The sequence below is a fragment of the Leiobunum rupestre genome, chromosome 2, assembly GCF_980474605.1.
Source record: "Leiobunum rupestre chromosome 2, qqLeiRupe1.1.hap1, whole genome shotgun sequence".
NCBI classification, from domain to species: Eukaryota; Metazoa; Arthropoda; class Arachnida; order Opiliones; family Sclerosomatidae; genus Leiobunum; species Leiobunum rupestre.
Window position 1 is genome coordinate 69,770,973 of NC_143385.1, and position 72,089 is coordinate 69,843,061.

The following is a 72,089-nucleotide window of genomic DNA, read 5'->3' on the forward strand; positions in this document are numbered from 1 at the left end:
CAGATATCGACATTAAACTGTGAAAAATTTAAATATATTTAAAAATAACCCAAAAATATATAAGTGCATCTGTGGTGGAAGGAATCGACGATAATTTCCTCCAGAAATAAAATATTTTTGTGAAATTTATAGACCATACATCGATCCATTAAAATTTTATAAAATACTTTCGGTTTAATTCCGTAATAATTTTCACAGCAACATGAAATAGTTAGTTTAATTAAATATTCGTCAGGTAAATGATAAAAGTTATCTACGTTTAGTCAAGGTTAATGAACAAATGACGCTATATATCTGGGAAACAACAGCGAACAATTACTGTCGCTGCTTTAGTATTTCTTATCTAATTGGAAGCGATAAACGAATACACAACAAGTACATAGATATAATTTAATAGAAAGCATTTAATACACATATCCTTGTAATAAGCCGTGAAATAACGGCGCACATTTTCTAGAAATTCGGTGTTAAATTTTCAAGGCTTCAACCAAAATTATTAAGCTTTCAACCCTGTACAATTTAAAATGAGTTCATTGGTTAATTTTAAACCTTTTAATTTATTTCGAATTCGTTGGCTATTTGCATTGTTCATAATATTGGGACTCATCTTGGATATAAAATGTGATAAATCTGAATCTAGGAATGTAAGTCAAGATTTGATATAAACATTACTCCTAAACATAGAAAGTTTAAAAATGAATCTATAAAAATATATACCATAAATAATTTTATCACGTTCTACTGATTCAAATTTAACAAATGGCCATATAAATAATAAACGTAAGTTACGACGGACATCTCCCCGCGAGAAAAATTCCAATTATACAAACAAAAAAAAGCTGTGAAACCGTTGGCAGAGCTATTGGTTTGCAAGAGACTGACATCTTTCAGTTTCATACTAATGAATTTACGTCATTTATGATTATATAAGCCATTTCGTAAGTATTTTAATTTGCTATTATATTTATACAGGGTACCTTTAATTTTGAATCTGACTTTCCAATCTCTTACCTCGGTGACGTCATCAATAGTCAAGGTTCGTTATTATTTCCAAGCTATTAGAGAACAAGTCAAGATATTTATTTTACTGAGAACTTGGATGGGAAAGAAGTAGGTCAGCCAGAATTGCGCACATATGTAGGTGCAACATTAGCACCATCTGTCTATCATTTGTTTTAATTGATCCTGATTTACAATATAATTGAGGGTTTACCTATAATCCTATTTAGGATGATTTCGTTATTTGGAGGTTTAGTTAAAAATGTGTACTAAATGTTTGTGTAATTCAATTTTCCGTAATTAACTTTATTTCAATTTAAATCGTCATTACGACCTATTGAAGATAGCGCTATACAATAAGTATAAAATATATATTTTTCATTTGAAAAAAGCTGTTATCAGTATTGACAAAAGTGTATAATAATATTAAACAAGTGTGACACTTCCTATTCTGCACATGCAAAATTTTCTCTGAGAGCTATTCACAAGACAGACTGCATTACGGGCTTCGTCACCGTTTTGCGTCCACTTGTTCCCGAGTCACACGAAGCCTTTGTAGGCGCCTCGCTAGGGGAAGATTTTTTCTTGAGATGACCTCACTTCATTACTAGCTCTCGGTCGAATATTCCCCAAAGTTACAAACTTATGGAACAATATTATAGACTTATGGTACTGATCATGCTAGTGGGCCTGAAAGGTAAACTAGTTCGTTCTCAGTAACCTAAATGTTTTCTTGGTAAAATTCATTTGGTCTGTTCGGATTTTATATTCGTTATAGTTATTTATTCATAATAACATTCACAGTCATTTACCTATATAATCTGTATTGCATTTTAGAGCCCGGAGAAGTCCGGAGTGTTCAATTCGACTGTCCAAAAGCTACATCTTTGACTGTTCAATGGGACCATGCAGAAAACCTGAAGCAGCCCCTGGATGGTTACGTCCTCTCTTTGAAGGACGTCAGAAAAGTATCAGAAATCAGTACTGATGTGAACAGAGAAGCGTCCACCTATACGTTCAATAAGTTGAGACCTGACACGAAATATTCTCTAAAAATTGGGGCCTATAGTCTAGACTGCTCGCAATCTGGAAAAATAAAGCGAATTCTGGGACCAACAACAGAAATCGAAGCGAATACGGCACCAGCAGGTTAGAACCTAAAAAAGTGTATCGCTTTTTAGTATTTTTTAAATTTATAGATCTTTTTTGAGGGTTAACAAACAATTAGATCGGCCATGGTTTTATTTTACTTGCCTTTCGTGGTTTTACTCAAGCTTGTCATTAAAAATATTCAGTTACAAATAGGTTTTCGGAATAGAAATTAAACTACTTTATATTTTCTTTTTCATTTGATCGAGGGATTTCCGAATATGTAACTCACTTGATGAAATACCGTCGATAAGGGTATTTAATATTAAAATTAAAATTACTTGCAGCGCCGCACAACGGCTTTTATTTTGAACGATAATTTTATCGCGCCTAGTTTGTGATGTCATTGACTACGGTTTTGTCTAAATTTTTCTCACTGCATCTTGTACTTAATTCAGTAGTATAATCCCCTGGTTCGATAAGAGATTTTTGCGTTTCGGTTACGGAATCAGTAGCATCTACATTTTATACGCAAGCCTAAATCGAGGGGTTAAGCTCTTTAATCATGTACACCGATTACAGCGGGTACAGCCTTTGGTAGTGCTTAATCTGTAATCGATTATGTAATCAAAGCTACGGTCATGGTCACCCACTCGTCCTTAACTCTATGTTGGGGATAGCGGCCAATGAGAAATAACGTGTAGTCAATGACATCAATCACCACGCTAAAATTCAAATTGTAGGGGCGTTCTACTTATTATTTATAATTAACTACGAAACGGAAAGCAACGAAACTATATTCCAAGGGTACTTTAAACGTAAGCGCTTCATTTAATAGCAAAATTAAGGCGGTAAAAAATTATTTGCAACTTACTCTTTAGTATAAGAAACTTTTAGAGTGGGTTTAATTAGAAGAACAAAATACGTCTGTAACGAGAGAAATTTCAATCCTTTTACAAGTGACATTCACTTAAACTTTCACTTTAGCATTCTTTCGCTGATATTTCATAAAAAGTTGCACAGAAAAATAGTCACAAAGGGACTTTTTAAAACTATTAAATCGGCCAAATGAAGTATAATTTTTTTATATATTCTTCATTTTACAGCCTTGGATAATTAATTCTGGCCTTTAGGTTTTGGTCAAAATAGAACGGATAAAAGCGGCCCAAGAAGGGCTCTCCAGCGGCAAAATTCGTCCAAACCTGCTACATGTATGTGGCGGAAAAATTCCATTTTGGTGTCTACTTTGAGGATCGGATGAGTCCGCAGCGAAGGGGGGGGGGGGGGACAATATACTTTAATTTCTAATACTTGAAGACTTTTTCTAAGTAGTTATAAAAATTACTTACCCCGTGCGTGACTGTGGAAATCAATACAATGGATGAATACAATCTTTAAACTTCCATTGTTTTTACAAAAATTCTCAAATTCAGGGTTAAAGAATCAATATTTTAAAATACAAAACTGAATAGCTTTCGTAAGTAATATTATAGTCGGTATCTGAAAGAAACACTATTGAGCTCTCTTATTACAAGAGTACGTAACTAACAGTTTATGTGTTTCATTTTATATCATAGAAATCATAAAGTCTTTTAAAGCGGGGGCGGCTCAAGTGAAGTACCTGGATGGTACGGTAGGTGACGGAAGTTCTTCCAAAATAGTCTATTAGTTCCAAAGTTCAGCAACGGTGACTGTATAAATGGCTATATGTGCAACCCGAAGGAGGAGGGGGGTGCGAGGCCACAAGTCAAGTTGTAGTATCACCAATTTAACATGTTAACTCTCTTATGAGCTATGACAGAGGCCTGATATTAAAATTTTATTACGAATTATGACTAAACAAACAAATATGAAAAGGCTTACACCTAAATAAGGTATTGTAGTAGATTAAGTACCTTTTAAAAAGTTACAAGTTATTGTTTTCGCCGTTTAAATTGTGATAAAATTTAATTATTTTGCGCTGCAGCTACGATAGTGGGCGATACTTAATAGGGTATTTTCGCTGTAATTAAGAACAGCCAGAGGGTTTTCTTTCGAGCTGCCATTTTCATTAAAGGGAATATAACCTGCACAGCAATCTTTATGGAAGACCCCTTCAATTTTCCAAATTACCCTGTACAGTGGCGCCAAACATTTTTAAAGCCAAAGGCAAGAGCGGCCAGAGCTGCAAACTTTGGTGTTCCACACCAAATACTTGAGCTTACATTCCCTTTAATAGCGGAGACACGAGGAGTCTCAACATTTAACAAGTTTCTTTTTAAAAAGCTTTTGGAAGGTTTTAGTTTAAAAGGATCTTAGTTAATTTTTCATGTTAACGCGCCAAGAATTTAAACCCGTTAGTTCTTTTTAAAACTAGATATAATATAAATGGCCAATGCCGTGAAAAGAGAGCACCATTTTCTGAAAAGTGCTTAATTATACCAATCTATCGAAGAAATAAAAAATATAATATAGTTATTCTTTTTTATTTCAGCACCGACCATTTGCAAAAACATAAGAGCCTTCGTACTATCCCCGCACATAGTGGAACTTAATTGGGTGGAACCTGAAAGTAAAAATGGTGAACTCAGTGGTTACGTCGTTGAATGGCAGTGTCAGAATAGGCCTCTTTGCCGACCGTCACAAATGGAGATCAAAGGATTTGAAAACACTTTCGTTATGACGGGACTTCTTCCTTACACGAAATACTCCATCGTTATCAAGGCTTTTAACCTAGATAAGGACCATAACTGCATTCCAGGAAAAAATAAAAAACTGTTTTCGGACCCTTGTTCAACTGAAATTGATACGCCGGTTGCTGGTAAGTCGTGATCTAAGCCTTATATATAAATATAGATTGTTTGTTGTTATTAGTTATTATAGTTTAAAGAGTGTAATTTAATATTTTTAACAATATTTTTGGAAATACCACAGAAATTAAATACGATTATAAATAATTATAAGTGTAAAATACAGCAATTCCAAAATTCTTAGTTATTTTTGGTAACAAGAAGGCGTTGTTAAAATGACAAGCGCGCGTCATTAACCACTACAACGTCCTCTTCGCTGTGTGAACTTCAAAAAGCAAAATACGTATATATACAAAAGCAACCAAGTCTTAACGATGAATTGAGAGCGAAATAGATAGAAATAACAAAATTGCAATTACATACAGGTCAAATCGCAAATTATTTTATTGCAAAAACTCAATTTGAAACTAGATTTTGTTTCATTTATAAATTATCTTTAAATTTTACTAGAAATTAAACCCGTTTTGCCTGAATGCTCGTATTTTCTCGACGTCGTTCGGCCATATTTTTATATTTAATTTCTAGCCGGGAAGCCGAAAAACGCATGCGTGCAGTCGTAAAACGAATATACTTCAAACTTTTTTGCCACGTCAATTTGCCGTTGTATAGCGCTCTTGATGATCTACACATCGCAGAGGAAGAGGAATTTCTCCCGCTTGGCTACGTTTTTTCGCGTTCCGAATCATACCTGATCACACACACACACTCATGGACGACACCAGCCTATAATGGTTCTTATATTAAAGTACACGATTCATAAAAAGGATAGTATGATAAGATACGTCTCTTAATTTTAAATGTTTTCTATTTTGTCTATCAAATATCATCTATAATTTAAGTATATCCTTATAAAATGCAATCCACCGAAAAACCATTCGGTTAAAATAGATCCTAAAAACAAAAAAGTCACGTCGTATATTACTCTATAGCCCATTAATGTCGTGAACTCAAACTATGAGCAACGTATTTACAGCCCATAATAGTCGTGAAATCAAATAAAAAGCAAGATCTCTTATTATATTCGCATAAACGTAATTAACTGGACTTATTTCTTCAAAGCACATCACTTGTAGACAAATATGCTTGACCTTGCGCGTCCTAAGTGTTTTATTGAGTTAACATCCTTTGTATAACCATGAAACATTTCAAAGAGAAAGGCTACTATAAGAATCTCATTTGGTTGACGTAATTATATCAGTGGCGCCGATCCCATGGGGGCGGCGGGGCCGAAGCCCCCATTGGGAAAAATCGATGGGGGCTCTGCCCCCCTTGGTAAAACCGCCGATGTTAAAGGCCATTTACTTTTAAGCAAGAAAGTGTTGCCAGCAGCCTCATTCCAAGTTTATTAGTGAGCTTCGGCCCCCATTGGGAAAAAAAGCGATCGGCGCCACTGAATTATATACTGCAGTCACAGGCAGAGACGTAAGTTTGAAATGTTACATAGGGCCGACATGTTATCAAAAGTAAATACCCTACCCCGATCCCCGGTTCTCAATACCGACAATGTCGTAAACCTATCTAGTGTTACCCTTGATGACAATGAAATCAAGGTGCTTAGCTTGGGCCTTAACTTTATCCCTAAACCAAAATACATCAACCATCTGAATATCGCGGTAGAGATTGAAAAACTTTTTATTAAAAACACAAATAATTTTAACGATAACCAAATTAGCGACATCTGTCACATCGTCACCCAAGAACTCAAAACATACAACCACAACTCCATCCAAGATAACTTACTTAGGGATTTTATACTAAGCCTTAAATCATTAGCCAACCGTAATAATATAGTTATAGTTCCTGCCGATAAAGGAGGAAAAATCACCATCTTAGATAGGGACTGCTACATCTCCAAATTAAACTCTGTAATCAACGATGGCGACTATATTGAAAATAAGAAATATAGTATACTGAAACAAACCCGTGACATCACAAATTTCACCATCGAACTAGAGGAAAAGGGTGAACTTAATAATAAACAAAAATTCGCACTTCGTGTCAATGACCCCCGTATTTCACATTTAAAAGGTTATGTCAAACTTCATAAAGGTAATAATCCCATGCGTCCTATTGTTGATATGTCAGCTGCCCCCACGCGCAATCTTGCCATACACCTAGCTTTGATATTTGATACCCTTGTAGATACCAATAGATCCATTAAGAACTCGTTTGATTTTATAGACAAACTTGACAACTTAGATTTTAGTGACAATGGTTTTATGGTTAGTTTTGATGTTGTAGGTTTTTTATCCTAACACCCCAGTAGATGAAACCGTTATCATTGTTAAGTCCCTCTTATTAAAACACCAAAATGTAGTAAAAAGTGTTACCACCCTTAGTATAAATAGTATTTTATCTGCCACGGAATTATGCCTAAAGAATACCGATTTTGAATATAACGGTAAAATATATAAACCAACTGATGGTCTCCCAATGGGGTCCAACATTTCTCCCGTTCTTGCCAACATCTTCATGATACATTTCGAAGAAAATGTATTATCTCTCATAAACAATTTCCCCGACACGTGGTGGCGCTATGTAGATGATGTTGTTTCCCTGTGGAATCTCAGCAAAGGAGAACTTTATACCTTTCTGGATAATATCAATAGTAAACACCCCAAAATCAAATTCACGCTAGAGATCGAAAACAATAATGTTTTACCTTTTTTGGACATTTTAATAGATAGAACAAAAAATCGAAATAACCCTGACCATTACTTATATCAAAAGTCCACCCATTCACAAAAATTTCTAAATTATAATTCCTACCATGCACACCATGTCAAAAATGGCATAATTAAAAGTCAAAATTTCCGCATAAATAAGATCTCAACGAATCCAATGAAGGATATTTGTATAATTAAAAAACAATTTGAATCAGGCCAGTTCCCCACCAAAACACTAAATAAATTCCTCCATGTATGTACCCCGAATGTCAATCCCCCCACAGATAAATCCAAAGATAATTGGTTATTTCTTCCATATTACAAAGGTCTTAATGAAATACTAACGAGAAAACTTAGGACGTTTAACATCAAAATTATAAATAAACAAGTTGGCAAACCAAAATATACCTCTCCTCGGAAGAATGGTCCCTAGTGGTATTAATTTCTCGACACGACCCCCAAAGATATCTCCGCAATTCAGAGTTATTTACGAAAAACGTATACTCGGTTCAAACCCTGCCCGGTATAAAATTTTAATTTTAATTTAAATAATTGAGACGAAACAATCGAGTTTAATTTATTCAGAATATTATAAATTAAGTAGTTACAACAGCGAGTTAGACTTACTAAAACAATGCACAATTGAATTTAACCCTTTTTACAGTACATGTTTATCAGTTGAATATAATACTAAGCAAATTTTAATGAAAGAAATATCTACAGATGGTAATTGTATTTTTCTCGCTTACGAAATACTTGCCGCATCTTTAACGCTCATTTTATTTCAACAATCGTAGACTTCCAGTTGACGTTGTGTCACATACCGCGTGAAAAAGACCAATGCCGTCCAATTTCCAATATCATATAATGACTCGCACACCCAAGAAATCATTGACTGCGTTAGAAATCGTAGATATCCAAATATCCACACCAAATGTATTTACAAGAAGCAAAAACCTTACCATCAACAAAGCACAGAGAGCCACTTGACTAACCGCCAGCTCTTAAAGCAATTAACGTTAAATTATCTCCTTTGAATTAACAGAACTATATATAGGTCGTTAAAAAAGTGGACCACCCACAGGGTCTACCCTTTAACCCTCTAATCTCGGCTGACTGCGCTAAAACAAGATTTAACCTTTAAAAAATACCAGATTAGGCCTTCATAAATTCATTAATAAAAAAAGACTTTATTACCTATTATGCTTACGATGCCTGTCTTAATTTCAGTGAAACTAAGCAGCTATCGGTGGTTCTGTGGTAGAGCGCTCGACTGCCAAGCCGAATGGTCTGGGTTCGAAACCTGGGTGGCGCATTTGTTTTTAATCAATAGAGAAACGCTAAATTAGAATTTCTTCGATGCAATGATTTCAATTTCAATTCTATTTCAATTAAACCAAAATTTCGTACTCTATTAAATACGCTTCCGATAAAGTTGAAGGTCTAATTTTCAATAAGGCGTAACAAGTGTCGGTGGTTCTGTGGTAGAACGTCCGCCTGTCAATCATGAGGTCTCGGGTTCAAATCCCGCCCGATGCGATCGCAAATTGATACTAAGACGAATACCGTGTACAACTGGTGGAAACCCTGCCATTGGACGTTGAGAGGTAGCATTACACTCAGCACTCGGTCCGTCCCAAAGTCATTAAGAAGAAGTTGGAGAGAAAACGCCCATATAAACACAACAGACTCAACATGCACAACCATCAGAACACAAACACAACAAATTCAACACTCACAACCTACGCATAAACATTACAAAAACGTAATACACCAAACCGTCACGACGGTGAGCGAAAAAACACCATCCAAACCAAACCGCAAATGCATCCGTTAACGCTCACCGTCACACGGTGGTTTTGCCAACCCTTTGAGAAACTGCGTACGCAGTGATTACACTTTGCACCGAAAATGCGAACGCGTTCGCAGTCCTGACAGACAGACCGACCCACCCACAGACCCACCCACAGACTCACCCACAGACCCACCCACAGACCCACCCACAGACCCACCCACAGACCCACCCACAGACCCACCCACAGACCCACCCACAGACCCACAGACAGACACGGTCGTTGTATAACCCCTCCTAGGGGACTTTGTCCCCTCGGAGAGGTAAAAAGCCAAAAACCTGGGTGGTACACTACTAAAGTGGGAACAGAATGAACCAAAACAAGTTGGCGAGCCAAAATATACCTCTCCTCGGAAGAATTGTCCCTAGTGGTATTGATTTCTCGAGATAACCCTTAAAGATATATCTCCGCAATTCAGAGTTATTTGTTAAAAATGTTATCCCAGTTCTATCCCGCCCGGTATAAAATTTAATTATAATTAGAATAATTGAGACGAAATGACCAATTTTAATTTATTCAGAATATCATAAGTTATGTAGTTACAACAGTGAGTTAGACGTACAATAACTGTAGTAGTTCGTCTGACCGCCAAGAACTAAGAAAGACTGATCTCCAGATTGACGGCAACGGCTTTGTAAACGTTTATTTCATGTTTTTAGACCCGTCAAGATTTGACTACAGTTCGAAAAGTCGAAGAGATTATATTTTTTACCCGGTTTGATTGATAGTTCTTCACACGGTGGCGCTATATTATTACTTTTATATAGTTTCCGCGGGAGTTTTGAATAATTATCCTTTTTCTAAGCGTTATTAAAAGGTAAAAAACCCGCCTTATCATAATGGTTTCTTTACTGTTTATATTCCGAAAGGAAGTCAATGGCTTGGCGGTAAACAATCTGCATTGTAACGATGCGACCCGAGATCAATTCCTGAACAGGATCAAATAAAGTAAAATACTCAAATATTTAATTAAATATAATATTAATATAATTTATAAATATAATATAATTTATAAATATTTAAATAAATATAATATTAATATAATTTATTAATATTTAATTAAATATAAGATTAATATAATTTATAAATATTTCATTAAATATAAGATTAATATAATTTATAAATATTTAATTAAATATAAGATTAATAAAATTTATAAATATTTCATTAAATATAAGATTAATATAATTTATAAATATTTCATTAAATATAAGATTAATATAATTTATAAATATTTAAAATGATGTAGAATAAATTATAGTACCTAACGTTATAACTTTCTAAATGACATTCGCCAAAGCTGTTTTTTAGAAAACACCGTAACTTAACAAGCGTTGGTGGCTGAGGGGTTAGAGTAAATCTCTTGCACAAGGCAGACCCGGGGTCAATTCCCGGCCGGCGCTAATAAATCGCAAATTGATACTAAGACGATTACCGTGTACAATTGGTGGAAACCCTGCCATTGGACGTTGAGAGGTAGCATTACACTCAGCGCTCGGTCCGTCCCAAAGTTATTAAGAAGAAGTTGGAGATAAAACGCCCGTACAAACACAACAGACTCAACATCCACCACCATCATAACACAGACCTTCACCATCTCTACACCCACAACCGACATAACACGAACTCAACATGCACAACCATCAAAACACAAACACAAACTCAACACTCACAACCGTCATAACACGAACTCAACATTCACAACCTACGCATAAACATTACAAAAACATAATACACCAAACCGTCACAACGGTGAGCGAAAAAACACCATCCAAACCAAACCGCAAAATAATCCGTTAACGCTCACCGTCACACGGTGGTTTTGCAAACACTACGAAAAACTGCGAACGCAGAGATTTCGAGACATTGCGTACGCAATGATTAACCTTTGCACGGATAATGCGAACGCGTTCGCAGGACAGACATACGGACAGACACGGTGATTGTATAACCCCTCCTAGGGGACTTTGTCCCCTCGGAGAGGTAAAAAGAAAACAACCCATCCGAGACAGTTGGCATAGTATATAAAATTGAGTGCTCCACGTGCAATGGAGTCTATATAGGCGAAACCGGTAGAAAATTAAAACTAAGGGTAAATGAACACAAACGTGTTGTCACCAAAAAGATTTCAACGAACGCCTTTTACATCCATTTAAAAAATAACCCATCGCACACTATTAATTGGGATAACGTAACTATTCTAGCCAAAGAACACGAATATATTACAAGGAAGATAACAGAAAGTATATACAATAAGAGATTTAATAACAATTTTAATCTAGAATTAGGCATAACATTAAAAAACAATTGGAACATCGATAAACTCCTAAAATTCAAAACTATGTAATCCCCCATTGTAAGCTTATATTACCAACCTGTATATTTTGTGACTGCGCCAACTGCATCTGTTAGGAACCAAAAAAAAAACCCACAGGTCACTTTTGCGTTGCATCTCTCTGCGGAATGTATGTACATGCTTTTAACGTTATATAAGTGTATGATTTTTAACTTGTAATCAGATTGAATGACGAGCCACGGCTTGAAACGTCTCTTATTTTATAGATTAAAAATAATTTTACCTTTATTATTTTTTGTCTCTCATTCACGGTATTTCTTCGTAAATAGTCTTAATTTTTGTCCTATGCAGTCAACATCTTGTCTTATTTATGTAATTACGCTTTTAATGTAATAGAGTAAATTTAATGAGAGTAGATCCGAATATTTTATATCAAATTTATTAATTAGATCAAAATATATTATACTTAACTCAGTAAAGCACTTAGGACGCGCAAGGTCTTGCATATTTGCCGACAAGTTATGTGCATAGGGACCGAGGGGTCGGACATTTGTACAAAATCCCGTACACTTCGCAAGAAATCTCCGACGAAATCTCGAAATCTCTGACGAAATCGCAAAATCTCTGACAAAATTTCAAAATCTCTGACGAAATCGCGAAATCTCTGACGAAATCGCGAAATCTTTGACGAAATCGCGAAATCTCTGATGAAATCGCAAAATCTCTGACAAAATTTAAAAATCTCTGACGAAATCGCGAAATCTCTGACGAAATCGCGAAATCTTTGACGAAATCGCGAAATCTCTGATGAAATCGTGAAATCTCTGATGAAATCGCGAAATCATTGACGAAATCGTGAAATCTCAGACGAAATCGCGAAATCTCTGATGAAATCGCGAAATCTTTAACGAAATCGTGAAATCTCAGAAGAAATCGCGAAATCTTTGACGAAATCGCAAAATCTCTGACGAAATCGCAAAATCTCTGACGAAATCGCAAAATCTCTGACGAAATCGCAAAATCTCTGACGAAATCGCGAAATCTTTGACGAAATCGTGAAATCTCAGAAGAAATCGCAAAATCTCTGACAAAGTCGCGAAATCTTATAAAATCGCGAAATCTTATAAAATCGCGAAATCTTATAAAATCGCGAAATCTTATAAAATCGCGAAATCTTATAAAATCGCGAAATCTTATAAAATCGCGAAATCTTATAAAATCGCGAAATCTTATAAAATCGCGAAATCTTATAAAATCGCGAAATCTTATAAAATCGCGAAATCTTATAAAATCGCGAAATCTTATAAAATCGCGAAATCTTATAAAATCGCGAAATCTTATAAAATCGCGAAATCTTATAAAATCGCGAAATCTTTGACGAAATCGGGAAATCCTAATAAAATCCCGAAATCTTGGACGAAATCGCGAAATCTGACGAAATCGCAAAATCTCTGACGAAATCGCGAAATCTCCGACGAAATCGCGAAATCTCCGACGAAATCGCGAAATCTTTGACGAAATCGCGAAATCTTCGACGAAATCGTGAAATCTTTGACGAAATCGTGAAATCTTTGACGAAATCGCGAAATCTGACGAAATCACGAAATCTTTGACGAAATCGCGAAATCACAGAGATTTCGAAATCCCGTACGCTTTTTTTGGGAATGTCCGACCCCTCGATAGGGACTGCCATCCCTTTTGATATGTGAAACTTAAAATATTCGATATTCTATGAAGAATTTTAATTTTAAACTTAGCAAAAAGTTTTATAATGCGGTATGCTATAGATCATGGATTATCGAAATTTTAAGATCTTACACATTTCAGAAGAATCGATATACCTACAATATATATAAAAATAGTCGTTAGAAAAAGTCATTTAACTTTTGTAGCGTTTCAATACAACGTTTAAAAAATTACCATTTCTATTATATATCTTAAGACCATTCCAGATTTTTTCATAGAAAATTTTTCTTCTTATATTTTACATTTCGCTTTTTATATTAATTTCTTGCAGGGCCACCGGAAATAGAACATTTCGAGGCAAAGGTATCAAAAGGGGTTTCGGAAAGGTCATCGGTTATTCTTTCTTGGAATGTGACGAGAGAAGAATTTGCACCGCCAACGAAGATATTTCGCATTGAGTATAAATTGAAAAGTAACAAAATTGTGGATGGAATCGTAAATTGCAAATCGGACGATGAAGTATGCCGGGATCAAAAATACACGGTAGAGAGATTGCAGCCAAACTCTGAATACGAATTCTTTATTCGAGCGAAATTTGAGCACACGAGTTTTGGAGCAAGTAGAAGAACAGAAATGTTTACATGCCCTACAGGTACGAGTCTTGAGTATTTAAAATCTATTTGATTAAGTACAACTTAACCCCAGTTTAAGATCACAAGGTTCCGACAAGACCCATTCTTTGCTTGGAACTAATGCAATTTTGTGGGCTCTGTGTTACCTCTCATCGTTTGTTCGAAACATTTCTTACGTAATATTACACAAAATCTTGCAAAATTTCCGATTTTTTTCCTCTATAAATTGCAATAATCCTATTACTAATATTATCCACGACTCTACCCATATGCGGCTTCCCGTTGCTACGCAACGTGTTTTAAATTTTTAATGATTAGGCTTAGTTTCTATTTTGGTGTTATAGTCGAAAGCCTGATTTCCCGCACGGTACTGATGAGTGCCAAATAGTACGAAACCGGTCTGCCGTTGGAATTTCTGGCTATTTTATTTTATTTAGTGTTTCACTCGAAGATCTATTTGGTGCGAGCTGTTAGTAAGTTGTATAAATGTATTCAAATTGGTTTAGGGTTAGCTTTCTAATCATTTTTCATTATGGAATATTCTACCTATTTGCGTATTTTATCACATTTTGCAATGCAGTCCATAGGTAGTTCCTTTTCATTAAAAAATATTGAGCCTTAGTTTCCACTAGCGCGTCACTCAACTTTGGGACGTACAGTCCCGGACAAATGTTTCTGGACACTTTGATTTTCTAATGTTTCAAAAACCGTTCACAGTAGAAAGTCGAATGATATCCTTTTGGAAAGTTTAAAAAACGGAGAAACTTCTGCTATTTTACATTTTTAAATATTGAATAAGTATTCGACCGTGGCCTACTAATCCGAAACATCGCCTTTTCAACCAATAGAAATTCGTGACACTCTGGCACGTGATAAACACCTATCGACGCACGGAATTGTTTCCTATCCAAAACCGGATCCGGTTTCAAAATCGGACAAGTGGTTCCGATGATATTGAGGTAAAACCAAAACCAAAAATCGAGCTTCTTAAGCCTTATCGAAATTCATTTCAAATTTAAGTCAGTTTTAGTTGGCAGCGAGGAATTGGCCGACGCCCCGGTATACAACTATTTTGAGTTGTTGACGGTGTTTTATGATATTTCTCCGTAGTTTGTTCGGTAATTTAAGATCTTAAAACACTTTCAAAGCTATAAGATATGATATTAAGATCCTAAAATAACCGAAAAAATTACGAAGAAATATCATAAAACAGTCTGGGACTGTACACACGTTTTGATGCACGTAAAGAGAAATGTATAATGACGCAAGATTAGTGGAAACCAAGCTTTAGACTTTCTAAAACCTGAGACTCTTTCGACTTCTAAAAGTTAGTATAAAAAGTAAAGGTTTTGTCGAGGTAATAGAGCGCTCTTTTTGCTTTTTTCAAATTGTCCAATTGCACATAAATTTTAATCTCTTCACACTTCACCATAAAATTTGGGCAGGAATCGCTGGAGTTGGTAGACTGAAAAAATAATGGTGTTGAAATGGTGCGGAATGGGTTCATATGAAATCCGTAACCCTAACACTCTAAGAAAAGATGGTCTCACCATAAACCCATGTTTGGTCCCAGATTTATCACCATAAAAGGATTATCCACCCCCGTAAATTGGCGAATTTTATTAATACTATTCTTAAGTGAGTGCTGTACTACTACCCTATAGGTAGTATTGTAGCATTCTTAAGTGAGTAAAGGAGTAGCCTAAAAGAGGTAAAGTAGCAGCCTGGAAGGGATAATGAAAAGCCTATAGAAGCTATATTTAATCGATTTCTTATCCAAAAATAAGTACGAAAATTATTATCACAATTTTTTGTCGATTAAATTCAATTTTTACTTAAAGGAAAAGTCCAGGCTGGGTAAAACTTGGGTCTATTTGAAAGATTATGTTTAAATATACTCAAAAATATCAGTCGTAAAATTGTATCGAGAAATTAATTTTTAAACGAGCGAAATTTACCGCCAAGCGAGCTGCCATTTTGTTTCGCCTTCCTTCCGCAGACCGCACGCGGAGCAAGCGCGCGCAGGGAACAGAGCGCTGTTAAAGCCTGTTATAGCGCGAACAGCGCGTGATTAAAGTCCTAAAACGTCACCCCGAAACAAAAAATGACAGATCGCTTGGCGGTAAATTTGCCTCGTTTAAAAATTAATTTCTCGTCAATAAAAAAAGATACAATTTTACGACTGATATTTTTGAGTTTATTTAAACATGATCTTTCAAATAGACCCGAGTTTTACCCAGCCTGGACTTTTCCTTTAATAAAAAACTTCGGGAAATATGGGCCTTGGCCATTTCGGCCTCTTTTAACTGTATCTTCCGCGCTTTCTCCATTTGTTAACTAAACCAATCATAACAAAATTACATCACCTTTGCCGCAACCAATGATAAATCGAGTCTATTTCTATTTCTGGTAGAGATAATCAGTCCTCGAAACCGTGTCACCTCGCTTAAGCCTAAAACCATGGACTAATTAACCACAGGGACGGTCCGGCATGGGAAAAAGTAAAAAAGAAGAAGCATCGACGCACTCTAGCGGTACTCACGGGCATAACAGGAAATGCTTGTATAGGCTGGTGATTCAATATAGGCGGGGGGAGTAAAATAGGGCAAGAAGCTTCCTTGGAATGCTTGGAATTTAAAATTTGAACCACGAGATTACCATGCGGTGCTAAATTAAATTAATCGTCGTAAGAATTTAGAATGTCGAGCTTCATCGATCATACTTATAGTAAAATATTCTGCTTACCGTCTGAAAGCAATTTCCAAATTTGTAACGGTTGTTATTATTAACATTGTATAATATTATTTATAAATATAAATGATCATACCGTGGCTTAATAGTTCCTTACCTTTTTTATGATGAATAATTTAGAATTAGAAGGTATCTTAGAATTAGAAGGGGAAAACGTATTATTTAACTATACTAATTATACTTATTTAACGTGATAACATAGATGGTTATGAGACACGTTTGGGGGCTTCCTTTGTAAACAACCATCTGAAAATTCAAATCGCAACCGCTAAACCGTTAAAAATGTTACCCGACAGATGGCAAAATTTCAAAAATCAGTTTCCAGTTTATGACGTTTGAATCACCAGGGTAAAAAATATTTGCCCGGCAACGCTGCTGAACGCGTTAACACTTTTTTTTGGGTCTTTATAAGGAAAGGTTTTAGATATGGACCGTCCCTGTTGTTAATTAGTCCATGCTAAAACTCTCTACTTCAAACCGTTCGTTAAATTTTTCGCTTGCTGTTTTTACATGTTTTTTGTGGGAGTTGAACTGTTGAAGTTAGTATGGAAGAGTAAAACTTTGACGCGCAACTATACATGTTTGAAAGAGCCCACAACTTAAACAGCAACCTCTGGAGTTCTTCTTTATATATTGACATTTAATAGACCTAAGGCTATTCAATTCAGGAAAATACTTTGTTGATTTGTGTGAGATATTCCAAAAGGTTTCTAATACGCCATCCGATACTCCCCAGCAAATGCTCCAGTTTGCATCAAAATGTGACGTAAGCATTAATAACTCTTCAGTTGAATTTATTCGGTTACCCAGATTGTTACAAAATATGGGATGTGTCTTTTCAATACGTTTATCCCGAATAAACACTTAAATTTCTAAAGATGTAGGAATTTCCAATCTGACTGATAGAAGACTCCCTTGGCGTTTTGACAAAATCAACAGTTCAGGTTCTAATGTAATTGACCAAGAGAGAGTAACCTTGTTTTCTTGATGCGCCATTAGGTCTTGATGAAGTTCAGAGAGGCTAAAATTTCGATTATTTTTCATTTGTTGGATGTCCATTACAGGTAGATTAATCAATAGTCCTAAAACGGGTGATGGGGTTCTTTTCAGCTTCGGCAATTGTTCCGTTTCTTTAATTTGCCTTAATTGGAAAACAGTTTGGTTATAAATAATTAAAAATTAGTCAATCACATATGGCGAAATGCTTACATTTAATAGTGCAGTTTCTTCGTCTTCAACTTCCATTAAATTTACTTCATTGCTGTTATTGATGTCCAATTTTGAAGAATAATTTCTTTGACCAATCTTATTCACCTGGAGTAAGAATAACGGTTCCCGCACTGATTCACTAACTATGGGTTGAACCAATTGATCAATTTATTTTTTAGGAGTTGATGAACCTTTAGGTAGGTTACCTTTTTCTGTTTTGTCTTTTTGTTTGTCTCGCACTTTTTCATCTGGCAATCGCGAAGGAAAAGGTTTTTCACTCGTTGGTCCCTTACCGTCTGCCAAATGTAAGTTACACACATAACTATGTTGTTTTAAAATAGCCACAGTAATGGTTTCACGATTAATCAACTTAAGCCATTTTTTACATACACCTAAATTTTTCCCATTTCTGCCCGGTTTAGGAACCGGATAAAAAATTATATTTTTATGGCACTTAGAAACGCTACGACAGTTGTCGGAGCAACAATATTTCCCTATAATTAAATTTAAAACTTAACATTCATTGCAACTTTCTTTGAAATTATAGTTTTCTAACTACTTTCTTCGACTTGGTCTAAACTAAAAACCGTTCAAGTTCGAAATACTGTCTAGCACACGAATGTTTTGGTAACTCCTAGGTTACTCTGAAGTTTTGCAGGTGGCGCTAAAAGCGTTATGTCCAAGTGTTTGACTCCCCCAGCGACAGCCGTAGACGAACCGCGAGGTATTGGTTGGGGGAATACAAATTTCTTCTCCAGGTACACATGAATCCTCCTAAGTAAAACGGTTTCGAGGACTGACTCTCGTTTCCCGAAATAGAAATAGACTCGATTTATCATTGGCTGCGGCAAAGGTGATGTCATTTTGTTTTGATTGGTTTAGTTAACAAATGGAGAAAGCGCGGAAGATACAGTTGAAAGAGGCCGAAATGGACAAGGCCCATTTTCCCGAAGTTTTTAATTAATTAAAAATTTAATTTAATCGTTAAAAAATTGTGAGTATAATTTTCGAACTTATTTTTGGATTAGATATCAATTAAATACAGCTTCTATAGGCTTTTCATTATCCCTTTAAGGGAGTAGTTTAGTACCTCAGAGGAGCGATCTGAAATGCAAGATCCGATAAATTGAATTGCCAAATTAGTTTGGCTAATACAACTAAATAATACTCTCATGAATTATTCGTTGTACATCAGAATATATTATTTTCTGAATAGTAACTTTTTTCATTTAACTTGTAAAAACATTATTTTTATATATACACTCTGTATAATTCTTAAAGAATATTCTTTCAATGCTTAATTTTTCTATAGGTATTTCAATTAGAATATGTACACACTGTAGAAAATCCGAGATAAATTGGAAAACTACAAAAAATGATTTTCTGAAGAATGTTATTTTTTTTTTGTAAAAAACGTTTCCAACTTGAAGTGAATATACATGCACAATGGCTGTTTAAGTCGTATTCTTAAATAATATCTAAGCCTTATCAATAAACGATGTCCCTCCTAAGATTAGCTTTACCATCTAGTTTAAAATTAATTGAATAGATTTGGAATATTTTTATGAAAAAAACTGAATTTTACAACATGTTAGTATTACGAAAATATGTTCGAAATAGGATATTTATTACGGTACCTCACATTAAAAAACCCACTATTTTGGAAAATAATATAAAGTTAGGCACTATTTTGTGCTTCCAACTACTAAAAGCTCCAATAAATAATGATTGTAGTATTTATATTTTATTTTAGTTACATTTGCACCAGTTAATTTTGAGCTAGCATTTCGTACCGAGAACTCAATAACACTTACATGGCAAGGATCTGGAGAAAAAATTGACCAAGATGACGGATATACCTTGAAATGGAGAGACCCAATGAACTCTGAAATAAACGAAGAAAGATTTACCAAAAATGAGAACTACACCGTGAACTATTTAATGGAATTTAGAAATTATTCATTCTCTTTGTCTACGTACCATGTCTTTAGGGATAATATTTGTTATGGAGAGGCTACTAATTTAAGAATAAGGACATCAGCTGGCAGTAAGTACTTTATTGGTTAGTTAATCTATCTTGTGTACATAGTGCCAACAAATTTGGACTTTTTACGCGTATTACAATGTTTAATAACCCAGTTTATAAATCAGATTTAAAAAATTTTATCTTCTTAATTGAGGTGAAAACGTACAACTTAAGAGTTAATAAGGTACTAATATTAGTAACAATATCAACGTTCGTATAAAACCTAATACATCCCTAAAGTAAAAAATTTATTTACGGCCTGGAAAACTAAATTCAAATGGACGTATATACAGGGTGTTAACTAAAAAACGATACAGAGCCAATTACTCAAAATGTGTTTTATGTAAGAATTTGAAATTTGCAGGTTACATCGAGGATGCAGGGGGACAAATTTCAATGACCTTGAACCAGGTCTTCAAGGTAATTCAAATTTTATCTCAAGAGCCGTTAGGATTAGAAGAATAGTTTCAATTAGAAATGTGTTCTACGTTTAATTTTAAGTCTAAACAGCTTTGACCCGATCTAATTTGACTAATGAGAAGCCGAGAAATGTTAGACCAAAAACCATAAGGTCGTGTGTGGTATTCTAATCAAGACACGACATTTAAGGGCTTATAAATCGAAAACTACCAGATCTAATGGATCAAAATTGTCGTGACACTCTAAACTGAGTGGGGGAGTTTGAAATTTGTAACTTATGATGACCTTGAAACATTAGTTCAGGGTCATTCAAAATTTATCTTGAGAACCATTAGGATTAGGAGAATGGTTCCAATTAGAAAAATGCCCCCCAAGGTTTTTTAAGTCAAATTACCTTTTACCCGAGGTTAATAAACCAATAATTAACGTTATTTAATTGATTTAAGACGTACCAAGTATTTTTATTAACTTTTTTTAGTGTAAATGTTTTAAACACAAACGAAACTAAATAAGTAATTGAAATAAATTGAATGACCTTGAACTAATTGTTCAAGGTCATCATAAGTTACAAATTACGAACTCGTTTAGAGTGTCACGACAATTTTGATCCATTAGATCTGGTAGTTTTCGATTTATAAGCCCTTAAATGTCGTGTCTTGATTAGAATACCACACACGACCTTATGGTTTTTGGTCTAAAATTTCTCGGCTTCTCATTAGTCAAATTAGATCGGGTTAAAGCTGTTTAGACTTAAAATTAAACGTGGAACACATTTCTAATTGAAACTATTCTTCTAATCCTAACGGTTCTTGAGATAAAATTTGAATGACCTTGAAGACCTGGTTCAAGGTCATTGAAAAATTCATTGAAATTTGTCCCCCTGCACCCTCTATGTAACCTGCAAATTTCAAATTCTTACATAAAACACATTTTGAGTTATTGGCTCTGTATCGTTTTTTAGTTAACACCCTGTATATATTTTATTAAAGGGGCGCCAAAGTTCGGTGGCAAAAAAAAAAGATAATTGAGCATGCTTTTCATTCCCCCCAACCCCTCACTCGGCCTTGGCAGAGGCAGGTAGAGTCAACCGTAAATTTCGCACTTTACTGACTTTACACACATTTTGCCACCGAACTTTGGAGCCCCTTTAAATAACAAATCTATTTTCGAAAGTTGAGCAACGATTTTATTTTCATAATTTCATTCCGTTCGGTTAGTTTCTATTATTTCTATCGGTGGAAAGAACCCTTCTTCGTTACGGTCCCAAACGTGGAAGCTGGGCCTCAAAATTGTTTCTTATATATTAATATAGAATTGAAAATTTCAGAACCCACCGATCCACTGAACGTTGTTGCGAGTGCAGAAAGTTCGTCGAAAGTACATTTATCTTGGATAAGACCTCGGAATCCAAGAGGAAACTTAGACGGATACGTGATATCGTGGGAATCAACCGATGGGGTATCTACTGGCACCCGCAACGAAACTGGAGGGAAGGAAGATACCGAAATTGTGGGCCTCGAACCTTACACCGAATATTCGTTTTCCGTTTACGCTTTCAATGAGGATGACACTCAACTGATGGAAGGGGAAGTTGCCGTTTCTAGAAAAACTGTCAGAACATATTCCGGTGGTAAGGAAATACATGCCTTTTTAAATTAAGCTAGTAAATTATTTAAAAAACCTAATTTCAATTCTATAAATCTTAAACGAATAGGCTACTTTTATACTTCTATAAATATTTTAAGAATAATTTTCAAATAGCTCATAAAGAGTAAGGAAATGGAACTATATCGAACTGTTATAATTTCTCTAGCTCCTGGTCCAGTGACGGATGGTCGTATTTACAGCAAAACTACAACATCATTCACAGTAAAGTGGAGTCAGCCTTTGAAGCCGAATGGACCTCTGAGCGGTTTCTGTGTTTCGATAAGTACCAAGAAGGAAGATTGCACTCTTAAAAACGATGCTAATACATATACATTTAATGGTCTACGGCCGTCGACGTCATATACGATTCTAATTCTTGCTTTTAATGAAGATGACTCACCTTCTAACAAAGGCAAACGTTTACGTGGAGTGCCAATAGAACTCTAAATAATTTACACTCCTATACGTAAAATATATCTAAATAAAAAATTTCAATTATTTTATGACCTATAGAAATTTGATGAAATCTGTAAAGTTTAGACCTTTTTTCTTTAGATGATATAAGGTAGTGCACTAATTGTTTCTAAAGGTTTTGATAATTTTAATCAAGATATATTATAATCTATTTTGATTAATAAAATATTATCCATTATGAAAATATTTATCTTTTAAGTACCCCTAGAATAATTTAATAATAATGGCAAGTCTTGTTCGTGGAAAAAATTTAACCGAACCTGAGTCTTTTTTCAAAAGACACTGGAAATTAATTTGAAAATGTTCTGAATATTTAATCATGTTGGCTGCCTTTACACTTTTCGAGAAAACATTTTTACAGGTTTTACAGTTTTTAATAAACGTCTGGTGTTTTATTTCGTTCCTTTGACGTTAATTTTACACTGCACATACTTCTACCTCTTCGTCCAACAAAAGCCAGATCATTTAACTGTATCAGTTAAACTCAGAAACCACCTTGTGTATAATGCCGTTCTATGATTCAATATAGGCAACTTTTTGCAATAAAGTATATTACAACGATTAATTCAGTAAGCCCTTACGGCGCGGCAAGATATCAAGGATTTTCTCAAAATTGATTCACCGCATCGAAATTAGCACCGTAGTTATTTTAAAGTAAGTTAGGTTTGCAAAAGTCACCTCCTTTTTAATCTCGACTGTACAAGACTGACTCATATAGACGCCGTGATCTAGTGGCGTTTCTTCTAAATGTTTTAAAGCTTCGAAATTTGAACAGTGTTCAGTCCCATTTTCTTTTTCCGTCAATATCGTAATCTCATCTGATGCACATATTATCTCATTTTGAAGCTACGACTATCTACTCATGACACAGTCAAACTGAATCTTTTATCACAGATACCTTTAATTTGCATTACAAACTTTATGTACGTACATGTACTTCCTGAATCTGCAATTATAGCTCAAGTTCAGTCACCAAGACACGTTTTACAAAACTGAAAAATTAGCTCCAATTGCAGTCAACTTGATCCACTTTGCAGTATGCCAAAATAATTAAGTGAAATTACATTCTACGTTGTGATTCAAACTAATTTTAGTTCAGTGTAGCCCAATTCCAGCTAAAGTTTAGACCAACAGCAAGAAACATCAAACTGGCAGTCAAATTACAGCTTATTATTTTTGAACGGGCAAGTTTTTGCAAATAGGCTTAGTACCGAAAAAGGTAAATGGAAATATTTATCAGGCTTTTTTATGAGCAGCGTTGCCAGGTTACAATGTTAGAGTGGAACTTATAGATTTCTATATAGGCTCAGAAAATACAGCGCCGTCTACTTTATTACCGCTCAACTATTTGTTGAAAAAACTATAGCAGACGACATTTGAATATGAATGTTCTTAAGCTGAAATATTCAGCATTTATATCAAGATAATTTTGAATGAGCAGACAGATTTCACACATTCGGTTCAGTGCCGCATTTACTGAAGGTGGAGCGCAAGGCCCTAAGTTGGTGGGGGCCTATGTAAAGGAAGCATAAAAACGCAAAACTCGCTTGTCCCGAAGCTTAGCTTATGTCACACGAATAATGATTTTTCAAATAATAAAGCAACAAGCCTGATATGTTATTCTCATAAACCGAATCAGTGAAAAATCCATTTATTTCATCAGTGAGTTAAATTTTAACTAAAAAAACAGTGAAATGGTAAAAGTCCTTGGATTTTTCAGTACATACATTTTTTGCCGTTTGTGGGGCCGTCTGTTGGTGGGGCCCCCAGGTCTGTACCTAGTAGGCCTAGTCCTTAATTCGGCATTGATTCGATTTAAAACTCAGTCACTAGACGGTGATACTTCTGACCAAAGTTTAAACTAATCAAGAAGCCTATAGTAAAGCCCAGTTTTAAGTAGACAGTTCTAGCTTTTAGAACTACATAAATACGGCAGATTTCCAAACTACAAGGGGCAAGAGATTGGTTACTACAATAGTGATAAATTTCTATAGCCGTATAGTTAATTGGGCGTAAAATCTAAAAAAACATAAATTTTGATTTGAGCAAAAAAAATCTTTAACCATCATAAACTTGGTCTATGGACATAACTGCTAAATATTAGGACTGATTCTTACAAGCCTCATTTTGAGCTAGAGTTATTCATTGGAGATCTTGGAACAAATTATTCGCCGCGAATGGTGTGACCGTGCAAAGGGTTATTCCAGGGGCGTATTAACCATTAGGCAAAGTAGACACGTGCCTAGGGCGCCATTTTTCTAGGGGCGCCAAAATTCTGATAAAGCCCCACGGTCCATGTACTTGGCTTGCCCCTACTCAAAACAACGCCGAAAAGGTTTGGGGAAACTGAAATATATTTATTTATTTATTTATTAAAAACTGATACGCTCTTCCTTAACTGACCAATGCCAAGGGGCGCCAAATTTTTCTGTGCCTAAAGGCGCCGAAAGGGTTAATCCGCCCCTGGGTTATTCATTTTAAAACACGCCTCGTCAAGGCTACCAAAGGAATAAAAGATAATTTTTAGATCCCCATTTTACCATTATCATAGTTCGTTTGAGAACGTTGAATCTGAGGTCACCACTTACCTCCCCTTTTTGGATGCCGTCACCACAAAACGGTATACAATCCCGCGAATTTGAATTCAATTTAAAAGAATTGTCTCATATGGTTCGTTCTTAGAGCATTTTGTTTGTATAAAAATATTTGAGATTTCTTGGTACTAGTAAGCCAAATATTTTCTATAAAATACGGTTGGTCACGTGTAAATGTTTATTCGACGTCACTAGCTATAGTTATTGAAGACGGTGAGCGCTTGACTTGATAAAGATTTTGATGTTTGAAGTTCACGTGCGAAACGGGGGTGGCAATAAAGTATTTGAAAGCTTAAGCCCTTGACGTAGAGAAAAATATTTTATACTTTTTTATGTTTTTATTTTATGGAAACACCTATTGAAACATAAATTTTTATTTCAATAGATATTTATATAAATAAGGGGAATAAAAAGTAAAAAAAAATAATATGTTGCTCTTTCGTCAGAAGACACAGCCTTATTAGTATGTTCTTCGCACGTGCGAATTTGCACGCGCGGTAAAAAACCTATATTCCTCGGGTCTGAAGCGCGCACTCTTAAGCCCGTCGCACACTGGAAAAAAAGTTCTTCAAGTTGACGCTGTCGCCGGATATCAATTTTTTGCAAAACACGTTTTTGTCGTCAGCGCGAAAGAACGCTTGCGCTAACGTGGGCTTCATTTCGGCGAATTTCACAATAGCCGGTCGCTACTATAGAAAACAGGAACACCATCGGATGCGCGCGCAGTCGTTTGTTTTGTTATCCGTCGTGTCTGTCGCACGGGCATAAATATCGTTTCGTATAGCTAAATATTTTGATTTCATTTATCATTATTCTCTTTAAATATTATAATAATTTTGTAATATTTTAGAATTTTAAAGTAGGTGTGAGTTTATTATATAAATATGGAAAAAAAAACCTGGGTTATTAAAGGGTTAAATATATTTTACGAAAATGTTTTAGGCCTTTGTAATGGAAATAAATACATTTTTCATCCCAATATAAACTATCACAGTCATTTTCATCGTACATTGCATTTTCACGCCCCTCATTATTTTCAAAAATAATTGACATTATGTCATCTGCCACAATATAAGCAGTTCTCGAAGAAGCTATTGCCTTCTATTCCTTACAAGTTATTTTTCTTTATTTATTAATTTTAAGGAAGAAACTTCGCTAATGTTTCATACGTAGTTTTAATATACCTGGTGGCACTAGGGGTGGTATGATATGTTTCGACCCGCTTTGCAGACCATCATTCTTTAAAGCCATTGATTACAACCAGAATATGGACTGCAAAATCTACACTTTCCTTCATCGTTTTTCTTATTATTTAAAAATTTTAAAAATAACTAATGGGTTATTTATACCATAACATGTTTTAATGGGGTAGGTCCGATGGGCCGAAGACCAACCGATCGAAGGGGTCCAACGGATCGAAAACTCACGGCCCGAAAAAAAGGACCAACCGACCGAAATTTAACATACGTTTTTTATAGCAACAAAAGGGAAAAGGTTTCAACGGACCGAAAAGTTGTATATCGTTAAATAAAAATTAAAATAATTGTTTTACTGTTCAAGTTTACTGCAAAAAACATTTTAGATTAGATTAGTTCGGTTTAGGTTAGGTTAGGTTATATACGCGCGCCGAAGGCGCGTAGGCACCGTTGGATACGTCCGTGACTTATATATTGTCGCGGACGGACCACACATTAATCATTCACAATCATAAGACTGTCAGGCAAGCCACAAGCGTCAGACGCTACCACTAGTAGCGCTGTTGTCAACTCCGGCGGGTATAAAAGCCGCGCTTCGGTGAGGTTTTTAGAGTATCTCTCGGGCGCCTGTAGTGGGATCTTAAGACTGAAAAGTCCAGCCTACTACAGGTTTGGTGATCTGGAGGAAAGGCTGCAAAAGCTCGCCCTGGACGCCAATTTCCTTCACGGGGATTATATAGCTGTAAAAGCTGCGCCTCGTGAGGAAATTATCCCTAACGAGAGAAACCCCGTTTCACCGCCGCGCTCTTGACTTATTTCAATTAAACCATTCTGTAAATAAAGTGTAAATAAAAACCATATCTATTTTCAACAAACGTCTCGTAAATTATAAGCGTGACAATATATCTATAACAAAAAACCTTAATTTGATGTACTAAATATAAAGGTGCAAAATTGGGCTGTAAACCGCACAATTGGGGTATTTTCGATCGATTGGAACTCAATGTTAAATCGTTTTCCAACGAATTGGATTTCGGTCGAATGGGCCCAAAATTATTGCATTAAATTACTATTCTTAATTACTATTCGAAAGGAAAGGCCTTCGAGTGAAAAACCAAAACGCGCGCGCGTTCAATTTCTTGTGGGGTGTATATATTTTTGCCCTTTCAAGGTGGTCTACTTTGCATGTTCTTGTTTTGATATTTATTTTTAACAGATAATGCCAACATAATCCACCTGGTTTCAATTATAGTAACGTTTTTTTTCAGCTTTTTAAAAATATATATTTCGGTCCGTTGAAACCTTCTGCAATTAACTCATAAAAAAGGATTTTTTTAATTTTCGGTCGGTTAGTGCTTTCCTTCGATAGGATGGACTTCGGTCCGTTGGACCCCCATTCGATCGGTTGGTCTTCGGGCCATCAGACCGAGACCGTTTTAATTGGGGCTTATTAACAATTAAATAAAAAGAAAAGAAACTCTACAAATATTTTTATCTTCACTAGAATTGAACACACCTTAGTAGAATATGATAACGAATCGAACATTAACGCCTATGACCACTACACAACACTTAACCAATTTGTTTCATATTGTTTATACGACATGATTATCACCAAGGGACTAAGGCTTAAGAAACTCGAGCTTATGCATCACATTGACGCCATATTATTTATTTTTAGGATTAAACAAAGTCATAGTAAAAGAGACTGACGGAACCGCATTAAATTTTCTGACCCTAGACGCTATCGCCACCTGGTGTGATCTATTTATAATGGAAAACTGCAATATTCTTAAAAAATTATTTTCTTAACCTTCTTTTTAAATTTAATAGCAATTATACGGCTAAGAAATTCAATAAAACTTAAAACGCAATTACTTTTAAAAATTTATCATTATAAAACAAGCCGTTTTACCTGTACACGCGTAGAAAGGTTACTATGGGATAAAATCGAAACGGCATTTCAGCACCCAAAATGTTTACTTTTTCCCTTAACTTTCTCATGGAGTGAAGGCATCGAGTTTAATGTTAAGTCTAGTGACCTATATATACCCAGGCGACGGCTCGCCCGCTTCGCAAAATTATGAAAGGTATACTTTTTAATAAGTTAAAATATTTTAGTAAATTAAATATTTAATATCTTTGAATGGAAAATGTATTTCAAAATATTGTGGAATTAATTTGATTGTTTTTCTAAAAACTTCACCTTATCACGAAATACAATTTATAGGAATTCTACAAAGAATCATAAGTGAAAGAATTGACAAGGTAAATAATTCAAGATTTCTAATGTGAATACGTAATATCCAGTATTGAAAATGCATCTAGAAAAATTATATTAATTATGAGGTTAATTTTATATTTAAAACTTAGTATGTACAAATGTTTCTTATCCTACTAGCAGGGACGTACCTGGGGGGGAACTGGGGGGAGGCTCCCCCAAAACTTTGTAGAGTTGTCAAATCGAGGTGGACTTGGCAAAATTAAAATTATAAAACATGTTTGTTAATTAAAAAACTACTAAATCGATTGTAAACGATGTTGCAACAAATCATTTAGAATTTCCCAGCAATTTACTTCCCTAAAGTCATAAAAATATTGGCCTATGTTTGAGATTTCTATGTAGTTGCTTCTCCTTATGTATAACTTACAAGACCTGATTTCTATGCTAGGCAGCTAGTGTGTCGGAATTTTAGTTCAGCCTTGTGGTAAAAGCTTTTTAAATAGTCCTTTTTTCCTACAGCATCTTATAAAATTCAAAGGCAGATAGACGCGTGATAGGTGATAGAGAATATCGGTTGTTCGTTATTATTTCAGTGTTAATTTTCTACGTTAAATTTGGCAATCTGAATAAAATTTATAAAAATACCTAGTTTTAATTTCTATAGGAGATGTTACAGTTTTTTTACGTACGGTAAATTAGGTAAGTCGTGAATAGTTAGTGATATTCTTTAGGAAAGTGAAAATTTTACAAGCCAATATTCCTAAAGTTGCGTTGGGTAAAGATAACGCGTGATACAGTGTCGGTTGTTCTTACGTAAATATTTAAGTAATAAGTGTTTGAATTGTTTTTGTTATATTTGGGTATGAATAATTCCAGTTATTTAAAGCAGTTCAGTTAAACACAGTGATGCACAAAACGTTTCCTATCGCTCTTTTTCTTTCATCTTACATAGATGGCGGTAGCGATTCTATCTTTTAGTCCTTGTATCTCTGAGAATTTTACAAATATCTTTTCATTATTTTGAATTCATAACATAGATGGCGGGTTAATTCATTACTATCAATCTTCTTTTCGAGATTTTGGGATGCAATTCGATTCACGGTCTTTCAAGTGTTTTCAAATTTACCTTTAGATATTTGAAATATTTTTTTCTGCAGTAAAAAAGCCTGTTGATTATTTAAGTATCATTTTCTTTAATAAGAATTATAAGGTATCTTTCAAAATCATATATTTAACAACATAGATGTCGAGAAAATCACCTACTATCAAACTTTTTGAGTTTTTCAAATTAAATTTCATTCACGCTCTTTCAAGAGTTTTTGGAATTATTTTTCGATATTTCAAATATTTTTTTTCTACAGTAAAAAAGACTATTGATTATTTAAGCATCATTCTCTTTAATTAGATATCTTAATAAATATTTTTTTTCAATAACATAGAGGGCGGGAAGGTCATTTAATGTCAAAACATTTATCTCTTTTAGCGCTCTTTTAAATTCGAGCCCAGTTCACACTATACAATTAATTGGGCCACTTAATTGAAACCAACTAATTGTTATCAAGAAAAAGACAAGAAAATTGAATAGTGTGAACAGAAAAATTGTAACCATTGTTCCAACTTATTCTGTTAAAACTGTACAATTTGGATACGCCTGGCATAATCGGTGGCTAAATATTCGTGGCGAAATGCCTGACGAAAAACGTTCAAGGAGGGAAACACTCCTTGGAACGACCACCGAAGTGCAGAGGGTCCCCGCATGCACGACGGTAGTACCTGCAAGAGGACATCCCCTTCGCTGTACCCCGTAACCGCCTGATACCGGTCAAGAGCCTCCAGGAACTCCAACGGAGACTTCTCGTCAGCCGGACCCATGTAGATCGGCGCTTCTACATTTAACTAAACCCTCGGAATTTGGGCGGCGAGTGCTCCCGCATCCCGGCTGGTCGCAAAACCATCCAAGGCCTCGCGCAAAGCACGAGCCATGACTAGCGCCATATCCTCCTGGGCTGGGTTTCAAGCACCAGTACCCCCTTCATTTCCCAAAACCATTCCAGACCTGGTTTTAATGTTTAAGACTTAAACCGCGACTCTAAAAACCCTAGAGCCGGCTTACCCAAAAACCCCTCCGGAAACCCCACTGGGAAACAAAGGTACCCCCAATACACAAAAATAGAAAATTTAACTAACCCATCACCCAAAAATTACTCTAACAATTTAAAATAACCAAACTCTCGTACATTAAACAACTCTGGCCCCACCTTGGGCGCCAATTGTGAAGCCTGGAAATTGTCGGCTTATGTACGAGAGAGTCAAACTGTAAACTACCCTTTATTAATAATATATATATATTTACCAACGATAACAAAGCATGGCAACTAAACTTTCTTTAGAAGAGAGACTATAAAAGATTTGACTGGTTAGGTAGGAGTCCGTAACCAAGAGAGAGTCCAGTGTCCCGACGTCCCTTATATAGAGAGCCCCTCTTATGACGCTACCGGTCTCCAACCTAATTGGCTGGAGAAGAAAGCCCACCAAGAAATATTTGCGGACTCACTGTGGTGCAATAGTAAGCGTCACCGGTAACTTTATCGCGCTCTTAAACCTTCGGGTCAGAGGTCGCTACTTTTCGAGAATTCCGAAGGTGGACGACGCGAGCGAGGATGAGTCATCCCTGCCTTCCCCAGCAGCGTTGGCTCAAAACAACGAGAGCCTACATTTGCGGATGCAAATGCGGGCTTTGCAATTTATGTCAAATAAAAACAATGCAAAAATACCCAGAGGACTTTAAACATACGATTTCATACCTTACTGTTTATAATTGTGTTTATGTTATTATTTAATTACATTTGTTTGTTTTCTTATAAATTGTATTTTCATTAAAACCAAAATTTATTTTGAAATATAATTGTATTGAAAGTAAAAAAAACTTAATCATATACACTTCAAAAATATTTCCTATCTTCAGCATGACCATGATAATATTTTTTTTCTGTTCTTTAAAACTTGTATCTGTAATGACTAGAGTTTTCATTGCCTTTAAAAACAGCTCTGTCATGATAATATGTTAATAGAATATTTTAATGAACAACATTATTTAAAGCTTTCACAATTTTATAAAATTAGCCTACCATTTATGTGTTCAACATTTTCCCAACAAAATAACACTGCAAATAATCGCTACCTGAGAGGAAGGTAAGTGACATTTGGAAAATATTTGAAGAATATTTCAGTGTTTAGATATTGACTTCATGTAATGTATAATATTTATATTATTTTAATTAGTATTTTAAAATATAAATCCACTATTAGATTATTATTGTCATTATTCTGGATACAAAGCAGAAATAGGTCTACTTGTTTCTAAATAAGCGTTTGTATCAGGTTGTGCAATATTGGTAATATACTTCCTTCAATTGATGGTAATTTTTTTTGTGAGAAAACAAGTAAGGCGTCGGATCGTACGCAATCCTTGAATAAAGCTATAGAAGTAAGAGAGAAGACTTAGTCTAGAGAAGGCCGACAGAAATGAGGTGAGAGAGGGACACTGAAAGGGCCCGCAGCAATGCCGGATGATGTGCGTGGGTAAGAGCTTGAGCTAAATGAGAGCCACTAGGATGATCCGGAAGACCAATAAGGCAGCGTACTAAAGGCCACGGTGAGCCGCGAAGTGGGGACATGAAAAAAGAAAATGTTCCAGGTCTCCGAGTAGTGCATATTCTGAGCAGTACGGGGAAGGCGCACGATCGAAGCGATAAAGCACGGCAGGAGTAGGGAAGCGATCTAACAGGGCCAAGAAGCAAGGACGCTCTAGTGATCACCGCAAGCGGAGGCGCCAAGTAGCTGGGTACTTCGGAGTCGGTTGGACCGAATACAGAAAACGTCCGGTAGATAGCGCAGAGAAATGAAGTGTCCAGGAGGTCACTCAATGCACCAGAAAGAGTCCTGCGGCATTGTAAAGTGTCAGCAGGTGAGAAAATATAAGGCGATACCAGGGAAGCAGTGGTGCCTTTAGCAGCTCTGTCGGCAAACTCGTTACCGGAAATCCCTACGTGCGCTGGAACCCACAGAAGAGAGAAACGGGCAGTAGGGCAATCTCGAAGCCGAGAAGCAAGTGGGAGTAATAAGGGATCGGTGTCGTCTGCGCGGCTAAGTATCGCAAGAGCAGAGTGGGAGTCCGAGCAAATCGTAGCGTCATAAATGCGATGATCCAGTAGCCAGAAGGCAGCCTGGACGATTGCCGCCAGTTCGACGCGGCAGATGGACAACTCGGAGGATGTACGGAAAGAGTAGGTGACATCCAGGCTAGGAATATGAAAAGCCAGCCCAGAGTACATATCATTAGGACGACGGGAACCATCGGTAAACACTACACAGTGATCCAATGGATAGAGAGACAATCGGCAAGAACATTTATCAGCTAACTCCATTGGGAGAGAGGATGCTTTCGTCCCCTCAATCCAATTCCCGTCAACATAGAACGGGGAACTGGTCCAGGGGGGCAAAATACGACGAAAGGGGGGGGGCACGTAGGATAGAGCGGTAAAGAATGTCGACCTAATGAATAAGAGTAAGGTGTGCTAGAGCCCCACGAAGGGAAGCTGAAGTGGGGTTAGTTGGGGACATCCATTCTGCAAGAAAGTGGGAAAGAGGACAGGTGAAGCAGTGAATCCTGTACTTCAAAAGTTGTACATCGCGGTTTAAAAACAGAGGAGGGACAAAGCTTACAACTTCCAGCGCACCTATAGACGCAGACGTCGGTGACCCAAGTACCACCCGTAGGCAGGCGGACTGAACGCGATCCAACAGAGCAAGGGATGTTGCAGATGCAGCGCGGTAGGCCATCGCTGAGTAATCTATACGAGACCGAATAAGACCCAGGTAAAGCATACGGAGATATTTGCTGGGGAGACCCCAGCGAGCCCCGGCCATTGAACGGAGCAAGCCGAGTAACCGGAGGCAGCGAGTTCGCAGAGCAACAATGTGTGGACACCAGGTAAGACGAGTGTCAAAGAGTACTCCAAGGTAACGGGCAGTGCGGGATATTGGAAGGGGGTGACCATCCAAATGAAGGTGGAAAAATGAGGATACATCACGCTTCCTCGAAAAACACATTGCTACACATTTCGCTGGGGAAATGGGAAGGCCACGACAAGAGAGGTAACGGGACGCCGCGTCCAGCGCATCTTGTTGAGGAGGCTCAAAGAGTGGCCAGTGAGGAAGATATAAATGTCATCCGCAAACATCGCAAGCTGAACACCGCTGGGAATGTAGATGGTAGTCATAGGAAGATTTCGAATCAATAAAAGAGAAACCCGATCAGCTCCGGGTGCAGTATTCCTGGTACGGGACAAACCGTAAAAAAAACTCATCCAACGTGAAAGGACGCGAAAGAGCGGAGGGTGCAAAGGCAGAGGCCAAGGGACGATGCCTAGTACCCGACACTGCCGCAGAAGATAAATGTGAGGCCACTGCAGCCGAGGACCCGGGGCCAGAGACCGATTTCAAAGGGGGAATTGGAGAAGTGGGGGGAGTAGCGTCAAACCAGCGAACCTTCCGCCACAGGGAAAGAAGGGGAGCCGCATCAGATAGATGCGAACAGAAAGTACGCCAAGAAGAGGTACGGGACTGTCGGACAAGACACTTAGCACGCGCCGTGAGCCGGCGAGCAGTTTGAAGATCATCAGGGCGTTTAGTCCAATGCTCCCTGCGTCGAGCCGCAGCAGCGGCTCTAAGGGCAATGGCAATACGAGTAAACCACCACGGAGGAGTTCGCAGAGAGTGAGATCCAGGACTAGAGCCACAGACAGGGATGGTGGAATGAACTGCAGTGACAACATGGGAAGTAAAGGCCTCAACATCGGTATCTAATGAGAGGGAGGAAGTCCAACCTGTAAACAATTGGCCAGCAAGGGAGTGAAAGCGATTCCAGTCGGCGCGAGCGTAATCCCAACGAGGAGGGGCATCATTTACAGTAGCTAATAAGCAAAGGGAAATGGTCACTGCCGGAATCCGGCAGCACAGACCACTGACATGTAAGCCAAGTCAGAGCTGACGAAAGTAAGGTCAATCGAAGAGTCATTCTGAACAGCATTACCCTTGCGAGTAATCGACCCGTCGTTGAGCAACGTGAATCTGTCCAGGGACTCGTACCAATCTGCCAATAAAACGCCCTGGGCATTAGTGGAAGGTGAACCTTATAAAGGATGATGGGCATTAAAATCACCCATAATCACAAAGGAGTCTCCGAGGCAGCCGGAAAGAAGATCCAAGTCGATACATGATGCGCAGCCATGAGGGTCATAAGTGCTAGCAACCGCCACCCAGCGGTTAGCAATAAAGCAGGCAGCTGCAACAACTTCAAGTGTGACAAACTTGGGGAAAGGATACGAAACTGGGGAACAGAGGAGGAGACCAGCAGTGCCACACCCCCTCCAGGGTGGCCAGAACGTTCACTACGATAGACGGAGTAACGACCAAAACGAAAATTGAGAGTTGAAGACAAGTCTCTTGGAGACCAACAACTGTGGGAGAAGTTTGGATTAACAATTGAGACAGGAAACCTAGGTGGCCCCGAACTCCACAAATATTCCACTGAAGGAAACTATAATCAAGACTCATTGGAAGGATCGGTGACGTCCATAGCGGAAGACTTAGATCACCTACCAAACTTATCAAGGTTATCTAGTTGAGCATTCACGGTATCAGATATATTGCTGAAGTGTGACACGGCCACACTGGTGATCGTGAAAACCAGTCGAGGATCCTGAAGAGAGGAAGTGAGTTCAAGAAGAAAAGGCATAATAACCTCCGCCACAACAGTAGAGACCACCGCTGTTCGAGAAGCAGTGGCTGGGGGCTCAACGAAGACTTCAGATGAAGCATCCTAGGTGTGGATAAGAGGAGATGGGTGTAAACCCAATGCCGGTTTAGTGGAACGTAGATTGGGGACCTGGGGAAAATACATTACGCCACTGGTGAAAGGAGGGGTCACAGGGGCCGCTCTGGCCACGGCAGCATAATTTGCAGTGACTGAGATCCGAGCTTCCGATAAAGTATTTCCTTTCTCCGCCTGAAATTTCTTAATTTCAACTTCTTTCCCAAAAATAAGACAGAGTAGAGAAAAGCTAGGGTGGGGGCCCTGGCAATGGTTGCATTTGTATGGTTTCGTACAGCTGTCAGTCTCGGGATGCGTCTCACTACAACGGAAGCAGCGCCACTTGTTTTCAAGTTTGCGGACATCGCTTTTCTGTGTGCCCGTAGTGCAGACACTGGCGACAACGCATAGGACGATCTTCAAAAGGTAAGACGTAAAAAAGCTCACCATTAATATGAACCCTTTCCGGAACGTATGTGGGAAACCCAAGAAGGACTACGCTACTACTAGGACCTATACGACGGCATTCTACGAAGGAAGTGGAGCTGGCCGAGATTTCGACCTTTATTTCAGCATCGGAGTATCCAGTACCTGAATGAACACGAATAATTTTACGGTGGTGGAGAGGTTGGAGATTCGGAGCGTCGACCAGTTTGACCGGATTGGAATGGAGGTGTTCAATGACTCGAAGCTTGCCAGCAGCGATAGCGTTAATATGAGTAATGGAAATCCGTCCATTCGGCCAAAGGCGAATATCGGAGATATCGGCGCGATCAATATCAGGGGAGGATATCACGTCCCTGGCCGATAGAGCCAGGGGAGTGTTAGAGTCGGAAGCTACGAAGATCAGTGGAGGAGGACTCGTGACCAATCCTACCTTAGAAGGGGGGTGGTTCGGACCGGACGCGCCAGAGTCTGCGGTATGAGACCGTTTACCCATGACGACCGAAGCTGAAACCCACAAAGGGTTAGAAAAAGAGAAACCCGCAAGTGCTAAAAGAATAAATAACGGGAACACAATGAAAAAGGAATTAAAACAAAGAAACACCAGTTATCTTCTTGCACCGGCCGTGACTCGATGCAGGGAATAGAGAATAAGAACGGCCTAAGCCTAAAGAGAAAAACTTGCCCTAATTGGGAAGGGAAACCAGGGTTTAAAAAACCCAGGCCAGTGGGTTTTTTCGGGTTTTATTGGGTATTTATGGGTTTTATTGGGTTTTTATTTTAAAATATTAAATATATTATGTTTATTAAATAAATTATGTTTATTAATTATTATTGTTTATTAAATGTATAATGTGTATTAAATTATTATTGTTTATTAAATATATTATGTTTATTAAATATATTATGTTTATTAAATATATTGTGTTTATTAAATATATTGTTTCTTGAAAATATATTATATTTTCAAGAAAAAATTTAATTTTACAATTTTACAAGTGAAAAGACAATGAAACTTATGAAAGTCTATAGATATTTCCGTGCTGAACATAAGCACTGGTAATAGGCTAATAGTCTAATAGAGTAGTAGCACTCTGTAGCTTTGGCCATGGCCGCCATTTTGGTCACAAATTTTTTATCTATAGAAAAGAGCATGGGTTACGTACTAGGACGTCACAGTGCCATTACTCTATAAAGATTTAGATATAAGGTTGTTTAGATAATAAAAGTAATAAAAATCTTAATCTTAGTAAGTTAGTCTTTTTGAGTTCTTAACAAGTTCTAAGAATATTTTTAAATTTCTAAAATAATAAACATCTACAAATTTTCCACTCGTGTTTTTTAAAATTCAAAACTGGAATGTGGGTTTTTTAATTGGGTTTTTTAAGTGGGTTTTTTTAAGTGGGTAATACCCAAAAAAAACCCATGGGCTGGGTTTTTTTTAATTCGAACCCTGAGGGAAACACACAACTGCGCAAAAGACTAAGTGAACCCGAGAAGTTGGCGAACCGAAAACACGCAGCGAAAGAAAAAGAACCGACTCGGACAATTACTTAAACACTTTCAGTCTTAAACACGCACTGTTCATACACTTAAGTCCATTCACTCACGTTCCAAACGCGAAACACAATTTAACTCTTTTCTTGACCGAAGACCGAACATACTAATTAAAACCGCAAAGTTACCTCATAACTTTTGACCGACACAGCAATTAGGAGTTAGAGAGAAAAAGCCCCATACATACAGAACACACACAACATTCGCCCACGTTTGAACACAAACACACAGTAAACAAAACATTACAAAAACACGAATTCGAATACAAACGTTCAAAAGCTGGTTTACACAAACAAGTAAGTCAAAACCGTCGTTACGGTGGGCGTTAACGTTAAAATAATATATCAGATGTAGCGAGGAGTTCAGCCGTTACACCGTTTTTGCCCTGATGAACCTTTTCCAAAGTTCATGAGACTGCCAACGCAGTGAATACACTTTGCCAACAGTCATACCAAAAAATGGTAAAACCATTCCTCGGGAACTCTGTTATGGTAAAGTCTTATTAGAAGTAAGAGTTATAAAATATTAGTCTTGAAGTGTTTTAAAGGATTAAATCAATCACGTTAGTATAATTTGTAACGCACGTGGGTTGGGGGTATCTACCTACACCAACAAGTTAAGGAGATTCTTTTTCACATCTTGGAAGAATAATGCAGACATTTACAAATAAACCAGACAATTGTAAATACTGGCAACTAGCTACTTTTTATAAAATATTAAACCACATACATTAATGCAAGAGGCTTTTTTTAAACTTTTCTGGAAGTACAACCTCAAGAAACAAATGGTCTTGATGGTCTTTTCTCACTTTTTTGCCATTCGCGGCGCGCGAATCGCGATTCACGTGCCAATTATTTAAAATTAATTACTTGCGAATCCGCATCGCTGGACCCAGCCGAAAAATGCGCTGGTTCCAGCTGGATTGCTGGATGAGGCATCCAGCAATTGCAATCCCTATATGGAACACTTATTTACCAACTACACATAAAGTTGGATCAGGAATACGAGCTCGTTTTACGGATTCTTCCCCCATACCTAGAAATGGGCAGTTATTTCTACGAGTGGATGAAAACAAGACAGAGCTCTTTAAATATTTGACAAAGGGCGCGTTAGAAGCGTTTGACGTGCGTGAGAATGAACTTGTGGTGACTAACGGCGCGAACATCCTGTCCATTCCTATTCTATATGATAAGCGGTTACTGGAGCCTTGAAACCATGAAGAGGCTGACACCTGTGTTATTCTGCACACCTATGACGCTAGTGAATAGGGCCATCTCTATATTCAAATACAAACAGTTGATAGCGATATCGTGGTTCTCGGGATTATGATTTTTCCACGGCTGAAGTTAAATTAACTAAGGATCGCGTTCGGAACAGGGAAATCATTTCGTTACCTCCCGCTCCTTGAAATATTTCCAATTACATGGGTCCACAAAAATGTTCAGCTTTGCGATTATTTCACGCATTAACTGTTTGCGACACTGTTTCGCCTTTCGCAAATTATTTGAAAAAAAGGGCGTGGAAAACATGGTTATCCTACCCGGAATTAACGGACACACTTACTAAAATATTTCTTATGGACACCCAAGTAACAGCGCTTCAATTATCAAAAATTGAAAGATTTGTAATTCTAATGTACGACAGAAAAAGTTCAAGTTATAACGTCAACGAAGCCATAAAGTTGATTTTCACTAGACCTTGTAATTCACTTCCAAAGTAAAGCACCAACACACGGGCCTTTAGAGCAACATACGCTTACCAAAATTTCTAAAGATATCTTTAGAAATCCTTAGGAGCTCTGAGTAGTCTTTGTGGGTTTCAATGTTTGGGAATATTATCTTAAGAACTCTTTGTAAACTTAAAGAGAAGTTTTGATTGAAATTGCTTTGTAATAAATTGGGAAAATAATTCTTAGAATTTCTGAAGAAAATCAAATGGTAATTTTGCGAGTCAACGTTTTAGGAAATATTGGGAAAATGGGTCTGTGGAAAACCAAAGATAATTTAAACTCGTACCCTAGATTCGAAATCACTCTCTCGCGCGTTGTCGATCGCGTTTACCCACTTCCCGCTGGAATTCAGAAAAAATTCGCTCCATGGTGGCGCACTACTGCCATCTAGGGATAGAAACTAAGTTTTTTTCAGAAAATTTTCCGAATTGCAACATAAGTTACTTTTTAAGGGGTTTTACTGTTTTTAACTTTTATCGATATAAAATGTCTAATAACAGTAAACATACTACAAAACATTAATATTAAACTTTTTGTGACAGGAAAAAATGACCGTCGAAAATATAACCACAACTTGTTATATAAATAATAACACATATATATAGGTAGATATATGTATTAACCATATAAAAAATCAGTTACCAGTTGATTGAGTTTCAATATTTAAGATTAAATCTTAAGTTTACACGATTAAGAAATTTTAAACCGAAATATGTTGTCAAATTATTTTAACATTCTGCAAAAATTTCAAAACTATAGCCTTTATTCAGGATAATGAGAGGTTCATAATAAACCCCTCCGTGGAAGTATTCCATTTCTCATTGAACCCATGTTATTTTGATGATAGATCATTCTGCGACAGTCCAAAAACCGCGGGCGGTTTCCATTGGTTCTTAATTGTTAGTATTATGAAGTGTTTTAAAAAAAAAGTACCGGAGGTAGTCACCGGGTGGCTTTGGGGCTTTAAAAATAAAATGGCGTCTTTAGACCGAGCTGGAGGCCACAATTATTAATTAATTCACTGTTTTTCCTTATAAATTAAATTTAATAGTTAATGCTATGTAATGTTTACGTTAAAGGTAGTTTAACTATAATTAAGTTAAATAAAAAATATGAAACAATGACAGGGATTTTTGTCAGAAATTAAACTTGAGCCTGCAGTCTTCAGGATAAAGTATGTAATTTTTCAGCTTGGGCTTCATGTATTGTATTACTAATTTTAACTGGTTTTCATAAAAAAATTCGATAAATTTATTGTTTAGGAAATAAATGATATTGTTGAAGACAATAAAAACAAGTTGGCAAGCCAAAATATACCTCTCCTCGGAAGAATTGTCCCTAGTGGTATTAATTTCTCGAGATGACCCTTAAAGAAATATCGCCGCAATTCAGAGTTATTTACTAAAAACGTAATCCCGGTTCAATCCCGCCCGGTATAAAATTTTAATTATAATTAAAAAAATTGAGACGAATAATTTTTCTCGCTTACTTGCCGCATCTTTAACGCTCATTTTATTTCAACACTCGCCCTTGATGAAGATACCATACCGCATGAAAAAGACCAACGCCGACCAATTTCCAATGTCATATAATGACTCGCACACCCAGGAAATCAATGACTGCATTAGGAATCGTAGATATCTAAATATCCACACCAAATGTATTAACAAAAAGCAAAAACCTTACCATTAGCAAAGCACAGAGAGCCACTTGACTAAACGACAGGTCGTATAGTAATAAACGTTAAATAAACGCCTTTACATTAATACAACTATATTTTAGTCGATAAGAAAACCCGTAAATAAATAACAAAAAAACTAACAAAGTGGACCACCCACAGGATCTACCCTTTAATCCTCTTACCTCTGCTGACTGTGCTAAAACAAGATTTGACCCTAAAAATTTCATACGTAAAAAATGTAGACTTAAAAAACCATTATTACTCTTCCGCTAAGCTGAATTTATAATTTTCAATGAAGCGTAACATATATCGGTGGTTCTGTGGTAGATCATTCACCTGTCATGGCGGAAGGCTCGGGTTCGAAACCTGGGCGGCGCATCCGTTTTTAATCAACAGATTAGACAGTACATTAGAATATCTTCGATGAAGTAATTAAGTAAAGTCAGCTGTAAGATAAAATTGATTGTTATTATTTTTTGAATTGGAATAACCTAATTATACCCTTGGAATTATCAACTCAACCTATGAGGCTAATTAAGTAGATTGGAAGTAATTAGTAGTGAAGAGCTCTCAGCTGATAATTAAGACAGTTTATAGTTAGGTAGTTTGAATTTAGTTAAAATGACTCAGTATAATTTATGATATTTACTTAAGTGTAAGTGTGTTTTGGTTTTTTTTTCAATCACGATGAACTAAGACAAATCTAGTCTTAGACACTTGAGTACCAGTTCTGTACAATTACGTAGAAGGGATATATATTGTTGGGTTATTGATGAAAGTTAAATCTAGAACGTTCCATAGACTGTTCTGAATAAAAATAAACATTTATAATTTTGCATAATTCTGGTTGCCATTTTATTTTCTAATCACTCGCCCACAACATTACAGTTCTGGCAATCCCGAATCAAATAAATTTTTAATTTAACGTAGACGGGAAATTATTCTCGTAAATTTATCGCGCGGCCTTAGGGAATATTCTTTCAACAAAATTTCGATAAACTATCGTTTAATTAAAATCGGCCCGATTCCGTTAAAATTATAAACCAAAAAGCGAACGGTCGTTATAATACCCTCTGTAGATATTTCTTTCATTAAAATTTGCTTCGTATTATATTCAACTGATAAACTTTACTGTAAAAAGGGTTTAATTCAATTGTGCATTGTTATAGTAGTTCTAACTCACTGTTGTAACTACTTAACTTATGATATTCTGAATAAATTAAAATTGGTCGTTTCGTCTCAATTATTTTAATTATAATTAAAATTTTATACCGGGCGGGATAGAACTGGGATAACATTTTTAACAAATAACTCTAAATTGCGGAGATTTATCTTCAAGGGTTATCTCGATAAATTAATACCACTAGGGACAATTCTTCCGAGGAGAGGTATATTTTGGCTTGCCAACTTGTTTTTTTTTTTACTTTTGGAACGGGCCGAGTGCTTAGGGTTACGGTAAATTATGTTGCAACGATATTTATACAAACAACTTTGGGAAAAGTCCGTCAACCTTTATGTTTTTATGAACTCATTAACGTAATTTATTCTATATTATTTATTATATATATTATTTATTCATCAAGATTTTTGTTATTTATAGATTAAATTAAAATTAATTGATATAATTAAAAGTACAGTTGCGAACAGGAAACAAGCAGGAGTTATATTTTTAACAGGTGGATTTTAAGGTTCCGAGGTGGTAAATACCAGATGGAAAATAATGTGGCAAATAGTGGTAAATACCAGCCTGGCCAAAAATTTATTTAGTGGAAATATATTTTTGCAACATTAAAGTTTTGCATTTTGGGCTATAAAATACAAATATCTATACATAGTTAATTATTGATAACTAATAATTAGATTTTCAACTTATTCTCTTTTCAAAAGGCATATTTTCTTTATTAGCCACTATTTGCTAGTATTTTCCCCTGGCCTGGAGAAAAATCCAAAAAGATGGCTTTTAAGGAACACCAATCTTTTGCAGCTGAGCCAATGACTGCCACGTCTACTAATTGCAAATAAAAAATATCATCGACATACCATGGTGGAATAACAGGAGAAGTTTAAATTTGTCACGCTATTTAGTACAATACGACCGCCAGGTAACGCTAGCATCGCCTTTCAAAAAAAAACTCTGGTTAGTTCTCCATGGAAAACTTCCGAGGAGAGGTATATTTTGGCTTTCTAACTAGTTGGGCATTTTTGATAAAATTCTTTTGTTTTTTGAAAAATATATAAATTGAGGGATCCGCGTTGGATCCAGCTGGATTGATGTCGGTATAGTACAAATATGGAAATGGCATACTCCCCGAATGTTTAAGTTGTTCCAGGTTTCAACATCTGGACGATTAGTGGTCCATCTAAAATTACGCATGTGCTAGATGGGTAAAGTATTCTTCCAAGCACGATAAAAGATCAGACTTCGTCCCATGTCGTAAGGTCCCATTATTGGATATTGAAGGTGGACTTGCTTGGTTTTCGTGACTGAAGAACTCGTCAATATAATAATCGTGAGTATAGTCCCAAATAACTTTTTCCCATTGAGAGTTTAGACTTGCTGTTTCGATGACCTTAAAAATAGGAGTTGAAAGCAAACATAACTTGTTTATGAAGCTTCATAAAACTATTCAGTGTACCAAAGAATAAGAATTACACTATTTAGTGTAACACATAATAAGAATAAGACTAATAACTGTACCTGAGAATGTGAATTACACTATTCAGTGTACCAAAGAATAAATAATAACACTATTCAGTGTAAGAAATAATAATAATAACACTTTTTAGTGAACAAAAGAATAAGAATAGCACTAGTTAGTTTACCAAAGAATGAAATTAACACTTCAGTGTACCAAAGAATAAGAATAACACTATTCGGTGTACCTAAGAATAAGAAAAGCACTATTCAGTTTACTACAGAATAAGATTAACACTATTCAGTGTACCAAATAATAAGAATAACACTATTATGTGAACCAAAGAATAGGGATAACGCTATTCAGAATACCTAAGCATAAATCTATCAATATTCAGTGTCCCAAATAATAAAAATAACTCTATTTAGTGTACCAAATATTGTTTTTTATTTTCATCAATCCACTAGACATTTAAGACTTAGACACAAAAGGACATGCTATTTGTCCATAACCAAATCCTTGTGATGTTGTGTTTTATTGACATTTAACAAAAGATATTAAGAAAATTAAGTTCGAAAGAGTTAAAAGTCCAAAGGAATAATTACAGGTATGGTTCAATAATTTCTAATTCGGCTACGATGCAGATCTCGACCCGAGTAACCATATTTCGAAATGACTTCTGAATCCTATCAGAAGTTCGGTTCGGTCAATCCATTGCTGGAGGAATTTTGCGTTGACATAATTAACAACATCATCGCTAATTAGTTGTTTGAAATCCCGCAAAATTGTTGGGGTCTTGTGTAACATAGTGAATTCACGTAACTCACAAATTCAGAAAAAAATTTAATAAGCAATTATTGTCCTTTTTACGATTTGTTTAAAAAAATCATAGATAATAAAAAAATTCCAAAAATGAATTTGTATTTAAATAAAATTTGCATGTAAACTAACGGTTGTACTATACAACATTGTGAGTTTTTCATAAAAGACCGAAGTGTTTTACTTCGAAGAATCTGCCAATTTTTGCTTTTTCAATAAATATAATTAAAAGACACTTTATTAACAATTTTAAGCCTGCATTATTATAATATTTTGCTCTAAGTTTTAAATTTCTATTTAATATTTTAAATAAAGCGGGAAATGTAATGCTTTGCGCCTGTACAGTGCATCAACGAGTTACTCACGGAGAAAGTTTATTAATACAAATGATACTAATAAATCCAGTTAACCAACAACTATTTGAACATTCGAAATTGATTACTCTGGCAGTTGAGTTAATTAATATAACACAAAAAACCATCATGAACATTTCAATTTTGAGATAGGTATTTCTTCTACATATTAAATATTGTTCTTTGCCTTACATCATGGTACCACACTAACAGATTTATTTTTAAAATTAAATTGATCTTGAAGCATGCACAAACGCTTGAAAACCACAATTTCCTATATTTAAAATGACTTTTAGCTCTGGAGGCTATTTTTACTTTCAAGGGTTAAAATAACACCGTTTTCATTACAGCAATAATACAAATTTGTTAAGATTCGGTTTCTCTAACATTTGAGAAACATTTTATTTCAGATTATACGGTGTCGCATTTACATGTGTGATATTGTTTAATATTAATATTGATCAGACAAACATTTATATATTTTAAACCCTTTTAATTTTTGAGCCAGGAAAACTTAAAAGTATATTAATATTACTGCGTGAAAAATAATAGAATTTAATTTTGTATTTGGATATTGGTTGTTATATTTCGTGCGTTTATAATTAAACAAATCCTAAAAAATATTAAATACAATATTTTTCTGTCAATGTGGGTGTTTTATAATCTTACATGTGTTTCGGAAATTAATGCAATATCAACCATATAAAGGATCGAGAAACTTATATTTATTCCAATCGAGACAAAAATACGCCCAGAATGGCGACTGAAGCCAAAAATTATTATCAACAGGGTGTAATGGTTAAATATGTCATACATTTAATAACGTGTTCTTTGGGTTCTAATGAGTCAAAATATTTCAATGAGCATAGGTCCTAAAATGCTTTGTTTTAGAATTATACGCCCGGCACAACCAGGTCCCAAAACAACGAAATATCCAGTAATGTGAAGCTCCATTTACTGACTTATTAATTATTCATTTGATTTTAACGGACGCCATTGTAAGCATTCGCAAGAACCATTCCGTGTCTTCAACATTAAAAGTAACTTTCCGTTTCCTTAAAACTCGATTTTTTTAAATTATGGAACATTAATAAGATCATTGGAGGATTTAGCACACTGCTGCTAGTTGAACAATTAACCTATGGCATTTTGCTATTGTGTTTATCGCTTACGCGTTAACAAACGAAATAATAATTATTAATAGACAATTAAGTTCAAAGCAGCTAAGAACTACACATTACTGGTTTTTTCGTTGTTTTGCAGGCCCGCTTTGTTGGTCGTAGAATTAATTTATATACAGGGTGTAAACAAAAACAATCCAGTGCCAATAACTCAAAAAATATTTTAAGAACGGATTTGACATTTTCAAATCACGTACCACGTGTGAGGAAACATTTGAAACGGAAAACTCTTATGACCTTGAACCATGTCTTCAAGGTCATTTAAAAACTTTATCGAGAACCGTTGAAATAAGAGACTTGGTTCCAATTAGAAAAATATTAAGTGAAAACTAGACCAATAATTTGATAGTTCAGTATTCCTGCCCATACATTAAGGCTAAATCTGTCTTGGTGGTGGTTGCTTGGCCTTGCAAATCGAAGGTTTATCATTATCCCAATAATGTGTGTTGTGAATGTTCACTACGCCCTCTGGGGAAAAATTACTTAAATCCGCGAATAGAATGTCTCGCTGAAAATTAGGATCAAAGTGAATTTCATTTAGCAACTAGTTAGAAAAATTCACCTTTATCCTTGATGGAGACGAACGTGTTAGAGGTGCATTTTTTTTGTAGAACCTTAAAAATGTAAGCACACGGTAAACCCAATTCGCCCTGAGCTGCACCGGTACTAATGGAAATGTTTTCCGTAAAATAGGCTGACATATCGATGTCTAGGTTGTTGCTCAATGTTTCTATTAACATTTCCTGTTAATTGGAATCGCCTAAGAATTGGAATTGTGGATGACTTTGTCGAAAATCTCTCGCTGCATTACGCGCGTTTCTACCATTTTCATGAAAAAGTCTCACCATTTCAGATTTTTGTTGAGCTGAATACATTTGTATTATTGATTTTTAATTATTCCAATAAATGTCTTGTCTAACCGTCTAAAATTTATATCTAAGACTAAGAAACCATAAGGCCAACTTTAAATTTCTCTACCGTTAGGCCTACTGAGTTTTAAAATGAATTTTGAAACTAAAAATAAACTGTTCGCTTAGTGACAATACTACTAGAAGGCCGATCCACATACATGTGTGCTTATTAGAGTTGCCTTTAAATGATATGCCGAAAGTCGAAACAATATGTCATGGCGCACATTTTTCTATTTGGAACCAGGTCTCTAAACTCAAAATTCCCGTTTCAATTGTGTTCCCGCACGTGCTACGTGACCAGAAAATTTTAAATACGTACTAAGAAAATATTTAGACGTATTAAATGTTTAGTTTTGTCTCTAGGGTTTTAATTTCACCATGAACAACTTGTATTTGCTTTGAATTTGTCAGATTTTGATTGGCCAATTAACAGGACATCAAAGCATTTTGACCATCAAATTTTATGGCGCATATTTTTCTAATTGAAACCAAGTCTCGAAACTCAACGGTTCTCGAGATAGATATTAACCACTCGCCATGGGTGTATGGGTGTATGTATGTATGTATGTATATGTATGATTTCCGTAATAAATGTGGGGTGGCGAAGTAGTTTGCACTTTCGCCTCGCAGCCAAAGAAACCGGTGTAGATCCCAGCTTGCGGCACTGGGTTAAAACTCGAAACTGCTCTTTCTGCGTAGAATTGACGATTTATTTTTTCGGTTGCCACTTTCAAAAGAGAAAATTGAGGTCAACTGTGGAGAGTTGTTGGGTGGCGTGCATTGAATGGCTTGCTACCACCCTCCTACCAATTGTAACCAGGCCACCGGATTTAAAAGCATTTAAGGTGCTGCGTTGGGTATAAGCTTGGCCGATTTTTATTTATTACCTAAGTATTAAATTGTCTTTAAAGACGCTGTTTTGAAGTACACTGCTGTTGGCTGGCAAAAGTAAAATATCGGATTTCATGGAATTCTTTGAGAAATAAAATCCGTCTAGCCCTTTAATGGTCTCCTTTGCATCATTGGAAAAATTTAAATAAACTCCCAAGAATAGAGTAAGGTAATAGTGGCTGAAAATCAAAGAATATTTTTCCTTTAGGATTTTAAGGTAAAAGTCCTCTTCAAAAAATTCCACCAGACGAAAACCGTTTCCTTTTTTAAATGTCCTAATCCACTCATCAACACTTCGATCAATTTGAGCCTGAAACATTAAAATATTTCGATCGGCACAATTATTTTCGTTTCTTTATTCGAGTAGGTGTCACTTTTTTACAGCCATGCGTCTACAACTTAAAGAAACCCAGATGTTAGCGTAAAATGCTTAAGATATTTCAAGATCAGATAATCTATTAAGTAAACAATTCACGGTAAAAATATAACGCGACGATATATAAGAGACTAGAATCATAAAAAAGTTTCTTAAGCAGTTACTAAGTTAAATACCACATATCGAAATGAAAATTTCAGGTAAAAGACCTTATAGTTTTCACACGAGGGAAGAAACCCCTCACTCGAATTAAATTTTCGTTAGGGCATATTTTGAAACTCAATATTTAATAGTTTTTGAGGAAATTCCCTTGCCTATCGCATTGAGACAACCAGACATTTTCAAAAATGTATGTTTTAGGGATGCAACGGTTCCACTTTTTTGGACTATCTCGGTTCCGGGTCCGGTTCCGGTTCCGGTTCTTAAATTTTCGCTTTATCGGTTCCGGTTCCGGGTCTTCAATTTTTACTTTATCGGTTCCGGTTTCGGTTCCGGTTATCAATATTTAGAACCGATCAGTTCCGGTTCCTAAACGGTTCTTATACGGTTCCAGTGTGTTTAGTATTAATTAAATAAAGTTCAATATATAATCAATTCAAATGCAATTAAGAAAAATAAAATCCACCACATTTATTTATTAAGAATATAAAATTTGTTTCTTTTAAATTATTTTAAAAATAATAGCTTTTTCAGTGGCGTAGCTAAGGGTTCGGGGCCCTCCCGCGAAATTATTTTCGGGGGCCCTTATAATCATTAGGGTTTTTCAAGGAGGGGGGAGGACTTCCCTTCATTGGTATCGGGTGACGCATTCCACGTAGCTACTATTGCGAGTCGCGACTATCGCCATGTACAATTATTATAACCAAAAAAGTTCTTCGAACTGAAAAAAAAAAAAAAAAAACAGTTTAGAGCTCGTTATAGCTGCAGCCCTAAATTGACTATTTATTTTGTTAAGGTTTGGAAATTTTTGTAATTGTTGTTCCATTAAACTTTTAATATTTTTCTCATTTTTATTGTTGATTAATATGTCAAATTCATTGAAATAGTATTAAAAAATAATCCTGCGAACAACAGAATGACGTCATTCAGCCTTTCAAATCACAGTCCACTGCTCCTCCCATTTTAAACACCAAATCTTTGATCAAATTTTGCCCACAAAGTATCCATATTTATACTTATTTTATTCCCTACACATTTAACATTAAAATTTTAAAATTTATTACTATTATTTTTGTTGTTGCAGATAACAGTTTATTTAGAGCTCACTTTTCCCTCCGCCTAACATGTATCGCAATCTACATTTAGAGGTAACTCGTACCGCCATCTTATTTATATAACACGCTTCAAAATGGATTTATATACAAAGCCAGTGGCGGCCTTAGGAATTGTGAATCCACATTTTTAAACGATTAAGATAAATGACGCCAATCAGCGTCTGGAGCATTGAAAACAAAGGATCTGGTCAGCCTTGGAAATAAGGTTTCTTTCTTAACTGGTCCTTATGACCAGTGACCCCTATATTATGTTGGTAACATAATTTTTTAAACGAACACGGTACATAGAAATCCGGTAAATGGGAAAATCAAAACTTTTAGAAACCTTGAATTAGTAATCTGGACACGGTGACCAGTGATCCCACAAATTTTGAATAAAGAAACTGGTCTGAGCTATTAATAAACTGATCTTTGACCCCCTGAGAACCGTTATTTCCAAGGCTGGTTCTGGTAGAATTTGGTAAACTGGAGTTCAGACTCCCAAGCTCGTTCAGAATCAAGATCTCGATGACTCATTGTAAAAAAAAAACTGATTGTTACTATTCTCTCGTAACGAACTCACGTAAGCGCATTTAACTATTTTGTTTGTTCAGTAAAGTAGGGTAGAAATGAAATCTTCTGTTTGAAAATTCCAGGGTCTCACCGTTTCAAGATGAGGCGGGTGTAGAAGTGATGTACTTTCAAGTTTTGGAAAGATAATACCTCCCCCCCCCCCCGCTGCTCATTTCATTAAAGAATATATATAAAGGCGGAATTTATATGATTCGAAGAGAATAACAAATTTTAGTTGAGTATATCGTTCGAAATGGATTTTACATTATTTCGTTCAATAAGCGTTCGTAAATGTAAAAGTTGCAATTTTAGATTTTCTAAACAAAAACTTCCCAGGCTAGAGATTAAAGTATGCAAACAAATTAACCTTACCATATAAACTATTAACAGCAAAGACAATTTAGTTATGAATTTACCGCGTTTAACGAATAACGATCTGCTATAAAACACTTGTCTCGATTCTTTTCAAAATTCAGTAAAGTAGGACTCCCTACTCTATGTTACTTTCACAATGTACGTTGTTGGGATATTTATGCGATGGTTATTGCTGTTGTATTTATCAAGTTTGGGCTCGCCTGTTGCTAATACCCGGCTTTCGGTATAGAAATCTAAATAAATATTTGAAAGCATTAACTTGAGCTGATAAGAGGAAAAACAACGCGCGGTTGCACTGTACACCGCCCCAAAGGCAATTTTCCACCAACCATTGTGCGGTTTGTGGGGGTGTTATCTACGCCACTGGCTTTCCCGCCGTTTCTCCTATAAGTTGGTTCCGAAGGGGGTCGTAAATTATACCTGCCCCACACGGATGGCATCATGGCGCACTAGTAGCAGGAGCGGGCAAATATTTTATTTGCGTCCATTGTTACATTTGGGAAATTATGCCGAGCTGCCGACTGAAGAAAATAAAACTAAAACTATCGCGGATTGCCAATTTACAAAGCAAACATTTTGTGGATGAGTCACTAGCCCATTTTCAATTGAGAATGCGTAAGGCGGTGTCATTGACACTTACGTAGAAACGCACATAGCGGATAAAGATGGGCTTATATGAAAAACAAATAATGGTAAATTAGTAAGTTTAAGTACTAAATTTCAACATGCGCTAAATGGTGGTAAAAAAGTTATAGAACCGTTTAAAAACCGTTAATAATAATAAAAAAGCTCGGTTCCGGTTCCAGTTTCGGTTATAATTTTTTTACAAATATCGGTTCCGGTTCCGGATACGGTTATCAAATTTTGATATTATCGGTTCCGGTTCCGGTTCCGGTTATCCGTTGCATCCCTACTAAATTGCGGTAAAAAAGTTATAGAACCGTTTAAAAACCGCTAATAATAATAAAAAAGCTCGGTTCCGGTTCCGGTTTCGGTTATAATTTTTTTACAAATATCGGTTCCGGTTCCGGTTCCGGTTATCAAATTTTCATATTATCGGTTCCGGTTCCGGTTCCGGTTATCCGTTGCATCTCTAGTATGTATACACTTTACTATTTTTCGAAACAAATTCCCTATGCTTTAATATTATATTTATCTTAATTTACTAAACGCCAACGTTTTACTCTGACTGTGCCCCCATCTTTATTTATATTCCTCTTATTTTCAATGAACACAGACTCTTTGAAATTTCTTTTGAATCACTTGGCTTCATTACGTATCATTCTCGCTGCATCCCAGTCAACTTAATGCGTGTTATTTTTACTTTCTGATGCGCCGAGCAATTTATAAAATCTTTCATATTTACACATTTTTAGGGTTTCTTAACTCTTTTATGCTAAATCCCTTTCGTTTGACCTTGATACGTGGCTTTGCAATAACAATCTATTGGGTATACGACCCCAGTTTTTATTTTCTTCATTTTATGGTTTATTTTTCATAATATTTGTTTTTAACGTGTTTACATTTCTATTAACTAATCTTACCTTGAGATTGTTCAGATGATATCTAGTTTTTTACGTACGGTAAACTAAGCACATTTCTCGGATATCCACTAGTTATCAACTGTTGAAAATACTTTTCTTAATACCTAACATGGTAATCAGAAATGTTCTAATTTTTAAGGATTTAACTAGACAAATTTTTATGTCCATGGCCAAAAGAATTAAAATTCAATTCTGACTCTATATCAATAGGGTCTTTTTCTTTATAAAAAATAAATCGTACATTAACCGATACCAAATTGTATATCTTCAATTTCTTTCTTCCGAAATATAGCTTGTTCTAAATGTTCCATGACCATGCCAGAAATTGCGAACGCTAATGGGTTTCCCATTGCTATACCTTATTCCTGCATATAGAAATTACCATCATACATGTAGGTAAAATAAGTGTATTTCAAACATATTTCATTTATCATATTATTTGTATTAATACTCAGGCTTGCGCGCTTCTTTAATGTTTTATCTTTAAGATAACTCCTCATTCAATAAAGGAAAGTTTTACGGGTTTAAAACCGTACAAGTAAACCAAATCTAAGCTACCTATTTCTTCATCATTTTGAATAGTTGTTGTACATAATAGAAAAAGGTAGGAATTTTTAAGAGAACGACCATTTTTCCATGTAAGAGGATTCACTTTGTTTGTCCCTCTGCACAACTATACGTGAGACTATTCGTGGATGACACTAGGTTTCCCAAGGGTTTCCCCGTTTTTGGATTTTACTTAAACCGTTAATACGAGGAGCTATTAATATTGGTGGTAAATGTTTTTATCGTATTCAATTTCTTATATTTGAAAATGTGTTAAGCGTTTACTGGGGATCCACCTGACTGTTTTTCCCCTTGTAATGGAACCGTTTGTGAACAGTATAAGCAAAGAGAAACCCAGCTATAGTATGGCTAAAGATTGGAACATGTGTTGGTAGTAGATGCAGTTTTTTTTCAATGAGAGGGGTTAAATAACATGTATTTGTAGAGATATATTGCGTTCGTATTTGTGTGAATTTAAGGAATCAATTGTAATTGTCACTGGCTGACGAAGGCCCACGGTTCGAAGGGGTTTGTTTCAAACAAAAAATTAAGCCGTGAAATAGCCGCTGTTTTACATATTTTAATATTATTTTACTGAACTGAAATTTGAGCCCAGTGATTTTCAATCAAAATGTATTTAAATCTGCCGTCATTTTAACTAACATCGTTAACCATAATTTGAATGCAGTCTTATTGGTGCAACTTAAAAATAATTTACTTACTAGTTTTTGAAAATGTCGAATAACAAAACCATCTGGAATTATTAGTGGCTTATAGCTTCTGTGTTGAAGTAGATCTTGCAATGAATCAATAAAGATATACTTCTCTATCACTAACTCCGATCGCAGAAAGCAACTCATGACGGAAACGAGGAAAGTGTCCGCAATAATCCACGAAGCCAAAACTAAACGAAATGGTAGACGTCGAACCGAATACTCGCATGCTAATGGAAATAATCGTTATTTATTGCAATTTTTATTTTAACATTTTTTTTTATAAATCTTTGTGATCTTGGGTCTAGTTCTTACCAATTTTGTGTACTCAGTCGCTACACCAGTGTAGCTTAAATATAAACATGAAGCATTTAATTTTATGTCAAAAATAATAACCTTATCATTTCGACCTTAAAGTTATAAAGAATGAAAAGCCGCACTGTAGTTAAGAAAAATGAGTCGATTATAATTTGCGCCGATTTAACGGACTCATTATTGGTGATAGCTAAAATTTGAAACGCACAACGTGGGACTATTCTGGCTAAATGTTACAAGCCAACTAATGGGTGGGCGGAGGGATTAACACTTTCACATCGCACCAAGAGGAGCGAGACGGAGAAAATCGGGGGTACTCCTTCGGTGCTGAGTTTACCTCCACTGTTTAAAAGGGTTTTGCTCCAAAAGTTTCGGTTTCCCTCTCCATAAAAACTTGCTAAGGTTATTGCTTATATCAAGTATATGAAGCTTAATAATTATTTATTTAGCGAACTCAATTATTTGTTACAAGCTATTGGCTCACCTTGTATGAAGGGCTGGCAACCAACCTCCTAACAGAATAACCAATATACGTAAATTTGTGGAATTAAAAGTCATTAGACGGCTTGGTCACCCTTAAAAGTTCAAGAAGCAGAAACGTTTTATAGTCTTTACAGGAATAAAATCATGTTATTTTTCTATTTCACCTGCCAGCCGCCATTAAAGTCAGGCATTGTAAGCGGTAATTTTTTTATTTATCTAATAACTATCGCGTACGAAAAACAAAAGACTAATCAATAATTAAATTTCAGTGTCTGTTGACAATCAACGTTTTCCTTCAACAATCACTGTAGGAAGTATCTCGTTATTAGGTAATCAAATAGTGGCACTCTATAAAGGGCAATTTGCTTCATTTTATATCTATAACATAAAAATTATTTTTTAAACGTACGCGACTTTTTAAATATCTCTGATGGTTATTTACAGAAGGATGTTGTGGTTGTTCAAAATAACCGACATTTTTGATATATTTAAAATAATTTTGAGTAGTATCCATTTTCTTTTATATCAAAATAACAAGAAACAATGTCATATACCATAGAGTAAACCACTCATACGCAAAGTCTTGTTTTCGAGGCGTGAAATTAACAAGTTGGCCTCAAGTTAATGTACAATATCTGGATAAAAGTAATTTTATACTAAAATAAATTTAAAAACAACACCATCGGAAGTAGAGAGTAACTAAATATGAACATGTAAATCCAAGATGGCCGCCAAGATGGCCGCCAAAACAACCCCCCCATCCCCCCAAAATATTTTCCAAAAACAAAATTTTTGTCCTTGGAAAAATTGAAAAAAATATTTTAATTTAAATCTCAAATTTCACCTTGAAGATGATCCTTGACCTCGACGCCTGACACCTGTCCACAACCACTAAGCCTCGGTCTATACTCCCAACAAGTTTGGTCACGATCGGACAAGGTCGGCCCGAGATATCGGCGGTAATATGTGACCCCACCGATTACGTCAACTTATTTACTTTTGGTGTCACTTTTTTCGTTTTTTCGTTTTTTAGCCGTTTAAAATGCTAATTAGTTATTTGCGAGATGGGGAAACGAATTCGCGACCTTCGTTTTATACCCTTGGAGGTTTTGGACCCACCCAAAATACTTTAAATAATTAAACTAATATAAATAAGTTTTCATTTTTCGCAAATATTTTATTATTTTAAAAACAATGCTAGTTTAAGTAATCAAAAAAACACAATTAGTTATTGTAATATTTAATAACTATGATATTTCAATATATTTTTTAAACACTTAACAACATATGAAACACTACCAATAAAACTAAAAGCTAACAAATTAAATTAATAATAAAGAATTAAAGAAGGTTGTATAAATAATTTGAAGGCTGAAAAATATAAAAACACAATGTTAAAAATATTTTAAGTGTATAATAAAAATAATTATAATTACATCAATTCGTAGAAGGTATTTTTCCTCTTCGGTACAAAACAAGATGTCGGGTTGGAAATTCAGGCTAGAATTTATAAATATAAATAAATTAACCTATTAAAAACGAATATATCTAAAAAATATTTACCACAAGAATTCTTTTTGTTGCTCTAACATCGCACGAATAAAAACACTGGTTTTGGTCTTAATCGCTTCGGAAGTATACAGTTCGAGAATGTGTGAATTAAAACAGATCGAATGTTGTACAGTGCCAACATGTTGAATTTGATCTAACACACGAAGTTCAGACTTAAACTTTTTTTTAATTCTTGTGATTCCATCGCGAAATTTGACGAGTATTACAAAGAATAAACATTCTTACTACTCGAAGAGAATTTTTTTTTTAAAGATCGCGGCAAAGAAAGTACAGGCTTTAGATGTAATTCACCAGACATCTTAATTATAGATTTCTTTTGAGATTTTATAGTTTAAGCCTGACATATATTTTTAAAATTTAAAAATATTGTCTTTGGGAATAATTATTAATTTTTAATACAACTAAGGTTAACTAATTATCACTATCCTTCTTAAACTTGTTTTTATAAATTAATAAAAACAATTATATTCAATTTTTAAAAACAACCTAGTACAAAATGTACTTATACATTTTTTCAGTTAATATACTAATCAATTACAAAAACAAACATAAAACATTAAAAGTTTAACCGATATTAGTATCAAAAAGTACATAGAATACATGAAAAAAAACCAGCAAGAATAATAAATAATTAATGGGTTGTTTGATATAGGCGGTTAGGCTCAAGGGTATATAGCGCAAGAGATGAAAAACAAAAAAGATAGCGCAAGAGATGAAAAACAAAAAAGATAGCGCAAGAGATGAAAAAAACAAAAAAGATAATAATAATAATAATAATAGAAAAACATTAAATCTAGTACAAAGCGTACTAATAAAATTTCTTGAAAATGCGTTGGATAAAAAAGATGAAAACAAAGGATTTTTAATATAGAGAAAAAAGAACTTTACACCAATCCCAACATTAAATTAATAAAGCTAGTTAAAAAAGAAAAAGTAGATTATGAAATATTAAAAACAACCTCCACCGCCTGAATTAAATGAATAAAGCTAGTTGATTTGGAAAACATATTTAAAAAACACTTAAACTTTCTAAAATAAAAACATTTAAAATAAAAAATATAAAACATTTTAAAATTAAAATCTTTCACCAAAATAAACAAATTAAAAAATAAAAACACAAAAAAGTCTTTAAATAAAAAAATTAAAATTTTATAAGGTTTGAGTCCTATTTCAAAAAATAAATAGTTTTAGTTTTTTAAAAAAATGAATAAATTATTGTAAATACCTTGAATCGCAGTTGGAAAAGTTGCCGACGATCGTTTTAATTTTGATTCGGTCGAGATAATTTGCAACTAAATAAAAATATTTATTTTAATTATTGTAATTATTTTTTTTAAATTAGTATTCCTTACTCTAAAGTTGTAACTATTTTAACTTCTTGTCGATCCAAATCATTAATAAAAAATAGAACGATCATGCCTAATTCTAAACGGATGTTATATCGTGTTAGGCGAAAGTCAGTTGTAATAGATAAATGTTTTTTTCGAAAAAAGGAAACTTGTTGTAATTGAAAGAGTAATAAAAGGTCACGTTGAAGGCTCCTACGATTTTTGTGTTGATGGAACCATGGGATCTTATTTAAATTTTGATAAACGCGCAAATGTTTTCCAATTAGGCGTAAAATTTCGTAAGAAAACCAGCCTTCAAGAGAGGATTGAGTGTGGAACAATAAGCCGTCAAACTCAAAAGCCTCGTGGGGACAGACAAAATTAACAGAATGAACGTCAAATAGACAAGAATTGTTATTGATTCTTCTAGAAAAAACCGAAGCGAAAACAGCTGGCGATAATTTGAAAGAATTTTTTATAAAGGGACAGGCAAAAACAATTTTTTTAAAGGGTTCTATTAATGCTTTACACTCAAGAAAGACAGTTCTCATACAGTAATTTTCAACTCTAATTGAAATATCGTTAATTTTAAAAAGGTTATAATTCCTAACTTTACGTAAAGCTAAATATTTTAGTGAAAAAGGGTTAATAGCGAGAGGATGAGAAATCTTACCAGAAACAGTCAAAACTTCGCGAGAGCCCATGGTTTATAAAAGGAATACGGCGAAAGACAGTCTTTTTATAAGAAAAATTTCAGAATATTTAATTTTTACATCCTGATTTTAACCTGTTTTAAAATCAAGTCAAAAGACAATTTTTTATCAAATACACCCTGCAGAAATATAATTTTATCCCTTCGTTTAAATTTTATACCTCGCAGAAATATATTTCTTCCCATAGAATTTTAAAACATCTAACCCTGTAATTACCAAAATTCTTACATCTATAATCGATTTTTAAAGCAAAAATATTAAAACTCTTAGGGCGTTGTCTTTTTTGTCACGAAATTAAATATAAAGTCTTTCAAAAAAATAATTAATAATTTTATATTTTTTACATGTCTACATATTTAAATTGTTATTCACAAACAATTTTAAATACCGTTTACATACTGATAAATTATAACTGTGTTCTATACTTGTAGTATTAATCACTTTAATATTCAAGGTTTTATATTTTGAAAAAAATTAATGAAAAATACATTTGGTATAAAAGGGCAAAATTTTACTATTGAATCATAACAGGTTAAAATGGCGTCCACAAGTAATAGTCAAATCTCCGCGAGTCAGGTAGTTTCAGTTCTTGATAGGTCCGAACAGGAGATGTTATTAGAGTCGGACGAATCGGATGGGGACTATATTCAAGAGGTTCGTCGCATGTCAAACATCGAAGAAATCGGTATCGAACAATCAGTGAAAGTCAAGAAAGGTGGAGTGTGTTACGAAACTAAAACTCCGAGAAAAAAAGCGAGCGACAAGGGGTTATATCTAGATATCCAGATATATTCATATAAAAACATCAAACATCTTCCCCAAGATGAACTCTGGAAGGGTGATTATAAGAGGGTGAAATTCTTAGCTAACACCCTATCCATGGATGTTATTCGAATCATAAACTCAACAAACAGGCTGAAAAAATTAATTGAGCAGACGGAAGGAAAAATTGTTGTTCCACCCACGAAGGCAAGTTAAACTCATTAATTAATTATTCGTAATAGTAATTAGAATAATATTTTAGACCTGGAAACGAAATTAGAACATGGAAGACTCGAGTGATTACGATTCGGACTCTCAATTAGACTTTTCATCGTTAAACAGTTTTAATTATAAAAAGTTTTATAAAATTAAAAAAATAAGCCCTAGAAATTCAAAAAAGTGGAAATGTAAACAACTGGATATTGACCTAGAACTAATATACTTAAACGAAATCCCCACACATTTATTTTTTACAGTATTTGAAAAGGTTCTGTCCAAAATTATCAAATACGTAAGACAAGAAGCACCCGGTTTCGATTTCCTCAGATTTGCAATTCAATCGGAAAATTTAGAACATCCAATTAACATTAAATTTATTAAAATTGATCAGTTAACTGTTTCTCGAATATTTAAACATATAGCTCGCGTTGCTCAATCGAAAAAAGATTTCTTACTAGATGGAGAAATTAAATTTAGTATAATTCTTTTGAAATCCCCACAGAAAATGGGAAAAAAATTTTTAGCTTTAAAAAACAGAGATATTATTGATCTTGATGCTTTTTTGAAAACTAAAACCAATTTTTACTATATAAACAATATCGATAATTTATGCGTTTGAAGAGCCCTTACAGTAGGAATAAAGCTCTGTGAAATTGCCGAGTACAAAAAGAAAAAACTTTCGTTAACAACCGTTCTTAAAGAATATCGAACCTTAACATTCTTTCGTAGTAAATTACAAACTAAAGCCGCTAAGAAATTGCACGATGATGTAGGAATTGCTCGAGGCGCTGTAGAAATTGGCGATATAGCTAAATTTCAATCATATTTAGCCCCAAAGTATCAGATAATAATATTTAACGCCACGGAAAATTTTCAAATTTATTTCAAGGGTTTTCCTCCTGCCGAACACAAAATTCTACTTGTAAAAATTGGCACGCACGTTCATTTAGCTAAAAATCTACATTCCATTTGGGGCGGTGTAGCTTCGTGTTTAGATTGTGAAAATTTTTTTTATTCTACCACACATAGAAACAAACACCACTGTTTTGACACTAGAAATATAAAATGTAAAAGGTGTTTAGGTCGAGAATTTCACGAAATTTTAGAAATTCCTTTAATTCGTTGTAAACTTTGTAATATATATTTAAAACAAGGGGAATGTTATAGTTTTCACCTTAAAAATGAAACTTGCAAGCTTTTCCACAGATGCGAAAAATGCTGTGTTCAATTTGAAACTTCAAAAACTCACAAATGTGAAACAGCTTGCGAATATTGTAAAATCGATCATCCTCCAAACCAACATTATGTTAAACAATCGACATTTAAAAAAGAACCACGATCCTATGTATATTTCGATATTGAAACTATAATCGAGAATAATGTACATAAACCCATGCTCTTAGTGGCCCAAAGTGAAATTTTAAATCAGCCTGTGGAAACTACGGTTTTTGAAGGACAATATTGTGTAAATAACTTTCTCAATTTTTTGTTTCAACATGAAACTATTTTACTTACTGATGGGAAACGAAAGAGAAAAACTATTAGACCAAAATTTACCAACCTCATCGTAATGGCCCATAATCTAAGATCTTTCGACGGAATGTTTATTATTTCTAAATTAATTAATCATGTCATTCCCGAGGTTATTTACGATGGAGCCAAGATACTCACTATTTATATTAAAGGGGTAGACATTCGTTTTGTAGATTCTTTGAACTATGTTAGTGCTCCTTTAAGACATTTTCCTAAAATGTTTTCTTTGCCTCAATCTAAAGGATATTTTCCCTATATTTTTTGGACGAAAGACACTTTGAACTATTCAGGTAAAATTCCGGACGAAAAATACTTTGAACCCCATAAAATGAAAGAATTTGAATACCGAGAATTTAAAAATTGGTATTCACACAAACAGCTCGAACCGGTCTATTGTATTAAATCAGAATCCAGAGCGTATTGTCTTTTAGATTGTAATTTATTACGCTTAGCTATGCAGAAATTTCGCATCTTATATAAAGAACTAATTGAAATTGATATCAGTAATTATGGGGGTATTTCTCTTTCTGGGGCACTTAATAATGTATTTATCGACAAGTTTTTAGAACCATATACACTATGTACTATACCGGCTATCGGTTTGGCAAGTAGACAGAATCAAAGCGAGATTGCATTAAAATATTTATCTTGGTATGAAAAGGAAAATAATTTAATTTTGCAAACTGTCAGATCCACGGCTGGGGAACAGGCTGTAGGTCCGTATTTTGTAGATGGCTATTGTGAAAATCCACCCATAGTAATTGATGTAATGGGTGATTTCTGGCACGGTTGTCCAAAATATTTTTCTGGCTCGAGCTTTAATTCAATTGTCGGAAAATCATTCAAAGAAATTAGAGAAAGATAATTAGATCGAAAAGAATTTATTGAACAAAATTTACCAAAACACACATATATTCAAATTTTTGAATGTGAAATATTAGAACTGTTGAGAAAAAATGTCGAGGCGAAAGTATTTTTTAATACAATTAAAATCATTCCTAAAATTAACCCTAGAGATTCGCTAGTGGGTGGCCGTGTAGAAACAATTAAGCTGTACCATGAAATTGAACCCTTACTTGGAGAACAAATCCGATATTTTGACTTTTGTAGTCTGTACGCCTATTGTTTACAAAAAATGGAATACGGTTGTAAAAATGTTAAAGTTATCACACACAATTTTGATTATGCCCCAGACGCGTATTTTGGAATAATTAGTTGTCGAATCCTCCCCCCCAGAGACCTCTACTTACCCGTTCTTCCATACCAATTTAATAAAAAACTTTATTATCCTTTATGCAGAAGTTGTGTAATAAATAATGATTACAAATGTACCCACAGTATTGACGAACGCGCTATAACGGTAGTTTTACCCTCGGTGGAAATCTACTATTCAATAAAAGAATGTAACTACAAACTGTTAGAAATTTTCGAAGTATACCACTATAGTATTACAACCAATTTTTTCAAAACATATATTGACATTTTTTTAGAGCAAAAGTTAAAAATTCAGGATTTCCACCCAATATTAAAACATATCAAGAGCAAAAAGAGTATTTAGACGCGATATACGAAGCTGATGGAGTAAGGTTAGAGCCTGAGGAAATTGTTGATAACCCATCCTTAAGAACTTCCGCGAAATTGGCGCAAAATTCGTTATATGGCAGAATGGCGTTAAGAATGGATAAATCATCAACTAAAATTATACATAGATACTCCCAATTAACTGAGATTATAGCAGACACATCGAATAAATTAACAGACTTTCATTTAATCAACAACGATGTTGCCATGGTAAGCTATAAAAAAAAGTGAGCTAGCCCCAACATTTCGCAAAGGTAATGTTATTGTGGCTTCCTTTGTCACCAGTTACGGTCGTATTCATCTGCATAAGTTAATTAATAAGCTGGGAAAGCGTGTAATTTATTATGACACTGACGGAATAAAATTTACACATAAACCACACGAGTGGTTACCCCCCCTCGGTGGTAATTTAGGTGAACTTACGTGCGAGACTCCGAATTCATATATCACAAAATTCGTATCAACTGGACCAAAAAGCTACAGCTATAAACTTGAAAATAATCGGACAATTATAAAACTTAAAGGAATAACTCTTACCAGGGAAAATTCAGACATCATACATTTCGACGCCTTCAAACAAATGATTTTTGTGCCAAATACCGAGTTTAAGGTGAAAATTCCCTTTAACGTAATAAAAGATAAGTACAAAATGCTTTTACGTGTTGGCAACTTAAGTAAAACTTTCAAAAAGACTTTTTGTAAACGTGTGCTACAAGATAATATTTCCAGTGTTCCCTATGGCTATTTAGAATGTGAAAATAATGAATTGTAAAATAAAGTTGTCTTTTAATTATAAATCTAAAAAACATGTAACAAAAAAACTTGCAAAACAGGTGTCATTTAACCACATAGTTATCGTAAATGAAATCTCTTCCGAAAATCGAGTAAATACTTTATTTTTAAATAACCTAAGATTTAAACTTTTAACTTCCAAAATTGAATTTTTACTAAAAAACGGGAATTAAGTATTTTTTGGTGAAGGAGATATTATGATTTTATTTTTTATTCAAAATGTTATTTTTGTATGTTATTTTGAAACTTTATATAACTGGTGAAGGGATGGTTTTGATAAGAAACATTAATCTTTAATAAAATAATTTTTCAAATTTAAAAATGTGTTTGTTTATTTTTTTTCATATATTCTATAAAACAGTCAATGTTCTAACAAAATACGTAGTATGTTGTCTTTGTTTAAACAGTAATGTCTTATATAAAATTTCTTTCACCGTTTCGAATGATGGTGTCAGGCCCTACTATGTCGGGCAAGTCAGCATGGACGAACTCACTAATTAGATGGAGGAATGAATTAATTGATAAACCTCCTATTAAAATTATTTACCATGATTTATCTCAGTTTTTAACCGATATAGAGTTTATTCAAGGACTTCCTCCAATGGACAGCGAGTTCTGGGAATCAAATAGAAATTCTTTACTTATTATTGACGACTTAGCAGAAGAGCTTTACAAAAATGATCAAATTGCTAAATTAGTTACCGTAGACAGTCATCATTATGAAATTTCAGTCGTATTAATATCACAAACCCTATTTCCTCGAGGCAAACAATCTCGTTTAATCTCTCTTAATATGTCATATCTAAATCTGTTTAAATCTCCTCGAGATCTAAGTCAAATCCAATATCTGGCCAATCAAATATCTCCAAATAACACAAAAATAATTAAAATGGCCTACGATATGTCTACTAGAGAACCTTACAATTCACTATTTATAGACACATCTGTAACCACTCCAGATATCTTACGATTAAGATCGTACACATTTAATCAAATCGGACCACAAATGGTAGTTTTTTCCAATAATAAATAATTTACTATATTATTTTCAAGTTCATTAAAGAAAATGACACCAAAAAAGACAGTTCGTAAAAAAACTACTCCTATTGCAAATCCCTCTGACAGGTTTAAAACACACTATCCATATTTAAATTTATTGTATAAATCTAAAGGAGGGATACGTAAAAATTTATTAGCTAACAGTTCTCCAAAGCCTTACAAACCGTTTGCAAAAACTTGAAAGGGGGTGGAATTATATTATCTAAAGCCAAAAAAAAAACAACTTTCTAAATATAAAAAAAACAATACGGTTCTTAGCCAGTCCGAAAATTTCGCAAAAAAAGAAGCGTGCTCTAATAATTCAGAAAGGTACGGGATTCTTCATACCGGCTTTATTAGGCTCTATTGTTCCTTTAATTGCCAATTTATTCAATAAAAGATAAAATGAAAAAAATTATTTTAGTTCCCGCCTCGAGTGTCGGACAAATATCTCAAGAAAATAAACAGCTTGTTTCTCCCCAGGAAACGTATTATAACTTATTAGATAATGAGTTGCAAAATATATTAACTTCTAATTTAAACAGCCGCTCTAAATTGCGAGAATTTCTAAAAATACTGAGCGAGGCCCGGGAAATGAGAAAAGCGATACCGGTACCTAAAGTTGAAATTACAAACTTTCAAGCCCCCGGACCTGTTGCTCCATTAAATTCCCCGTTCACCTCGCAAATTTATTCACCTTTCAAAACGCCCGAGGGAGTTAACGCTGGCGACGCTGCGGAGGTGCGTTTAAATACTATGACACGCAAAATGAAAGAATATCTCAGCGAGAGAGAAAACGAGCAGAGTAGAAAATTCCCGAGTCTCTTAAAAAATGTAGAATCTTGGAAGAGGAAAGCATCTACGCCGATTGTTAAGCAACAAAAGACAATTACCGATGATAGAATGCATAAACGATTAAATCGAGAAAATGAAATATTTGAAGAATACTTAGAAAATACCGATATTGGAAGTCAATTAAGCCAGGAAGATGATTGGGATCGAGAGCTGTCTTTGGAGGAGGGTGCTGTCGGTGGTGTTTCAATATCGCCGCAAAGAAAATTAAAATTACCATCCCCCAAAAAATCGCCAAGGCCTAAAAGACAGACCCGCCCTCCTTCTCGTTGGCAAGAATAATAAAAATGTGTAAAAATAATTATGTGTGAAATAAATAAACATTTTTTTTTATTTTAAACAAATTGATTTATTTCGTTTCCACTCTTTCATCAAATGAATACATATATTCAACAACGCTAAACTATCATTTCTTTTTAAATCGAAATTATACAATTCGTTAATTATTTTACTGTAAGAAATCCCCACACATCTCGAGGTTAGAAAATAAATCACATGTGGTCCGCAGTTTTGGCTTTTATTTGATTGAAATTTATGAGTATTGTGTCGAATACGCTTGCTATATCGCTCTAGCAAAAATCCATAGTCACGATGTGATCTTCCTAGAGAACAAAAAAAGTCCAGAGTGTCGCCCGATTTGTAAACAGCCGTCCAATGAGACCCTGGAAGCGTATCAGGATCGGTGTTGATTACGAAACAATATGATTTTTTTTTAATTGGAACTTTTGGTAATCTATTAGCGGGAAACACTCCGATGAATTTATCTCTCGAGCGGGGGTCACACTTAAGTATAGCTTGGATTTGATTAGTATTCATCTTTCACGTCACTGTCAAAATGCATAATTTCTCATATTGATCTTTTGTTAAGTTGATTCCTCTGATAGATGGTTTTAAACTACCGTCTTCTTTTTTAAAATGTCGCACGTCAAAAGTTTCGTTACATTTTACAAGGTACGTGTCTCTTCCTAAATCGAAGGCTTTGTCGCAAATTCCAATATCTAAGCTGTATTCGGGACTTCTTTTTTTAAATTTCATCGCGGATGAAACTATTGTTGCGCTCACGCCAAATATTACAATCGCGAGACCCAGGAGAATGTGTACTTTACCCATGGATAACAAAATGTTGAATAAAGACTGTAGCGCTCTACACTTGAATTTTAACTATTTCTTGAGCGTAAAAAGCTCCTTTAATTATATTGCCGGTCAAATCTTTCACAATATACATACAGGGATCTCTCGTAATTACTCTATGAATTTCAAATATTTCGGCTGTAAACGTTCCCTTGTATGCTTTATCAAATGTTGTTTTTGCAACGGCTAATCGAACTTTATCCCCAATTTTTAAACTTGCCTTTCCAATCATACTAAGATTGCCATAGTTTTTTTCCCAAATTGCCGATTCATTGTTTTTATTGACATCTTTAGGGGCGATTCCCGTTGTTGAATGTTTTCGAGCGTTATAAGCTTTTGCAATTAATGGTAGTTTATTAAGATAGTGTAAATCGCCGGTCTTGGTAATTATTTTAAAAATTTTAGATTTTACCGTGCGAACGAGTCTCTCGACCATAGAAGCTTTTTTCTCGGAGTACGTGAGGTAATGGTGGATGTTATAACGCTTTAAGAGAGCGCGAAATGGGGCGTTTCGAAATTCTGTCCCTGCGTCGGTACATAAATTAAGGGGTACCCGTTTTTTGAAAATCTCTCTAAAGGCCTTCACAATCTCGCTCGAGGTTTTATTTTTAATTGGTAGAATAAAAGCGAATTTGCTTAATATATCCTGAACTAATAACGTATAGCGGTACTTTTTATTAAAAGTTTGTAAAATAGGGAGGTCTAATAAATCGGCCATAAATGTCTCATCAATCGTCGTTACATATAATTTGTTACGTTTAAAATTTAACCTCCTAGCTCTGTGTTGTGTGTAGGTTGGTTGTTTACTGAGAAAATTTTTAATTTCTTTTTCCGAAATTTTGGGAAATTTTTTTCTTAAAGTAACACTGTCAGAATAACTGTATGGGCTTTCAACATCGTAATAAACTTTACTTAATTGTTTGTCTGTTTTTGACAACACCATTTTTAAATGTGTGAATAGAAATAATAAAAACAGATTATAGTAAAAGTTTTATTTTAATAAATTAAATCGCATTTTAAGTTTGAAACATTTTGTACAATATCAAAATATAATTGACTTTCTACTATTAAGGGATCAAGACCAAATTCCTTTTGGAATCTTACAACAATATGATCGTAGTTTAATTGAAGGATAGCTATTAATATCATATTTTCCACTCGGTCTTCAAAATTTGTGCTAAATCCTAGTTTACAAGAGACATCGTGAGCAATCGAAGATTTACAATGCGGATTCTCACAATTTTCGGTAATTTCAAACATTTTATCCGTGAGCTCATGTACAATTATGTCACGCATAATATTTTTTGCCGACAAAATTAAATTAATTTCCTGATCGATTGTATGTTTACAATGTTTTAATCTTTTCCACCCTGCTTGGTTGAGATTAAAACCATAATTTGTTGAATAAAAAAGATGATACAAATGGTTTTTTCCTCTGGCACAAGCACGTACATCCACGAGTTTTTCCTTTTGTCCCTTGAAACAGTCGATTTTTATCTTTGAACCTTCAAGAGGAAGCCAGGTGTGAAAACTAGCAACTTGGTCTTCAAAAAAATCAGTTATTTCCTTTTCGAATGTGAATAGAGATTGCCAGGCTTCCAAATTCAGTTCAAATTCGGCGCAAGTGTCTAGTCGGTAAATTTTGATGGATGGATTTACATAACCTAGCACCGTTACTTCTTGTTTAGGTGAGAGACTGTGAGTTCGAGACATCTTTACCACTACGATTTCGCTAAACAACTAACCAATCTTTGCCCTCGTTGATTGATTTTATTCCGTAATATACGTAACTTGACGCTCTTGGTTAATGACAAATCGGTTTTCGTATTCTCCAATAATAATTATGTTTTGAATATTAGTTAAGGGGGAAGAAAACTTCATTACCATCCGTAAACTACCATTTCGTTGAATTGAGAGGTTGTTAGAGTTTGCCGAGGAATCGTAAGTTAAATCAAACGCGAATAATGTATTACCGTTTTTATAATTTTCGTAATCAATACAATTACCAGAGTTATTTCCGATTAAATCCATTGCCGAGAATAGTGAATAATACGACCTAGTGTAAAGGTTTTTATTAAAATCTGGAGTTAGAGCAGTTTCTGGTATATTCTGGTCGTCTAATGAAAGTTGTAAGAACGAGAGATTATTATGGTTAAATTGAAAGGGATTTTCTCTACTAGATCCATTGTAAGCTGAATTGTTTACCATTCCGATTATTACACGATTTGGAATTTTACCTAAAAAAATATTTGACTTCACGAAATCGCTCGCGCCTGCTGAAATTGTCAGAGTTTTAACAACAGTTTGTGTTAGATCGTACAAAGCCCTCTGTTTGTGCAATATCGCATTATGTGCCAGCTGGAGATCTGGATTTACGAGAATATGTTTAGCAGTAAGAACCGCTTCTTCGATAATCAATCTATATTTGATATTAACATCTTCTTGTGAAATAATTATAAATTCCTCGGAATTTTTCAAGAGTCGAATTCTTAAATTCACTTTGTTTAAAAGAAATTTGTCTATTTTACAAGAGTCTACATGAAGTCTTCCCATATATTCACAAAGTTTCGATCCAGCAATATCTTTACTTCTTTTTAAAATTCCATTGTTTTTTTTATCTTTATGAACATCGTTAAACGCTAGCGTTGGGTCGCAAAACCCGTCTTCGTAATAGCCCTCGGCGGTTTTGTAAGATTGTTTGGCGCCTTTATCAAAATTTAAAACTGTTGCTAAATATGCTAAATATGGGTAGCAGTTGTTGCTAGATTGTACTAAAGTCTCATTCATAAACACGTCTATTTGGCTAAAAATAGAATGCAATGGAAGATTACATAATGATACTTTTTTTTCGGCTGCTGGAATATCTGTTAAAACACCGTTTTGTTCTTTTTTAACCCGAATTCGAATTTTAAGCATCAAGTTTGACATGTCAATATAATAATCCCCCCCGGGGATAGAAAAATCAATCTGTGTAGCATTAGATAAGGGAGCTATAGGGAAATAGTCTACAAATTTATTCCCCTCAATATTACCATTAATCAGGGGTTCGTTAAAAAGTTCTAACTCTGAACACATAGATTCAAATTGAGGCATAATGCTTTAGTCAAGAAAATCGGTTTTTGTTCTCTTGCGTTTTCTTTGCTTATTGCGTAATTTTGATTTGCGCTTCTTTACTCTTCGAGCTCCAGAGCCTTTCTGTGTATTTAATATGGTATCACCGAGACTATTTAAAAGATTTGTTCCAGCAATTTTACTATTTTTTTTTAACGACTCCTTAAAATTTTGACCAGCAACAACATCGTCCATTATCCTTTTCCCCATAACCAACCCTTGAATACCGAGTGATTTAGCTACGGGTCGAAAAAGAGGTGTTACGAATCTTGCTAAACTTTTAAAAATTGACCCAAATCCACGTCCAGTCTGATATTGGCTTCCTCGAAAGATGTTATATCCGCGTCCTGTTTGAACATAATGATGATAATATCTTTCCATGATGAGCTTGTTTTAAGTGTACTTTAGACTAAGCATCCAGTCTTTTAAATATTAATTTAATAATAGTCTTGCCTGTTTTATATGGCAGGAGTTCACCGTAATCCGACCTTAAAGAAATTTCTATAGTCTGTATTTGATCGTAGAGAACTGGAAAATGGTCTAAAAAATGAAATCTTTCAACCTGTGCTCGATTTTTATTTTCGTTTAATTTGATAATTCTCAGCAGGGGGGTATTAGTGTGTCCTGTTATTATAGGTTGTATAATATTTGTATAGACATAAATTCCGGATATTCCGTGGTTGAGATCTGCGGGGTACATACCTATTTCGTTAAAAAGAGGCCTTTCAATTTGATTGTTTGAAAAACCTAACATTCGCCCGAGTTTGGGGTTATCTATTGGAAAGGTTAAAAAACTGTTTCCACCCAAACCTTTAACTGAAACTGTCGAATCTGAATTAAAATTAAACTCGAATTTAGCCCAACTCTGATGTGGCAATGATTGTTTCATTGCTAATAAAATATCATCAATAGTGTGGTACACACCAGTTGGAATTCGACAATGGAATTTGTCTACAATATTTAGTTTATTATTTTTACCATGTTCGTAATTGTGGAAATCAATATCACGTTTTTGTCGTCGACTATTCTCAACTCTGTTTAAATCGTTTCGAAAAATTATAAAATTAGCCGTATTATCTAATTCTAATCTAATTTGAAGAGGGTCTAATGGTTTGCTTTTATAAACTGAGGATATATAATCTACTTTGTACTCAATTTGTAAGAGGTCTGCTAGAGGACCGAATATTTTAATTTCCAGCCCACTCATTAACTCAATTTGAAAATAATAATTTCCATTTTCTTTGAAAATAAAAAATCCAGCCTTAAGTGAGATATGCGAATCAAAATATTTTTGAAGTTCATTCAAAATTTTGAAATGAACAGATAACGGTTTAAAATTCCCGCTTAAATCTTTATCAGCCTCGTAATAGTTTCGTTCAAACGTATAACTGTCATTTTCCCAGTTAGGGTGTTCGATTGGAATATTTTTATTGTACCTAAAATCTATAACAGATTCCTCATCTGACATAAATTTTTCCTCATAAACTTTTAAAGGATTTTGACTGCTAATTACACCATTTTGAAATTCTGGCGCGTTTATATTAAAAATATTTGCTAATCTCCCAGTGAAGGCAATTTGTAGATCTTTAGGGAATGAAATTCTTAAGTAATGACCTCGATTTATTTCTTCTATTGCGTAACTAATTTCGTACCGATTCAAAGGGGGGAAGTTAGTCACCTGTTGAATCTCGTTTTTTAATTGCCTATGCAAAGATAATGGGATAATATTTCCAAAATCATCTCTCTGACCTTCAAATAAAAAAGGTTGTATGATTGATACGGAATAGAAAGCCCAATCTTCCTGCTCAAATTGCGGTATTTTTGTAGTCTCAATACGTATGTCGATAAAATTAGTACGAGAATTAAAAGTAATATTATTTAAATTATTTAACGGTCCAAATTTTTGAATACCCGTAAAATAAGTGTCTGGTGGAATTTTAAAAAGATCTGCTAATGGATTTTGAAATTTAATTTCCATTCCTACCGGTATTTCTAAATTAAAATATAAATTATCCATCAAACTGTCTTGGTTTACATCGTTCTAATAAATCACGTATAATTAAGTGTAATGTGAACGGTTGAATTTCATTATTATATTGTCTTTCTCCCTCATATCTGCCCGCTTCAAAAACAATCGCGTAATTATTCCATTGTATTTGTTTAATAACAGGCTGAGATGGTGGATTAATGGGTATTGGGAGAGAACTTGGTAGATTATTTTCTTCGGAAGGATTTAAAACTTTTGGTTGGTTGACGTCTTCATTAATATTTAGAATTAAAGGTTCTGTTGGTAAAATGTTGTTTATATTTTCTTCTGGTTTCAAATTTGGCTTTTCTTCTAAATTTGTTTTTGGTTCAAGTTTTGGTTTTTCCTCTTGTTTCACTTCTGGTTTTAGTTTCGGTTTCTTGTTAATTTTCTGTTTTTTTCTCCTGGGTTGTGATTGTATTTCTTCCACGGGAATTTGTCGTGGTAAATATTTTTGTTGATATTTATTCACAACTAACGCTTTTTTAATTCGTACTTCGATAAAATTTGTTGCGTAAGTTAAAGAAATAGTTTTAGCGTGATTCGAGAGAGGATAATTAGAAAGATAATCACTGTCGACAAAATTATTTTCTCGAAATTCCAGAACAGAAGCTAGGGGCGATGCTTGAGGTATTCTTACTTGCACATCTTTTTGTAACTGTATTTTTAATTTTGAACTGTCTTCGTTTTCGTCAACTTTTACCGTATTCATATGTATTTTTCCTTTAAGTGTTTGATTGGCCTCAATAGTTTTAGCAAACTCGTTGAGTATATTATTTTGAAGAGATGTTGGAATATTATTCTTATTTCGATCTAGATCACCCACGTAACGTTTGGGTGGAATTTCAATTTTAATATAATCCCATTGATTTTCTTCGGGTGAAATAACATCTGACACGTGCCCTACTTGGAAATGCGAATACTCATTTGTTATATTCGAATAAGTTTCAGGAAGAATTATTTCTGCTAATGCGCAAGACCATTTTTCATTGTTAAAATTTAAAGGTTTTGCTAATTGTACTTTAAAGCTAGAAGGTGTATTTTCCGGGTAAATATCGGGTGATGCGTTCGAAGGTAGAAATACTACGAAACTTGACATCTTTATAATGACAGTTTCAGTTGGGCGACATCTCGTTTTATACTAATAAAAGATTTAGCGTGATAGATCGAAAGGATTGGGATTTGAACTTGAGACTGTTTAAATAACGTCCTGCAACGCTACCGATCTACCACGATAAACCTTAACATGAAAGAGTTAAAATATCTATTTTTACGTAGGAAAAATAATCACAATATATTAGAAAATCAGCTTTATTCACATATTTTCAATCATTTGACAAGTTTGTTCAAGATTTTCCAAAACCTCAATGGGTGTTTCAACTTGATTAAGAGTTAAAATTTGATTATTTTTACAATATTCTTGAAAAAAAATAATAGCTTCCATCTGCTCATCAGATGGCATGACAAAGTCCGGTGGAAATACAATATTTGATTTCATTGTTGAATTTAAAGTTTCTTCGGACTTAATACCAGTTGTCTTTTTTTTACGATGAATTTTCTTTGGAGTTCCAGTACCATTAACAAACTCGTTTAACCATTCTTGATGTTTTACGTTAAACTCGTTCA

The 72,089-nt window shown here is 34.9% G+C and overlaps 1 protein-coding gene across 1 annotated transcript; it reads left to right on the top strand.

Moving 5' to 3' along the window:
* The first annotated feature begins 466 nt into the window (after positions 1-466).
* On the top strand, positions 467-22,884 carry LOC149958897 (protein sidekick homolog). Its single transcript, XM_090165081.1, has 8 exons — positions 467-644; positions 973-1,036; positions 1,837-2,148; positions 4,562-4,888; positions 13,710-14,030; positions 19,724-20,017; positions 21,744-22,046; positions 22,230-22,884. The coding sequence occupies exons 1-8, from the start codon at positions 525-527 to the stop codon at positions 22,508-22,510; spliced, it is 2,022 nt and encodes a 673-aa protein (XP_090021207.1). The 5' UTR covers positions 467-524; the 3' UTR covers positions 22,511-22,884.
* Positions 22,885-72,089: the final 49,205 nt, after the last annotated feature.

What these genes read in the sequence shown, in the direction of transcription:
- LOC149958897 (XM_090165081.1), top strand. Translation starts at nt 525, where the DNA reads ATGAGTTCATTGGTTAATTTTAAACCTTTTAATTTATTTCGAATTCGT. An exon ending in AATAAGGACATCAGCTGGCA is followed by an intron (nt 20,018 to 21,743) that starts GTAAGTACTTTA and finishes TGAAAATTTCAG; the next exon opens with AACCCACCGATCCACTGAAC. An exon ending in TGTCAGAACATATTCCGGTG is followed by an intron (nt 22,047 to 22,229) that starts GTAAGGAAATAC and finishes TAATTTCTCTAG; the next exon opens with CTCCTGGTCCAGTGACGGAT.